This window comes from Lotus japonicus, chromosome 4 (genome assembly GCF_012489685.1).
Source record: "Lotus japonicus ecotype B-129 chromosome 4, LjGifu_v1.2".
Classification (NCBI taxonomy): domain Eukaryota; kingdom Viridiplantae; phylum Streptophyta; class Magnoliopsida; order Fabales; family Fabaceae; genus Lotus; species Lotus japonicus.
Window position 1 is genome coordinate 7,192,615 of NC_080044.1, and position 72,089 is coordinate 7,264,703.

General features: G+C 37.5%; 5 protein-coding genes and 1 long non-coding RNA gene across 6 annotated transcripts; 4 read left to right on the forward strand and 2 right to left on the reverse strand.

Moving 5' to 3' along the window:
- Nucleotides 1–3,550: 3,550 nt before the first annotated feature.
- On the reverse strand, nucleotides 3,551–5,714 carry LOC130714411 (uncharacterized). Its single transcript, XR_009011268.1, has 3 exons — nucleotides 5,643–5,714; nucleotides 4,807–4,842; nucleotides 3,551–4,034 (listed from the first exon to the last, which is right to left on the reverse strand). It is a non-coding gene; the product is annotated as an uncharacterized LOC130714411 (long non-coding RNA).
- A 1,265-nt stretch (nucleotides 5,715–6,979) lies between these two features.
- Nucleotides 6,980–7,833, reverse strand: LOC130714701 (18.5 kDa class I heat shock protein). Its single transcript, XM_057564627.1, has one exon. It carries the CDS (start codon nucleotides 7,653–7,655, stop codon nucleotides 7,173–7,175), a length of 483 nt encoding a protein of 160 aa, XP_057420610.1. The 5' UTR covers nucleotides 7,656–7,833; the 3' UTR covers nucleotides 6,980–7,172.
- A 10,556-nt stretch (nucleotides 7,834–18,389) lies between these two features.
- On the forward strand, nucleotides 18,390–21,736 carry LOC130714587 (probable WRKY transcription factor 4). The gene is made up of 5 exons (XM_057564496.1): nucleotides 18,390–18,909; nucleotides 20,221–20,803; nucleotides 20,895–20,973; nucleotides 21,059–21,217; nucleotides 21,354–21,736. Exons 1-5 carry the CDS (start codon nucleotides 18,493–18,495, stop codon nucleotides 21,481–21,483), a joined length of 1,368 nt encoding a protein of 455 aa, XP_057420479.1. The 5' UTR covers nucleotides 18,390–18,492; the 3' UTR covers nucleotides 21,484–21,736.
- Nucleotides 21,737–32,730: 10,994 nt separating this feature from the next.
- LOC130715521 (18.5 kDa class I heat shock protein-like) lies at nucleotides 32,731–33,885 on the forward strand. The gene has a single exon (XM_057565627.1). The coding sequence runs from the start codon at nucleotides 32,785–32,787 to the stop codon at nucleotides 33,328–33,330; it is 546 nt and encodes a 181-aa protein (XP_057421610.1). The 5' UTR covers nucleotides 32,731–32,784; the 3' UTR covers nucleotides 33,331–33,885.
- Nucleotides 33,886–37,697: 3,812 nt separating this feature from the next.
- Nucleotides 37,698–38,533, forward strand: LOC130712201 (uncharacterized). The gene is made up of 2 exons (XM_057562039.1): nucleotides 37,698–38,209; nucleotides 38,419–38,533. Exons 1-2 carry the CDS (start codon nucleotides 37,698–37,700, stop codon nucleotides 38,423–38,425), a joined length of 519 nt encoding a protein of 172 aa, XP_057418022.1. The 3' UTR covers nucleotides 38,426–38,533.
- Nucleotides 38,534–38,671: 138 nt separating this feature from the next.
- LOC130712202 (uncharacterized) lies at nucleotides 38,672–41,017 on the forward strand. The gene has a single exon (XM_057562040.1). It carries the CDS (start codon nucleotides 38,672–38,674, stop codon nucleotides 41,015–41,017), a length of 2,346 nt encoding a protein of 781 aa, XP_057418023.1.
- The last annotated feature ends 31,072 nt before the right edge of the window (nucleotides 41,018–72,089 follow it).

Genomic DNA, 72,089 nt, shown 5'->3' on the forward strand with positions numbered 1-72,089 from the left:
AGCGAAATTAGCCTATTCTGGACACGCTTGCCATAAGGCGGGTGTGCAGACGACTCGCTCTAATTCCTAAAATGACTACGCAACATTCCTCAAGCAATTCCTGAACTTTCTTCTTCATTAATCTTTCTCAAATATCAAACTCCTGTCACGCTTACACTGATTCTACGCGTGAGTCGGAAATTAGCTTGTTCTGAAAATCCAGGTCTTACAATACTACCCCCCAAAAAGAAAGTTTCGTCCTCGAAACTTAAGGCTCAGTGAAGAGTTCCGGATACTGTTCCTTCATCCTCTCTTCTAGTTCCCAAGTAGCATCGCCCGTGACTTGGTTCCAAATCACTTTTACCAGAGGAACCTGCTTGTTCCTCAACTGCTTGATCCTACGTTCCTCAATCCTCATTGGTGCCACTTCAAAAGACAAGTTGTCTCTAAGCTGAATATCATCTTCCTTGATGATGTGAGAGGGATCAGGAATATACTTCCTCAATTGTGATACGTGTAGCACATCATGAATCTTGGAAAGAAAAGGTGGCAACGCAATCCGATAAGCTACTTTACCGACTCGCTCGATAATCTGATACGGTCCAATGAACTTCGGTGTCAGCTTCCTCGACTTTATCGCTCTTCCCACTCCGGTAGTTGGTGTCACGCGAAGAAACACATGGTCTCCCGCCTCAAACTCTAACTCTCTCCGTCGTGTGTCAGCATAACTCTTCTGTCGACTCTGTGACGTCCTCATCTTCTCTTGTATTTGCTTCACTTTCTCAGTAGTTTGTTGTACTAATTCAGGTCCAACGAGAAGATGTTCGCCATCTTGAAACCAACATAAAGGAGTTCTACATCTCCTCCCATACAAAGCCTCATAAGGTGCCATTCCAATACTAGCATGAAAACTGTTGTTATAAGTAAACTCGATCAACGGCAACAGCTCATCCCAGCTTTCTTGACTATCCAAAACACAGGCTCGCAGCAAGTCTTCCAATGACTGTATTGTCCTCTCTGTCTGTCCATCCGTCTGAGGGTGATAGGCAGAGCTCAACCTCAACTTCGTCCCAAGCGCCTCGTGCAACGCCTTCCAGAAATGCGAAGTAAACTTCGGATCTCTGTCAGAAACAATACTCGATGGTACTCCATGAAGTCGTACAATCTCAGCGACATACACTTTTGCAAGTGCCTCCACATTGAACGTGGTCTTCACCGGTATGAAATGTGCTGACTTCGTCAGACGGTCCACAATGACCCAAATGGAATCAAATCTCTTCCTCGTAGCTGGCAAAGCTACCACGAAATCCATAGAGATACTGTCCCACTTCCACTCCGGCACATCAAGTGACTGTAACATACCCGCAGGCTTTTGATGTTCTATCTTCGCCTTCTGACATGTCAGACATGCCGCCACAAACTCTGCTACATTCTTCTTCATTCCTGGCCACCAAAAATTCAACTTTAGATCTTGATACATCTTTGTCGATCCCGGATGAATACTCAATCTGCTCTTGTGACCTTCGTCAAGAATCATCCTTCTCAACTCCATGTCCAATGGTACGCAGACACGTCCTTTGCAACGCAGAATGTTGTCGGTTCCTACCTCAAAATTCGGCGCTTTTCCCAAAATGATCAAGTTCCGTTTCTCGATCAGCTCCTCATCTAACAGTTGTTTCACCTTGATCTCGTTCAGAAAATCACTAGTGATCGTCACCATCCCAAAGCTCAATTTTCCAGGTGTCACTTGCATACCCAAACTGAGGTCGCGAAAAGTCTCGATAAGTTCCAATTCCTTAATCATCAACGATGAAACATGAATTGTCTGGCGACTCAGTGCGTCTGCTACAACATTTGCTTTTCCTGGGTGGTACAACAAAGTGAAATCATAGTCCTTGATGAATTCCACCCAACGCCTTTGTCTCATATTCAGATCCTTCTGATCGAACAGGTACTTCAAGCTCTTATGATCACTAAAAACAGTGAAAGTGCTCCCATAAAGATAGTGCCTCCAAATCTTGAGCGCAAATACCACAGCCGCTAACTCCAAATCGTGCGTAGGATAGTTCCGTTCATGTATCTTCAATTGCCTTGAAGAATAAGCCACAGCCTTTCGGTGTTGCATCAACACACAACCCAAACCTTGGTACGAAGCATCGCAGTAAACCTCGTAGGGTTCCTTCTCTTGTGGTAATGTCAGAACTGGCGCGGTCGTCAAACGCTTCTTCATATCTTGGAAACTCTGTTCACAATCCTCTGTCCAAGCAAAAGGTTGGTTCTTCCGGGTGAGTTTCGTCAATGGTCCTGCAATCTTAGCAAAACCTGCGATGAATCGTCGGTAATATCCAGCTAAACCGATGAAACTCCTTATATCTGTCACAGTCTTAGGACGCTCCCATGCAAGTACCGCTTCAACTTTACTGGGATCCACAGCAATGCCCTCCTTTGAGATGACATGCCCTAAAAACTTTACTTCTTCGAGCCAAAATTCACACTTTGTCGCGTTAGCATACAATACCTTCTCCCGAAGAACTTGTAAAACTTGTCGCAGATGCTCCTCGTGTTCTTCACGATTCCTTGAGTAGATCAAGATGTCGTCGATGAACACCACAACGAAGCGATCCAAGAATGGATGAAAGATCCTATTCATGTAGTCCATGAATACAGCTGGTGCATTCGTAACTCCAAACGGCATCACCAAGTACTCATAGTGCCCATAGCGTGTCCTAAACGCCGTCTTTTGAATATCCTCATCCTTGACTCTAATCTGGTGATATCCCGATCTCAGGTCAATCTTCGAGAAAATAGCAGCACCCTTCAACTGATCCATCAAATCGTCAATCCTTGGCAACGGATAACGGTTCTTTATCGTGACTTTGTTCAACTGTCGATAATCCACACAAAGTCGCGATCTTCCGTCTTTCTTCTTCACAAGCAGCACTGGCGCTCCCCACGGAGAAACGCTAGGTCGGATAAACCCCTTCTTGGTTAAATCTTCGAGTTGACTCTTCAGCTCAGTCAGTTCTGCCGGTGCCATACGATACGGTGCGATTGATATAGGTCCAGTGCCTGGGACTATATCAATTGTGAACTCCATATCTCTGACCGGAGGTATTCCAGGTACGTCTTCGGGGAACACATCCTCGAAATCTTGCACAACAGCAATTCCTTGTACTCCATTCTCCTTAGCTTCCACCACGGTTGTAGACATGAGAGAACTCAAAGCTCCTTTCCTCAAAGAAAGCTTTGAAAAGTACGAGTTCAGGAACTCAGCGAGTCCAGCATCGGGAAAGATAACTACCTTATTGGCGCAATCAAGAAGAACATGATGGTGGGACAACCAATACATGCCTATGATCACATCCAATCCCTAGAGGGGTAAGCAGGTCAAGTTAGCTACAACGTTCTCTACCTAATACATGTTGTTCGATAATAACTAACTATGTATATACTTATATCAGATGTATAATTAACAATAACTAGCATAAGGTTATTCACTTTCGAATAACCTTCAAAAATAATCTATATAAACAGTAATCAAGCACACTCTTCCTCCGATTGACACCCCATCAATCGGTCTCAGAGTTCAAACATCTTAAGCAGGCACTCTACCCAAAAGCTCTGGTTTTCTAGACCAAAGCTCTGATACCACAATTGTAACACCCCAATTTCTCAACTGAGGAGTCACATTAGTAACCTAACAAAGTCTAAGGACCAATCTGCAATCCCTAAAAACCAAGGGAATTTTTTTTCTGTAAAACAACTAAACACTTCGGCTAAAAGGTTGGAAACATACCATAACTTTATTTAGATAACTTGTTTCCCGATATACAGTAATAATAGTTTACAATACCATAAGTAAGGTTCAGAATAAACATGCGCACTTTAACAGTGGCGGAAGCAAGACTTTAATAACAGAGTTCTCATAAAGTAAAAGTGACTCCAACATAATCCACAAGAAGAGAAGCAAAGCTGCTTCTCATACCTCTACTCCACCACTTACAACTCGATCTCCAACTCGAGTAGCTATGCCTCGGCGGAAGGATCTCCATCGCCTAATAGCGTTAAGCGCCCAAACAACAAGTAGCAAATAGAAAGGGTTAACTCCATGCAATTACCATGTATAAAAGAGAAAAATCATGCTGTTCGAATTTAATTACCTGGCATGGTAAATAACTAGCAACATAACTCAACTCATATATCAACAACTTAAACATAAATTGGACTCAGATAATAATAACCTCAACAATGTAACATCAAATCAGATATCAATAAACCAATACGAAAATCCAACAACATAGGGTCAGGTGTTAGTTCCCTATAATGCAACTATATGCTGCTAACAAAATGGATCGATCAATATCGTCTCTCAAGACGGGACAATGATAGGACACACCTCCTCATCGCCACTTATAACGTCATACATGACGGGACAATCATAGGACACACCTCCTAATCGCCACTTAACGTCACACAAGACGGGACAATCATAGGACACACCTCCTGATCGCCACTTAGCATCTCGCAAGATGGGACAATGATAGGACACACCTCCTCATCGCCACTTGACTCAAGCCCTATATGCCAAGTCAGACAATAACAAAGCCCACCCAAGGACCAATCCAAAGTAACCACATGTTTCATCCACTAGGAAGCAGTAACGACAGAAACCAGTAAACGGCCGAAGCCTCTCAGAAAACATTTTCCAAATTCAGCATAATAATCATAATCATCTGCCAATCAATATAAACATCTTCATCTCAAACACAGGCAGTGCGATAAAAACATGCAAGACTCAAAGACGCTCTAAAACCGAGTTACCCTTACCTTCGTGAGTAGAAGTTGGGCATGAAAATTGCGAACCTAGAACAAAGAAAACACAATCATCAACACAAGCTTCACTAGGAGCAACACGATCTACTAATACTAATCGAAATCGTAAAGAAAGCCTCTAAAGCTTCAGAGTTCCTATTTAGGCACAAATTGACAACGGAGACTTCGTTCGCTAAAACGAGCATAACTCGAGCTACAGAACTCAGAATGACACGAAACCGGCGCCAAAATTTCGACAATTGAAAGAGCTACGCAATGGCTCAGGTCATAGAGACCCAAAAATTATTTTTGGACACGGTACCCAAGCAATAAGGTTTCGGCCACTATGGAAAATAGGGTTTTCGAACTTTTTCTTCGATCTAAATCAATTCACAAGGTAGTTTTAGGGTAAAACTAAGGCAAAGAAATTGTCGGAACAATTTTCGGACAATCGGGTCGAAATACGACTATCCAGGGGCATTTTGGTCCAAAATAAAGGCTCAAAACTTCAAAGTTATCAGTTCGGAAAACAAATTTGACAGCAACGATCCTCATGATATCCGTGACAACAAATCCTAAAGGCACGAAGTCAGATTAAGTCTTTTCGACAATAAAGTTTCGAAATGTGAGACAAAAAGAGTTTTGAGTCAATTTTTCAGATCCTGGACAACTGAATCGCAATCAGAGTTTACTGACAGAGGTTTTAGACTCAGGGGAACATAAGGAACATAACCCAAGCGAGAAATCAGAGAAATCGGACAATTTTAGAAAAAGCTCAAAACTTAGAGCACAGAAACGACTTCAGAAACTCAGCAGAAACAGAAATCAGAGGCAGGATTCATGATAGTTACCTCGATACCTAGAAGTAGGGACGAACTGCACGAAGATTGGTCAAGTTTTCGCGGAAATCTCCTCCCCCCTTGCTCCCTACGAAATCAGCCACAAATGGAAAGAAAATGAGAGGATTTTGCTTTTTCGCGCTATTTATAGGCGGGTGAAATCGCGGGAAAATGAAAATTTCGCGATTCCGATTTTTGCAGCACGTCCACCGAGGAATTCTAAGAGAGATTCTGGCGTCAGAATTCCAGAACTCAAAACAAATATCTAGGATTTGGGAAAAACGATATCGAAAAACTCAAAAGCGGTGTCGGTTAATCTGCCCCGAAAAACTACTTTTTGCTGTGATGCTCAAACGACAAAACTTCCAACTGAAGAAAGATTGGAAACGTCGAAACAAGTCTGGCAACATGGACGGAATCTTCGTTAGAAGTCCCGAATAGAAAAAGTCTTCATCCATTGCTCGAAAATAGGGTTTCGAAGCAAAGAAATTAGCGTCGGCGGACATCCGAAAAGTGAAACCTATCGTGCGTACAGTCCAGAGTTCCGAAATGAAACGCTGGTCGAAGGAAAAATAAAGAAAATCTTTAAATTTTCCAAGGATTCGAAATCTCACTTAAAACGTTGCTCTAAAGCGAAATTAGCCTATTCTGGACACGCTTGCCATAAGGCGGGTGTGCAGACGACTCGCTCTAATTCCTAAAATGACTACGCAACATTCCTCAAGCAATTCCTGAACTTTCTTCTTCATTAATCTTTCTCAAATATCAAACTCCTGTCACGCTTACACTGATTCTACGCGTGAGTCGGAAATTAGCTTGTTCTGAAAATCCAGGTCTTACAACACTCCTCTTTTACTTTTTTATCAATTTAAAATACTCAATAAATTGAATTTAATTAAAAATAAATATTGTACTTAATAGATTGATTCTTTTTTCTAATGAGCGCATATAGGTATATATACTTAATACTTTGAGAGCATTACATTTTTCTAATAAGCGTATAAGTGTACATATACTTTGAGTTGAGCAATGGAAAGTTCCTGTTAGTTCAGACTCATTAACTTGTAAAATTCCCAAATTGTTCAACATAATTGGCGGGTCTTAGGTGGATCAAAGCACACTAACTAGTTGAATTATCGCCAAGTGATTCACATTGTTGATAAATATTCAGGTCAGTCGCTTGAAACTTGATTGATCTCATTGTCAATTGTCAGCAAAAACATACATGTAACTCCTGAGACAGCCTCAATAACAGAGCACGCTTTGTATCATGGCTCGTGTTATATTATATTGGTTTTAATCCTCAACTAAGAGGAAAAACCACTTAGAATATGTCCCATTCACATGAATTTCTCATCAAGAACAAACAATTTTACTTAAACAGACAATTCATATTACACAATATCCTTCTTAGTTCTTACACACACATCACATGAGTTTTACAACCAAAAAGACATACGATACAAACCAACAAAGCAACAACATAACAGAGTAGACCAAAACAGGATACCCAAAAACAGAGTAACATATAGTTCATTTTGTTCAACCAGAGATTTCAATGGACTTAACTTCAGGCTTCTTGATCTCTTCCTTGGGGACAGTAACAGTGAGAACCCCATTCTCCATGGAAGCCTTAACTTGATCCATTTTAGCATTCTCAGGCAATCTGAACCTCCTCTGGAATTTCCCACTGCTACGCTCCACGCGATGCCATGTATCATTCTTGTCTTCCTTCTCAACATTCCTCTCTCCGCTAATCTGAAGAACTCTGTCATCTTCAATCTCTACCTTCACTTCCTCCTTCTTCAACCCTGGAAGATCAGCCCTGAACACATGTGCTTCTGGGGTCTCCTTCCAATCCACTCGGGTGCTCACAAACGCAGAATTTTCCCGAGAAAGTTGAGGGAAAGAAGCAGAAACAGAATTGCCGAATGGGAAATCCTTGAAGGGGTCCCAGACTTCGAGTGAGAAAGGATCAAAAACATTACTCCTTCGGTTACCAAAGAAACTTGGAATGAGCGACATCTTCTCTTCTTTGCAAGTTGCGATTGGAATGTGATTGCTAGTTCAGAAATTTTGCATGACACTCTTTGGAAAGACGAGGGTATTTAACTCAGGTGTGGGAATGATCGTGTCTTATCTAGAAAATCCTAGTTGCTCAGTTTTCTCTTGAGAATTCTGAAATATTCTGGAGTTCTCTATAGAACTAGAAGGATCTAGATAGCGTTCTGTGTGTTCAACCTTTTATCATTACCTTTCGTGAATTCAGTTTGGGCTTTGAAACCCAAATAACAAATTGGGCTGCAAAGGGAAAACCCATATATCAAATATACAAAAAACAAATACCCTGGTTTGGTGAATTCAAAATGATAAGAACACACTCTTATCACGAGTGATTTATGAGTTTATATTGAAGTTCAGAAAGTCATCTTTCATTTTCTTTTTGAATCACTCAATTTTGAGTTTTGTAGCCCGCGTTACATCCAATTTTAGAAAATCTGCAAAATTCAAGAGGTTCGGGGTGAAATCTCATCATTTGGTCTCCAAGCATTTTTGAACATCATCAAGTGTTATCGGAGCTCAGTTCTAGGTTTGGAATTTATGCTTCATCATTTTCTTTTCATTTGTTTTTTTTTTTCAATCTTGATTCTAGTTATTTTTTCTTGGCTTAATTGCAACTTTGGTCCCCGACGTTTACCAATGCCACGATTTTGGTCCCCCACCTAATTTAATTACATGGATAGTCCCCGACGTTGTAGGCCGTGTGCAACGTTAGTCCTACCGTTTATTTCTTAATGGAGGAGGTTTACGTGGACGTCCAGTTGGAGAGAGAAAGGAGGTATGAGGAGAGAGGGAAGCAAGTGAGTATCACGTGACCCTTATCTGAACCCATTATACCCAAACCCCTGACCTCCCTGGAACGAAGAAGGTAACGCGATTTAGATCCCTAGGGTTTCAGTTTTGGGTATAATGAGGTCATATAAGGTTCACGTGAGTTCACGTGATACTCACGTGCTTCCCTCTCTCCTCAGATCTCCTTTTTCTCTCCAACTAGACGTCCACGTAAACCTCCACCATTAAGAAATAAACGGTAGGACTAACGTTGCACACGGCCTACAACGTCGGGGCTATCCATGTAATTAAATTAGGTGGGGGACCAAAATCGTGGCATTGATAAACGTCGGGGACCAAAGTTGCAATTAAGCCTTTTTTCTTATGATCAAATTGTGTAGTGTGTGCTCTCTATGAAAAAGTATTGCTGTTTAAAAAAATCTGAAAAAAGGAGTTGATCGAAAAAAGGCTGAAGAAAAAAGAGTCATATTTCTTTTGAAATAGAAACCTAAGAGTTAAAAAAAGGAGAAAGTTTGATGAAGAAAATACAGCAATGATTCTCTAAACACCAAATTTTGCTCCTTTAACAATTAAAGCCGCTAAAAACCTCGAAACTAATGCCAAGCGTGTGATATGAAATGGACAATAGGTGAAGCCTTGAGGGACATACCCATCAATGGTGCTGCTGATTCATGACCTCGTAGGCCAATGCATGCCAGAAGCGCACCTTCACCACCAAACTCCGTTGCCGCCACAATCACTGTTGCAAGAGGTAATTCAGAACCAGGTTGTAAGTCCTTCGTTGAACTTAATATCCCAACCTTTTAACCAGTCTCAGAATGGGGGTGCAATTAAGGTTGTAGATTCTTCTCATTTGGCCCTCCTAAATGAGTGAGTATGTTCACTATAAATTGTGTACACCTATCATCAAGGTAGTGGTGGTAGTATAGGGGCTTATTGTTTGTCTGATCTTGTAGGAGTTGAGACACTGTACATTTCATCACAAGCACCTTTCTTCAAGTATATAAATGGTGGCAGTGTTATTGATGGCGCCGCCACAATTATGGCTCTTCATTTACCTTGGAACCATCATAATCACTGGCTCAAAACCAGTTGGTAAGTCCTTCACTAACAATTACCAGCACCTATAATCATGGTAGTGCTGGTGGTGAGGCTCAGGTTGGGTATTTCTTTTCTCTTGCGGGATTTCAGTCTTTGAATATTGGCGATGTTAATGTTGTGGGTTCAAATCCAACCACAAATTCTGGTTCTTCATCTACCTTGGCACCGCCATAATTGCTGGTTCAAAACCAAATGGTAAGTCTTTCACTATCAATTACCCGCACCTATGATCAATGTAGTGCTGGTGGTGGGGCACATGCTGGATATTTTTCTTCTCATGTAGGATTTCAATCTCTAAATGGTGGTGTTAGTGATGTGGGTTCTTCTTTTTTGGCTCTTCAATTTGATTCCAACTCTGTTGAATGCTTTTGGTACTTATATATACTGAGAAGGGGTTGGTGGCTTATTTCTTTTCTCTTGACGGATTATGGTCAATGGAAAACAAGTCAAAAAAGGATTTATACAATTTTTTAATATAAAAAATTATATAAAATATAAATTATATTTTATGAATATTTTATTTGACGAATATTAACAGTCAAACAAATAATAATATATTTAGTAAATATTAATGGAAGAAAATATGAGAGAGAGAGAGAGCAGAGAGAGAGGCTCTGCGAGAGAGTCTCAGGCGCGGTGGTTTCCTCCATGGAACCAGCGACAACAACGGAGGAATGTGCGGCCTGATCGGTGGCAAGAACAGCAACGGTGGCGCCCTCAACCTTGGAGAAGGAGAAACAATGCATACGGAGGTTATCAACGTCATCGGTGGCGCCCTCAGCCTTGGGGAAGGAGCAACAACGCATATGGAGGCTATCAACGCCACTCCAGGTCTGTTCCCAGTGGTGTTAACGTAATTTCAGTTCTGTAAGAGAAGCTGCGAATCCAGTGCAACAAAAACAAGGCAGGCATGTTTAGCAACGAGAGAGGGTTGAACGAATTGAAGATCAGACTCAAACATCTTTCTCTGTGTTTGTTGATGGTATAGGTGACCGAATTACAGTGGCCAAAATTCGGGCAATTTTTGGCAAAGTGGGGAGCTTGAGGGATGTCTTTATACAACAAAAGAAGAAGTTTACACGGCGCTTTCGTTTCGGGTTTGTTCGTTTTCACAGTGATGAGGAAGCATGGAAAGCAATTCGAACATTTAATGGCTTACGGCTGGAAGAGAATTTTATTGTGGTACAGAAAGCTAAATTTCAGAGGCCAGCTAGGGTGTCGAAGATGCCGTCGATGGAAAGGCATCGGTATAAAGTTCAAGGAAAGGTTTGGCGACCAAAGGTACAACCTTTGTTGCGTGAGACGGGGGTAGATTTGCAGCACAAAAAACAGTAGGATCAGCACGAGGAGCGTTCACAGCAGCAGGAGGGACCTCGTTTAAGCTTTAATTCTTCAGACCTGGATGAGGCATGGGTGCAAAGATGTGCACAGGCTGGCACATTTGGGTCCATGAGTGTAGACGCTTTGTAGGAGTCGTTTTGCAGCATAGGCCTTTTCAATTTTCGCCTCATCCCATTGGGAGCGAAAGAAGTACTGCTTGAGTTTGAGAGTAAAGATGAAATGCAGGATACAATCACAGAGTGCAGGTATTTTTTAGAGCAGCAGTTAAAGGATGTCAAGCCATGTACTGTATTAACGTTTGGTGGGTCTCATCTTGTCTGGATTCGTTTATGGCAAGTTCCTTTGGGTTTGTGGACTCAGCCATTTTTCACTGCAGTTGGAAATAGGCTAGGGGTTTATGTATTGTCTGATGATGCAACGCTGTTTCGACATCGAACTGATTATGCACGAATATTAGTCCGCATGAATCACCCCCCTTTTGCATTGTTTCACTATGTCTGTTGACGTTGAAGGAACTTCCTGCATTGTCTTGATTGAAAATGACGCTGCTACTTACGATTACGGGCGAGTTGAAGTTATGCCGTCAACGCCAGTGAAAATTTATGTATCAGATGATGGGGAAAGTTCTGATGATGATGAGACGCAAGGTGTTGATGTTTTGAATATAGGGTGTGCTATTGAAAAAGATTACGAGTCGGCGGTCGACGTGAAGTCTGGGGATGAGGATGTCGTTCATAGTGATGATGAAAGGGTGGAACACGGCTGCCTTGATGATGAATTTCTAAATTTTCCTTGCCACGACCAAGAGGAGAACCAGGTGGTGGCGGTGTCGTCGTCGCAACCGCCGTCACAGGTGTCGGTTGTACAAGAATTTTCAAATTTGAATGGCGCCATTAATTCTGGAACAGAGTTAGGGAGGCAGTTACAAGACTTGGTTGATTGTGGCTACTCAAAGGAGGAGATTGAGGGATGAAAAAGGTCAATAACGGTCAAGGAAGATGAAGAAAAGGTAACGCAGGTTTTAAGAGCATCTCCAATGGTAGTATCTAATGTTAAATACATACTCATATGAGTATCTATTACCATTGGAGTACATACTGAATTCCAACATGGCAAAGATGAGTATGTGGGAATAGATACTCCACACTAGACTTGAAAGATGAGCTTGTATTTATTACAAACACTTACAATTAATTAAAATGGAGATAAATAATAAAATATACAAATGTGATGTTGATGGTGGGATCCACTATAGAAACTTTTAAGAGTTGTTGGGTTGGAGTAAAAAGTTAGTAAAATAGGGTAGATGATGTGACATTATGGGAAATTGAAAAAATGATGTGTAGATATTTTAGTGAGTATGATGAATGTAGATGCTCTAAGTAAGAAGATATCAACTATTTCCTATAATTGTGCTCAGAAATATGCAGTTACAGGTTACTCATTTAATGCACAAGATTTGTTCCTAGAATCAAGCTGTTATTGGCCTCCATATTATTTTTCTTGGGACCCACATTTTTTAAATCAACAGCTAGGGATAAGGGCGTGTTTGCCTGCAACAAATTGCAACGAAAATGAGTTTGGCGGATTAAATGGAAAAGCGTGTTTGGCTGAAGCAGTATTTGAAAAAAAAACGACTCTACAACAGCTTCCTTTGAGCGTGAAAACACGGATTTGATTATCCATACTTCAGCACATCAAATCGTGAGACAACAGGACACAATCGCTTCTACCCCCTCACATGTGCGTGTTTCAGAAGCTTTGGTGCAAAAATCTTTGCCTTAGACGAATGTGATTTCTTCTGCTCTGGCATCGCCGGGTGTGGTGGTGTCTCCTCAAACTAATTCCTCCAGGAAAAGTTCTCAACGGGGGCGCCCAAAGAGTAGCAAGAATAAGCCAAAACCTTTACCTGTTGATTTTATGGAGCCAGTTCAAGAGGAAGACGGTGTGACGACACGCGCACAGCGAACTTGGTTGATTGGAAAGCAGTTGAGTTTGAAGGCAAGAGGGTCAGAAGCGTTGATGATTAAGGGGCTTGAAGCTCAAATTCGTCTCAATCATCCACATCTTAGTTAACATGCTTGATCCATGGTTCACTTGGAATGTTCGTGAATTGGGGGGGGCAACGAAAAGGGAGGTCGTGAAGAAAGTTATTCTGCAGTGAAAACCTGAGTTGTTGTAGGAGACAAATTTAATTGAACACTGATTTCGTGCTGTAGATTCAAGGACTAAAGGATCATGCGTTTGAGTCATGTCGGGTTGGTTTTCATGTCGTTAATGTCTTGTAATGGGGTGAATCATATTTTAAGGGAAGGGAATGCGGAAGGGAATGCCGAAGCTGATGCATTGGCCAGGGAAGGGAGCTGGTGTTGTTGTGTGAATTTTGGTTTGATGTTGCTGTTATGTTCCTTTGATGGATGCTGCTGTTGCGGAAATTTTATGCTGCTATTATTGTTGTTTGTTGTTGTTGCTCCTTTGCTGTCGTTGGTTGCTGCTGTATTTTTCCATGCTGTCATCTGTTGCTGCTGGTGCTGTTAGCTGCATTTGCTGTTTGGTGCTGTTACTGATATCATCTCTTGTTGTTGCTGTTGTTATTGTTGTTGCTGTTGTTTGCTGTTGTGATTGCTGCTGTTGTTGTGTTGAACCTGTTGTTGCTGTAATTATTTCATGTCTGCTGCTTGCTGCTGTTATTTACAAATTGGGGTTGTTGCTTTATGGAGGGATTGAGCTTTTATGTGATTTGGGATTATGGCTGTGATATTGAATTAGGGAGGCAAAATTGGCTATCTTAGGGATGTGGTACTCTTTTTCCTTGCTAGGTTTTTGTCCCAATGAGTTTTTCTTAACAAGGTTTTAATGAGGCTCATACTTAAGATGACGTTTGAAGCAATTTAGTGGATAAGTTTTTTGAGGGGTTGCTTATTGCGTGGGAACTTCAGTTTCTGGGTCTTTGTAATTTGTATATGCTTCGAGAAGCTTTTCCTCAGGCTGGATTTTTATTAATAATAATACTTTCATTTTCAAAAAAAAAATAGTAAATATTAATGGTCAATATAAAACGGTTTTGTACCGACCTCCAACTATTACTTATTACATAAGAAAATATTTATTGATTTATTTAAAATGATAAAATCGTAACTTTTTAAATTCATTTGTCATGAAATAAGGAAATTTAAGTGTGAAGAAGCTTTACTCTAAATTTTCATGTAAATTAAACTCAAATTCTTATGAAAATTACAATATTATCCACAAACATTATAGAGTTTATTTTTTTAAAAAAAATCCTTCATAGTTTTAGTTAAAGAAAACAAGTGTTTTGTAGGATTATCTAAGGCTTAAAACTTTTTGGTCTTGTTTAGAAAAAAAAAAGTTATAAAAACCAAATTAAGTCATCATCATGCTAAACATGAGTTTCTTAAAAGTAAATATGGTTAAATCAGTTTTTGGTCCCTGAGCTTTGGCCGGATTTTTGTTTTCATCCCTTGTCGGCGTAACTTCCGGATTAGAGCCTCATACTATGGCCGACGTTTGGTTTTCGTCCCTCCCGGAGGGGCGTCGCTGTCCACCGAGGACACCTGTCACTTTTAGCCCACATGGCCTTGCCACGTCAATCAATGAACATGACGTGGAATAAAAAATAAAACTAACAAAAAAATTAACGAAAAATAATAAGAAATCCTTATGAGGTAATTTGTACTAATTTATTAAGGGTAATTGCAGGTGAAGGGTCAGGGTTCGAATCCTGAGGAGGGATAATTTACTAACAACTAACATTTTCCTATAAAACAATCTGTAAAAAAACCCTATTAAATAAAAAAACCTAATTATCTCCTAATCTAAACACTCTCAGATCCACATCATAAAATTCAATTTCTTATTAATCTCCTAATCTTATCACAATCACATCTTCTCCTAATCTTCCTCCAAAAATCACGTCATACTCATCTTATCAATCATCATCCTGGGGATCCTCTCAATTTTATTTTCTATCAATTTTCTGCAGTGGACATTTGTGGGGGTTTCAAGCCGCCACAAAATGTTTCCTGACCGCTACAAATGTTGCTGCAAAATATTGGTAACATTTGTGGTTGTCTTTTAACATTTGTGGGGGCTATAAACTGCCACAAATGTGCACTGCAGAAAATGGAGAGAAAATAAAATTGAGAGGATTTGTTCCCATCCATCTGCATCCTCAACATACAAACCATAATCCCCAACTTCTTCCTTGTTCTAGCTCCTATCTATCAACCTTAACCTCTTCCTCAATTTACCAGCCACCGCAACCCCCAACCCCCACTACAACCCCAAATCTGTAGTGAAGCCTCTTCTTCTACTTTTGAAACCTACTACTTCTTCTTCTTATTCTTATTCTCTCTGTGTCTCTCTCTCTCTCTCAACAACTTCAGCTAATTCCAAATCCTCCGCCACAGAACACTCTAGATTTGAAGTATAGGATCCTCTCTTTTCACATACTCCCACAAGCTTTGATGAGGACAGTTTCATATTTCATCAACCTCAAAAAGAAGGGCAAAGTTTCAATTTTTATGATTATTACTGAATGAACTGTGGCTTCTTCTTCTTCTTCTTCTTTTAGGGTTTTGGATGGTTTTTGGTTTCTGAGTTCATGTCCTTTTTTGTGCTTTGGGTTTTGACCGTGGCTAGGGGATGGGTTGCTAACAGGGTGTTGTGCGTGGTTTTTGGGTTGGATGGTGGTTTATGGTTTTTGGCTTGAGTTGTGATTTTTGGTTTCTGGGTTGGATGATGGTTTTTGGTTAGGGTTGGGGTTCTGGACTCGTGGGTTTCCAAATTGTGGTGTGGATAGCAGTTTTCTATTGATGAAGATGCTGAAAAGTTTTTTTTATTGAAATTTATCTTTGTTGTAGATGATGATTATGATGAAGAAGAAGAAGATGAGGCAAATCTATACGTTAATTGAATTTTTTAATTAATGAATTATTAATTATTTTTTATTTCTAATTTTAATAATTAGTTAATTTGATGGGGAATTTAAAAAATAAAAAAGGAAAAAAAATACATGTCAACTTTATTAATGGACGTGGCATGTGGGCTAAAACTGACAGGTGTCCTCTGCGGTCAGCGCCGCCCTTCCGGCAGGGACGAAAACCAAACGACAGGCATAGTCCGAGGCCTTTATTCGAAAGTTACGCCGGCAAGGGACGAAAACCAAAATCCTACCAAAGTTCAGGGACCAAAAACTGATTTAACCCAAGTAAATAATAGTTAGGTTTCAATATTTTAAAATCAAGTTTTGTATTCTCTTTTCCATTTTACCTCAAAAATTACATTATTGCGAGTAATTATTCCCTATAAGAAAAGTGCTAAGGTACAAACCGACGCTGGATTCGAGTTGGCATAGTGGCTAACACTTAACGGCTTGAAGCTAATTCTTTAGCGTCTATCAATGGGATTGATCTCATTTTTGTATCAAAGTGATATTTGGACAACATTTTCTAAATTTAAAAATAAATTAAGAATATAATATAAATTCAATCAATATTGAAGGCCAATGTAAAACTCTTTTACACCAAACTTTATTAATATTTGTTACTTTAAAAACTATTTATTTATTTAATTAAAATAATAATTTATCTACATATTTAAACTGATTTGACATGAAACATATCATAACTTATGTTGTGTGCTATTAATCAAGGAAAATACTAGCAATATAAAACACTCAACCAAAAAGCTTAGGCTCCTTTATCAAATCATATTTTTTTAATAATCACTTAAAAATATCACTTATGCAGATTTTTATGTGTTTGTATATGCTTTAGAAAAAATCATTTTTATAAAAAGAACAGAAAATGTCTATTTTCTTAAGTTTTGGGTGGCTTCTGAAACAATAAATTATGGTTGAGAGATAAAATCAATCTTTTTTTTTCTCCTTTGGCCACCAGTCTCCACGGGGGAAAGGGGCCCCACGTGACTAATCTGGCTCGAGATACGGTAGTGATGTCCCTGACCACAAATGTTTTTATTTTTGACCTCAGAGGAGATCGAACCCGGGCAAGAAGCCTAGGTGAAATCCCTTAAGGAAATGCACATTCACCACTTGTGCCACCCCTTGTGGTTAATCAATCTTAATTTCATGATAATATTTTTTCAATTAAAATTTACAATCTTATTCTTTTTTTTTTTTAAATTAGCCTTGCCTATTAAGTCCGACGAGGACGACTTCCGACTATTTTCAGTAGTTTAGGGATGATTTCCAGAAGATTTTCCGGCGTGAGACAAAAATTAAAACTCGATCAAAGTAGAGGGATCATAAACATATTTAATCCTAATATTATTTATTTTCTATTTTTAAAACTTCCTTGACTTATGATTAATAATTAAAATTAAATTAATTTTAATGTATATCATCAAATTTTAAAGTTTTTCAATTAGTATGAAATATACAAAATTATTATAAACTATCTAATATTGTTATTAATGTAAAGGTAGTCAATTTCAATTATTATTATTTAAAATTTTTCCTCCAGTAGTAATTAGTATTCAAATTTTAAATAGTATTAAAATTTGAGAAATTGGAAAGAATAAAAATTACTAATTAATAATTAATTATAAGTGGATTTAGTTTTTCTTTTTGTTTTCAATTTTTTAATGTATTTAGTACAAATGAAATTTATTATTGCTTTATGTATTTAATGCAAAAGTTAAAATCTCCTCTCTATATATACATAGTATTTTTCTCTTTCTTTTCAATATTCATATAGTAGTATATTAAATAAAACATTTAGTATTTCAAATATATCATTTAAAAATTCCTCGACTTGTGATTAATAGCTAAAATTAAATTAATTTTAATGTAGATGTTGTGAAAACTCATGTATCACGTTTGGTTGATTCTTAATAAATTCTTTTCATTTTCAAAAAAAAAAATATCATCAAATTTTAAAGTTTTTCAATTAGTATGAAATATACAAAAATATTATTAACTATATATAATATTGTTATTAATGTAAAGGTAGTCAATTTCAATTATCAATTATTATTATTTAAAAACGTTCCTCCATAGTAGTAATTAATATTTAAATTTTAAATAGTATTAAGATTTAATTTAAAATTTGAGAAATTGGAAAGATTAACAATTACTAATTAATAATTAATAATTAATAATAAGTGGATGTAGTTTTTCTTTTAGTTTTCAATTTTTTTAATGTATTTAATACAAATGAAATTTGTTATTGCTTTATGTATTTAATGCAAAAGTTAAAATCTCCTCTATATATATAAATTTAGTATTTTTCTCTTTCTTTTCAATATTCATATAGTAGTATATTAAATATAACATTTAGTATTTCAAATATATCATTTAATACTTGTTCAAAGCATTATTACTAAGTCAATTTTAATTAATAAATGCATAGTAATTTTTTCCAAGATGCAAAGAGAACATAAGTGGTATTGGGCTACTAGAAAGATTTTCTATTTACTCTAGGTGGAGTGTGAACTTTTTGAGATTCATTAGAGAATGGAATAGTTGGAGTGTGTGTTTCATTTTCTTTTCATTTGGCTTTGGTTTTCTTTTGAACTAAAGTGAATGGCTGGGTCTGGAAATGGGCCGGGAGGGCCACCACCACTGTGGACAACAATTCCTCCTAGCATCACTATCCCGCCACCAATTGCATGGACGGAGGATGATGGGTTTAGCCTTGATCTCATGAGGATGACAGAGGATGATGGGTTTAGCCCTGATCTCATGAGGATGACAGAGGATGATGGGTTTAGCCCTGATCTTATGAGGATGACGGAGGATGATGACTTTAGCCCTGATCTCATGGATGATCTTCTTTCTGGCCATACAAATCAGTGTCCATCTATGTCGGAGATCCTAACCAATGGTGGCATGGCAGAGCACAACCACAATGCTCTTTTTGGGAATAATAATCAGTATTCTCTGTTCGGCGTTTCACAGGGGTTCAGCTCATATGAGTTCCTCAGTTCACCTTTACCTCAGGTAATAGACTTCAAATCCCCTCTCTTTCGTTTTCTGTTGGTGTTAAAGTTCCATTTTTTCATCTCATGATGCTTTTACAAACTATAAGAAAATAAGGTTTCACCTTTATTAAAAATTTTAACTTTTGTGATTTTTATTTATTTACACCCAATTTTTTTATTTCATCTCATTTCCACTTCCTATCTCCTTTATTTTATTTTCCTATCACAAGATGTATCATATATCTCATATCTCTCTAGGTGTGGGTGAAAATGGATTGTAAACCAAACATTTTCCCTTTTAGACGTGATATCAAAGTAAGGTCACAGATGGATTCTAACCCGTGGCACCAAGAGAGATTGTTTGTCTCATTTTGTCAACAGGGTCACATGTGCGATTCCATATGTTTAATATATCATCTGCTCATGGATCCTAATTAGATCATCCTTTTAAAAGTTTATTGAGTTCTCCTAACAGATTTTGGAGTCACTGCAACAATATTGCGATCAAAATTGTGGCCTCATCAACCCGCACTTGGCCGCAATTTCATAACGTGGCGCAAGGATATTTGTATTTATTAATATGAGTTGAATTATTTTACTAGATCTATACTATATAGAGTAATATGAATCAGCTAAATAAAAAAAATCATTTATCATATGAAAAACAAACAAATCACTTAATAGCCTTCTAGGAAACATTGAACAAATGGTAACTATCAATTAAACAATGTTCTTAAGTGCTTTTTATAAAAAAGAATACATGATCTCAAGTTTCATTTTGGAGTCTAAATGAAGTGACCTTGAGAATATTTGAAATTTGCTCCAGGTAACTAATTAAGAACACATGTTATTGCAAGTGTTGCTTCTATTACTTAGATGTTCCTAGTTCCTATTTGGTGAAGTTTTCTCTATATGTTTGATTTAAAAACACAAATTTTATGTTTTTCTCATTACTTTTATGTATTCATATATTTGAACAATCTTTCATTCTCTTCTCTGGGAGAAAAAATGATATTTTTACTAAAGACAAGATTTTCATGTGGCATGATCAATCATCCGTATCTAAAGTTGGATTAGTTCAATAATAAACCATTAATATATGTTAATTTCAAGTTAAGAGTTTTAAGTATCTCAATTCCAAAAGGAATTTATATCAAATCATAGATATAAGATATTTATTAAGGAAAATGATAAAAATTACAATTTGTTAATCAATATACTCAAATGTCTCATCCAATATATACATAAATTTTTGGAATAAGTTTATTAATTTGGATTTAGTGTTCTTATTATCCTTATATTCTTACTAGAAAGGTTTGTAATTTTTTAGGAGCACATTGGAATGCCAAAACAGCAGGCGCAACCACAGGTTTCTACCTCATTCACACCGGTTGTTGCAGCTACTTCCAGTAGTTCTCAACAAGTGTTACTACCCGGAATGTTAGTAATGCCGGAGTTTCTTCAACAAGGATTGAATTCTTCTCCTATAAATGTTGCAGCTACTTCCAGTAGTTCTCAACAAGTGTTACTGCCCAGAATGTCATCAGTAATGCCAGAGTTTCTTCAACAAGGATTGAATTCTTCTCCTGTAAATGTTGCAGCTACTTCCAGTAGTTCTCAACAAGTGTTACTACCCAGAATGTCAGTAATGCCAGAGTTTCTTCAACAAGGATTGAATTATTCTCATGTAAATGTTGATAATTGCTCTAACGATGGATACAACTGGAAGAAGTATGGGGAAGATCGAGTGAAAGATTTTTTGTTCACGCGAATTTATTATCAGTGCACTCAACAAGATTGTCCTGCTATGAAGAAGGTTAAGCATTCTCTTGATGGTGATTTCACGCAAGTCACTTATAAATACAAGCACAATCATCAACCTCTTCATCCAAGCATGGTCACAAATGTGCAAGGTAACCTCAGTTTATCAAATTTAATATTAAAGGAAAGGGTAACTTCATTAGTTCTCAACGATGTTTCATATTGAAGTTGAACATGTGTCAGGAACAAGTGATAGGAAGGATGTAGGTGATCATGAAATTCAAGTGATTGAGAAAAATGGTGAACCTAATCTCAACAGAAGGTAATGGTGAACATGCACACCTAAATATGTTAGGATAATCGATTGTCTTTATGTGCTAATATTATATGTTTTTCTGGTTCTGCAGAAACATTGGAGGCAGTCTTGTAGATCCAGGATCTTCACGTGGCAAAGTATCAGCGTCTAGACTCGTGGTGCAAACAATAAGTGATGTGGATATTGTATATGATGGGTATAAATGGTGCAAGTATGGGCAAAAAATTATCAAAGGAAACTCAAATCCAAGGTGATATAGTTTTTCCCCACACTTAGTTAGCTTGCATTTATATGGTTATGGTTATCCATAATAGCTTTAAATATAATCAACTTCCAAAATATTCAATTGTTTAAAATACAACTATACATGCTTTTATAATGTGCAGGAGCTATTACAAATGCAACATCCCAGGATGCAATGTTAGGAAGTATGTTGAGAGGGCTCCAACCGATCCTAGAGTCGTGTTAACAGCATATGAAGGAAAACATAATCATCATGCACCAATAGCGCATTAAGGCTAAAATCAAAAAATTTCATACCTGGACCTCGTTGTTTCTAGAGTTTGGGCCACTGGTTTTGGAAGCAGCCTTTGTCCAAGAATTTTTGAAGGTTTTCGGAAGATAAGATAACATGGATTTTCTTTTTAACTTTTATATTCAATTTTATGCTTTCTTGACTTATGAGTCTAAGGACAAAGTTTTGACTAAGGGCTTCACTTCTTGATACACAAATAATAGTGAGGAAAATAGATCTATTTAATTGAACAAGTTTATGCACAATAATTTTGGATGATACAATACATATTATGCAATCTGTATGCTATGGTTATATTGAAGTTATGTTATTCAAAATAGTTCTTCATCAATGGATTAAGTAATTCCTTACCTTTTGATATTGTGCACCAAAAGGTAAGAAATATTTGCCCCAAAAGTAAGAAATATCATAAAAGTGTAAGTTAGAAAACATCCTTAAACAATTTTGTGTGTTTTTTTCCACCTTTTTCTTCATGTCGCATTATTCTTTAGAAGGGGGGAAATTTATCCTTGTTTAGTTGAAGAGTTTAACACTTTGACGCACCATTGCTACGAAAGCAAGGACTCTAAGGGATCAAGAAGGAGAATAATGAGGGTACTTACAAAGATACTCTCATACTTAGTTTGTAGATCAGTGTTATAAACATTCTTTGAGGTTAGAAATTATTTATTAATTATAGTAAATAGGAGTTGGAAGTGGACGACTTATGTTGGCGCACATTTATAAGGAGAGTGTTTTCTAGGTAGAGTGATATGCAGTTGTTAAATCTCATAATTGGTTACTCTCACCAATAGAGCTATGATTTGTAGTTTTTTCCAAAATGGACTTTGGAGCTAGAGTCAAATGTGAAAGGAAATATCTAAATAAGGAACACCCAATAATTGATTTTAATAGTCAATCATACACTTGAAATGTAGAACCGGACATGATCTACATTAGTAGAAGATCAAGGAGGAAGGGAAAGAAGTATATCCAAGTGATTTTGAAGGGGTCTGATTTATCGGGCTTTATAGTGATGTTGTAAGATGGAATTAACATTGGAGTATATTTAAGATAGCAACGAAAATATGGAATAAGATCGTAATTAAAAATACAAAAAGTTATTGAAATGTCAAAAAATAATAGTATAAGGAGGAACAAATATACGTAAAATACACGTAAATATTCTTCCGAGTATCGTGGTCCTAGTCAGTCTGAATTTCTTCTAGAGTCACCAACGATCTCTATACTGGATGAGAGCTAAAATGATGTTTTCGAGGTGGTGCTTATTCCTGTGGGTTTGGGTAATCAAGTGGTTCCAAAAAGAGGGTGTGGACGTCCAAAAAAGCTTAAGGAAGGGTGTGGTTCGGGTAGAGTTATCTACTGCAACTGATGTTAGGACTACCAGCGATTCGTTCATAACTGAGGACTTAGGTTTGTTGGAAGAAAATACAGGAATCAATTGATGGTTTTACGGGCAGAGTTTTCGGAGCCTTTCAGTGTAAAAAAGAGGGCGAAGAGTGCTATTTTGATGGGTGTCCGGATGGATATGGTTTATGACTGTTTAGATGAGACTACTCAAAATCAAATAGTGGCCCATAATATTCTTGCTCGTAGGTCGGCTTGTTGAGTTTTGGGTTTTTGTTTTTTAGGGTTTGTGGGGGCTTTTTGGTTTTTATCTGTGGGGTTCTTGTATTTCGTCTCTCGGGATTTTTGTTTCCTTTCTTTGACTTTTTTGGGCTGGTTGTTGCTCTTTTTAGGTTGGGCAATCTCTACTTCTTGCTGGCTTCTTTTGCGCCGTCTTGAGACGGGTGGTACATTCTTGATATGTACCTCATCAATATATATATATATATATATATATATATATATATATAATATATTCCTTTAAAAAAATCAAACATACTTTGTAGTTAAATTATTAATTTTTTTTATATTAACTACTTTGTATTATATAAATTAGATTCCACAATTTGGTCTGAGGCTATAATGAGCTCTACTCTCTCAATGATGCTATCTTTAATATGTTCTCTTCTCTCAATGGAGAGTGAGTTTTACACACTACCTATGAGAGTGATTTTTCAAAGTAATATAAATTTTTTTTTAACTAAGAGACTTTATTAAATTTAGGAAAAGATTGAAGAGCTACAAACAAGGAGAAGAAAAGCACAACACCTACCCCCAAACAACTCCTACTCAAAACATCAACCCTATAACAACAAGACTAAAACTAGATAAAAAAAAAACTCACAAGAGAACCACAACAATAAACATGAATTCAGATCCTCTCCTGTTGCTGCACCATACAGCAAGTATAAATGGGAGAGGATACACATGTAATTATAACTTGTTTTTTTCTTAAATTAATTTTAGCTATTAGATTGTAAAATCAATGGCCCAAAATGTGCTGGAAGGGCTGGACAGAAAAAATAGCTGGAGAGGATCCAAATTCCAATAAACATTGCCAACCAACAAAACAAATAACCAAAAAGACAAAAGACAAGCCAAAATATTATCAACATCCACTAGTGTTCTTTACCCGTGCGTTGCACGGCGATTAAATTTATTGTAAAGATGAATAAGTAGTAATGTGTTTTAACTTAGTTTAGGCTCTTTTCAGTAAGTATAAAAGATATGGAACCGAACATATGTTACAAACATATAGATGAATGAACCACAGTAAATATATTAATTTGATGAGGTTGTAGATACCTCACAGTGTCACTTGAATAGTAATAAAAACCAAGTTTTTAAGTAATGCATTACATTGAAATTGAAATAAGATAAATATAACAATGACAGCAACATGAACCCTTATTCGAAATTGTAGTCCATGATTAATGATAAAGACTTCATAACCGAGCTTGTTGTCAATCAAGCATATTTGAGCCATAGAACCTAGAAAGGAAAAAAAAATTATCAGTGTAATAATCAGTAACCAATACAAACATAAACTGTGTATAATTTGAAAGTGTTAAACTAACCTTATAGAAACGTCAATACACCTTCAAATTAGATGATCAATAAATTACTTGATATCTTTTTATGTTGTCAACAATAAAGAAAATAACCATATCAGTTTTCCTATTTCTAAAATTTAAATTGAAATTAATTGTAAGATAAATAAACACTTACATGTCAAATATTATCGAAGACTTCTTGATACACTACATTGCGTGTAGTGTTAGATACAACTCCTTCGTCATTTATGATGAGCATCTTCAACCCTTTTCTAGATTTAACTCTAGAAAGTGCAACATACAGCTGCCCGTGAGTAAAGACAGGCCTTGGCAAATACAGTCAAACATGAGATAAAGATTGCCCCTGACTTTTATTTATAGTCATTGCAAAACATAAAGTAACAGGGAATTGTGTGCGCTGGAATACATGGTTATTATGTGAAAAAGTGATTTACCTTGTCATCCATAAGAATCATGTCCATGGAAAATGGGAGCTTGGAGCCATATAAGCTCGGACTAAGCCACAACCGGTTCACCTTTGCAACAATAGACCAGTTCTCCTTTGAGGCATCGATGGTGGCGAGATCGTCGATAGCCATTCGAACAAAGTATATTTCAAAGCTAATAGTTGGTGGGAAGAGATGATGAAGTTAAAGAATAGCATGAGAAGATTTATACAGGAATTTGAGAATTAGGGTTACTGGTCAATGAATGTTTAAAAAGGAAAAAAGAAAAAAAAATGTTGGACGGTAATACAAATCTGATTGCAAGGAGGTAATTTTTTTTTTTTGAGGTCAATTTTCACTATTGAAATTAATTAATATGGACCAAATACCATACGTTACACGTGAATTACTCATTCTAATGAGTAATTAAAGGAAAATAGTAATTAAGATTAACATGGTGTTATTACAATATTTAAGGTTTGACTTTTATTGCAAATCATATTAATTTCTTTCAAGAATTAATTTCTTTATTTTCGCAAAAAAAAAACAGTGCATATTTCTTTCAAGAACGGGTCATTAATATGGTTCTCAAAATTAAGTTTTTAAGGTTTGACTTGTAAAACAACATTAACATGGTGTGAATGCTTGAAAGAAATTAACCTGTGACTTGCTCAGCAGAATTAACACCCTTTTAATTATTGACTTCTTTTCCTTAACAGAATTAACACCATTAATTCTTCATTCAGTGCAGGTGCTGAATTTCAAATTCAAGGTTGTGAATATCTGTTTTAAAAATAGTTTGAAGATTCAAATTCAAAAACAAAAAAGTTTCTGCAGCCTAAACGTTGAATTTTAGAATGTTTTCACCTTACTAAATTACCTTTTTCATGCCTACCAAAAATTCGTTTTTTTTTTCTGAAAAATGATAATCAATGGTATAATGGTATATGTATACAACTTTTATGTTAACAATTAATTAGGGGTTATAAAACAATAAAAACAAAATCATCATTCAAATGACTTTGAATAATGGGCCTCTATAAAAAAACTGAAATTAAAATGGGCTTCTACTATTTTGGTCCAAAACAATCAGAAGGTGACACTTGTCATGCAAAGAGGGGAGGTGGGTGAGAGTCATTCTTGGAGTGCCAAATCATGGAGGTGGGGCTCACAACCTTCCTCTTTTCTAAAGTATATAGATTTTTGCGTGATCTCCAAATCTCTTGATATAAGCCTTGGTAAAACACTCCTCACAACACCGATAGTTCAATAATAATATAAGCACGTCGAGCTCTCATTATTTAAATTCAAATAATTTTTAATATTTAACTTTTATTTTGAAATTCAAATTCAAAACCTTTATCATTTTTGTACTATTTATGATTATTATTTTAAATATAAGTTGAAATTCCTTTCTAATCATTTTAATTTTTTTATAATATACTCCCTCTGTTCCTATTTAACTGTCCACTTTGAAGAATTTTTTTTTGTTCCTATTTAACTGTCAACTTAGCATTTCAAGAGGAGAAAAAGTTTGATACACCGACGGTGTAAAGTTTTTTTACACCGTCAACCAATCAAATTTCAAGGATATGCCACGTCAATTAATGAAATTAAATGAAAAGAGAGATTTTCTCACATCTTTGAAATCTGATTGGTTGACGGTGTAAAAAAACTTTACACCGTCGGTGCATCAAAATTAAACTCTTTCAAGAGAGCATTAAATGATGTTTTTACAACAAATGCCCTTGTTAGTACAATAAATGAGGAGAGATAACACATACTTTAAAGGGTAAAATAGAAAAATAATCCTCACTTTTTCTAAAAATTAAGAAAATTAATCACACCCTTAATATGTGTGCCTCCACTCAAAGTGGACAGTTAAATAGGAACGGAGGGAGTACTTTATATCAAAATTTATTATTTAAATTAAATAATTATACCAAATTATATATTATTTTTATTTTTAATTCAATATTTACTATTTACCACTTTTCAATTAAATTTGTTATCACTGTATTTTTCATCTTTTAATTATTTTAAATTCTTACTTTATTTTCTCTGGTCGTTACTTATTATCATATCCATGATAACGTACAAATTTTAATTCATATCTTAACTTTTTTCAATAGATACTAAATTGAGATTAAATTTACACTTTATTTTCGAAAACAAAAGAGATATCATTGATATAAGCACAATCTTACAAAACATTGTAAAGTACAAAATTCAACAAGTCACAATCTACAGCGGAGATTGGACAATAACCTTATAACAGAAAAACCCCAAGAGCATGAATGCATGCTTCAAAGCCAAACAAACAACACTAAAAGACAAAATCCAAATCGAGCACCAATCAGCCACAGAGAAAATGCCTCAAATTGGGTATGAAATGCGACTACATGTTTAACCAAAAAGGGATCTTATCAAACTACAGTAAAATCCACGAAAATGTAGGCCCTTCCTGACACTGAAAACCTACAAAATCAACATCATAACACTGTCAAAAAGTTAAGAAAACTGAAACCATGTTCACCAAGTAACAAAACTAGAGCAAACGAAAAAACCATTGAATCGAAGCTAAAAATTGCTGATACAAGATAAACCATCGGGTCGAAGCTGAAAAAACCATCGAGTCGAAGCCACAACGACTAGCTACCTCCACAAAAAATAAAGTAAAACCTCCATGGCTAAATTGGGAAACAATGAGGCAGGAAATCATCGTAGCCACAAGAGTCCCAACTTCCACCACCAAGCAAAATCAGAACATAAAAGAAAAGACCTAACCCTACCAAAACAACATCAACGACTAGAAAATATGGCACCACCACTAAAGACGAGAAACCCATTCGATCAGGGTACCTTGGCAACACCCCAACGTCAACGACATACCTAGAACACTGCACACCAACACCAGCGCCTCCACTCAGCAATAGATATAGAACGCCTCAAAGACCTCGACATCGTCCACCCCTAAAAAAAGATCGCCACGAATGCTACCACCAGGAGGAGAAAAAGTAGCCACTGCCGCATCCAACCATCACACCCTCAAAGCATGATCACACAATAATTCTTCGACCCCAACCACGTAGTCCTCGATAACAACCTCCCCGAACGTTGTCACCGCCAGGAGAAAAAATAGTGTGAAGGGTCGTGCAAGAAACAAAATTGGCCTAGAGCTAACAACTTCGCCCTTTCTCTCTCCTCCGTCGTCTCTGAATCCTGGTCATCAATTCCTTAGAAAACCTCACAACTGTCTCACCACATTGAACGAGCATTTGCGAGCTCAGACCTATCCTTGGACCCATCAATGCCTTCGATCTCTTCTTCACCCTGTACTCTGCCATCAAAGGAGGTTGGACAAGAGGCCACTGTCGGCGGTTGTACTGCTAGGGTGGTAAACACAATAACAAAGCACATTTGGGGCTTTTATCACAACTAAAACTTCAAGAAAATGAAATTCTTTAAACTTATAGTTTTTATATTTATATATTAAATTTGAAAAATATTCATTCAAAAAATCATACTTTATTATAATGAACTTTGATGAAAATCATACGCAAGTGTTTAAAAAATAGAATGTTGTTGGGATAAAATAAATTAAAATTAGTTTTGGACATAAAATTACTATAAAGTTCATTAATTACGTTTTCACACTCATAACTGACATAATTACGTTTACATTTTGCTCCCTTAACATACTTAATGAAAAATGTGATTCATAAAAAATAGGCTTAATTACACTTTTGGCCCCTTAACTATAATGCTTGTGTATTTTGACTCCATAATATTTAAAATGAGTGATTTTGGTCCCTAAATTTTCATTTTGTGAAAATTGGGTCCTTATGTTAAGTTGTTGTCTAATTATTGACAAACATTGCTGATGTGGCCTCATTAATTGAGGTGGCTCCTGACTTGGGTTCCAAATAGGCTCCATGTATTTAAATTACTAAAAAAAATAAATTATTTAAGGTTTAAATATTTTTTAAATAATGGATTTATTATAATTTAATTTTTTATTCTAACATCAGTTCGTGAACATCTGTGTTTTTTTTATAGGCAATAAGAATTATATTGAATAGAAGTACAAGAGGTACTTCAACCCAATACAAAAAGAAAGAAGAAGAGAAAAGAGACACGCTAATAGCTACCGTTTACAAAATTAAAGACTCTAAAGATGACGAAACTACCCACCTAATACCTCCTTGAAAATAGACTTAACAAAACAATGCTCATTAAAACCTTACTAGGATAAAACCCCCTTGGGAAAACCTTCTTCCCCGCCACCTCCCTAAGGCCAGATCGACTGCCACCGCCACCACCACACCAGAAACGATGCCGCTCCATTGCGAATCACATAGCCAGCGTCGCATCCCCCGTCGTTCTGAACCAGAGTCACCTCGAGCCCTGAGCCTCTTTAGTCGTACGTAGTAGCCACTGGCGAGACTTTCACTAATTCATGGTCGACCCTACATCCCCTCTTTCTCTTTGTGTATCGCATCCTCCCTCCCTTTCTCTTTTGAAACGGCTGATTAAGAGGAAAAGGGGTTATGTTTTCTTCTCTAGACATATAAGACGTGCTCGGTTATTGAAATTAAACCTTATGTTTGTTGTCGTCTTTCCATTTAGGTGATGATTAACACCAATGTAACACGAGACTTTTTTGACCAAAAAAAAAAAAAACACAACACGAAACTTCATATAAGACGTGCTCTGTTATTGAAACCTTATGTTTGTTTTGCCATTGACAATGTGATCTTCAAAATTTCTAGAGACTAAAGATCGACGTGAATATTTATTAACAATGTGAAATCACTTGGAGATAATTCAACTAGTCAGTGTGCGTAGATCCACCTAAGACCGGCCATTTATGTTGGACAATTTTGGAATTTCACCATAAATTAGTGCTTGGGTACATGAAAATTTCAGCAGTCAAGTCAAGGCAATAAAACTAAATAATAATTGTACTCCTTAATATATGGTAGCGTTTGGTAGACAGGTGGGAAGGGAACAGAACAGGACACACACGTTTCGCTCTGTGTTTATCATGCTTTTAAGATGGAACGGAACAGTATAAAAAGCTTTTAGAACAGGACATTTTGGTTCCGTTGAAAAGGGTGGAACGGAAGAGAACGAACGAGACACAATTAAAATATTTTATTGTGACGAAATTACCCTGAGTCTATTTTCTCAACTCTCCTTGTCTTTTTGTAGAGCCGTCTTCCCCATCTCAACTTTCATCATCCATATCACCCCGTCTTGGTTTCCACAGTCAAAGCCCTTACTGCTGTATACATATACATGGATCGATCGTCTTCTCCAACATCAGATCTACACCAATTTCATACATATATACCATTTTTAATATTTTACTTCTAAACTTATCTGGATTTTCCAAACTCAATCCTCGTAACAATAGCAAAGCTTTTTTCTTTTAAATCAACAATAGTAAGGCTTATTATTAGTGAACGAATTTGTATATCTAGACTTTTCGCTGAATGAATATTGTACTGGATTTGGTGATTGTAAGCTTCACTTTTTTGTCTGAATCTTCAAACCTTTAAATTGGGGGAAAGTTCTTTTAGGGTTAAATGTTAAACATAATGAAGGTATTTATGTAATCAATCTTATGGTCCTGTTCCATCTGCGTGGTATATACCAAACATAGTGCTCATAACATTTTTGTCCTGTTATGTCCTGTTCCGTCCCGTCCTGTTCCGTTCTGTCCTATTCTGTTCAGCTTCCAAACGCTACCATGTGTTTCATCTCTCTCTAGAAAATTATATAGAAACAGAGGTAGTATAAGAGAAGAAGAGAAGCGTATTCTATTTTTGTCTCCTATTTGTAAGCATTTTGTGCCAACGTGTGTTGGCTGAACGTGCAACTAGAGAATCAGAATAGGCAATGTAAAGCAAATAAAAGAATGTGCAATAGGTAGTTGAAAAATATTTTGTGCTAAGAATCTTTGTTCGTAATTATGTTTTGCGCTAAGAATCTTTGTTCGTAATTATGTTAATTGATTGTGTGGCTAAATTGGTAAAATGTGTTTTACCGGTCCAAGGTCTTGGGTTCCAATCTCCCACCCTATTTTTTCAAGTTTTGAATTTTGTTTAATGATGTGTTATGCCACGTAGGATGTTGATGTGGTATTTAACAACCACTTCACCCATTTCTGAATATCAGAGTGACGGAGGGGGTGACGGGTGCACATTTATGAAACAACGAGGGCAGAAACATAGATAAAAAAAGAGTAGGGACATTTTTTTCATAAAGTTAAAATATCAGGGGCAAAAACAGCTTTTTAACCTAATATTTATGTAGGTTTCCACGTTGAAACACTTAATGATATGTAAAAGTGCCACATAAGCTTTTGTTAAGTAAATCAATGTTTTTGTAATGAACCCTTGACGGTAGATACCAAAAGCACACTATTAAGGTCATGTTTGGCATGTCTAGTTGTTAGCTGAAATGCTAACAAAAAGCTGATAAGCTAGCTGAAAACTGAAAGCTAATAGCTGAAAAACTACCTCATTGAAAAAAATGTTTGGTAAAACTAGCTGTTGAGCAAGTTGAAATAATAAAATTAAATAACATAAAAGGGCACACTTGTATAATTTTTTTTTAAACATTAAACATTACTTTGTTTACACATCAATACATTTATGGTATTAAAATAACTACCACTTTAAATATTTTAATTTAGTTCAAATTATTTGTCAACTACCAAATATAATATTAATTTTTTAATTAATTTTTGTTATTTTATTAATTTAAATAGAATAAAACAAATAACTTATTTTAATTTAATAAAGTAAGCTTATATTTGTCTAAATTAACAAAATATTTTCAAGATTAAAATTTTATATTAAAAACTAAATAGTAATCATTTAAAAATAAAAATAATTATAGTTTAGTGTTTTTATAAATATAAAAAAGTAAGGGAAACGATAGAATTTTATTAAAATGATAAGGATAAAAAAGTAAATAAATTTAATAAGCTTTAAGCTATAAGTTACATGAGGTAGTGCTGAAATAAACTCCTTCATCAAATACTTTTAAAGAGCTTTTAAGCTAGTCAAATAAGCTTTAGCTATTCGAATAAGCTATAAGCTAGATAAAATGACATGTCAAACATAGCCTAAATTTGAATTTAAGGAATAAAAACAATGAAATAAAAATATAGGGACTAAAACAAAATAGCCCTAATTTATAGGGGCTGAAAACAAATTTAAGCCTATGTCTGGGGATGAAATCATAAGAGCATCTCCAATGCAAGGTTCTTACTTCTTATTTTTGAGTTAAGAACTAAGAACTGAGTTCTTAACCACTAGAGGGGATGACGTGGAGTTCTTAGTTCTTAAAAAAAGAACTAGGTTCTTATATAAGAAGTTTTACTTTTTTAGTTCTTAGCATAAAAAATTAATTTTTTTTCTCTCATTTATTTAATTTAAGTATTGAATTAACATTTAAATTTAAATTTAAATTATATGAAAATAAAAAATATTAATATAATGATATTGTGAGACCGGATGAATAGTGCTAAGAACTAAGCACTCATAGTTGGAGTAAAATGTGCAAAGAGTTATTTAAGCACATGTGGCAATACGGATCCACATAAATAATATTAAGAACTAAGAATTAGCATTGGAGATGCTGGACGTGTTAAATAATATCCCTGAGACTTCTGGTATTGATTGGAAGAACACCAGAAATGTTCTCGTTAATTCTTGAACTTCGTATAGTTAACATGTTAAAAGATTTCTCTAGAAAGTACCGGATTACTCCTCCACTTCCTTTAAATACCTCACCTCTCCCATTGCCTAAACACCAAACCAGCATCTAAATTGTGTTTCCATTTCTGAAATTCCAAATTGCATTTCAACTCAGAAAACTGAGAATGTCGCTCATTCCAAGTTTCATTGGTGGTAACAGGAGCAACGGTTTCGATCCATTCTCAATGGATGTATGGGACCCCTTCAAGGATTTTCCATTCGGTAATTCTGTTTCTGCTTCTTTCCCTCAACTTTCTCGGGAAAATTCTGCATTTGTGAGCACCCGTGTGGACTGGAAAGAGACCCCAGAAGCACATGTGTTCAGGGCTGATCTTCCAGGGTTGAAGAAGGAGGAAGTGAAGGTAGAGATTGAAGATGACAGAGTTCTTCAGATTAGTGGAGAGAGGAATGTTGAGAAGGAAGACAAGAATGATACATGGCATCGTGTGGAGCGTAGCAGTGGGAAGTTCATGAGGAGGTTCAGATTGCCTGAGAATGCCAAAATGGATCAAGTCAAGGCTTCCATGGAGAATGGGGTTCTCACTGTCACTGTTCCCAAGGAAGAGGTCAAGAAGCCTGATGTCAAGTTGTTAATTGCATATAATTTCGACCTATTGTTGGACATTTCGATTGGAATTTATACTGGGTTCAACCTTCGAAGTCGAAAGTGAAGGGAATCAAGGAAATTTATCAAGTATTCAACGACTTCGACTGTAAAGTACTGTTTTTCGAGATACGGAGAGTTCCATATGAGAAGCCGGTTTGTCTTTGAAAGATGATTCACGAGGGACACGTATAGAATAGAAAGACACGTGTAGGACGAAGCTATGTTCAGAAGACACTTGTAATAGTTGTATTAATTGACCGTTAGAAGTCAGTTACATTTTAAGTCTATAAATAGCAGGTTTGTAGAAAGAATAGGGGTTCATAATCTTTACTCGAAAACTCTCAAGTGCTTACAATCGATCACAATGATTACAAGCCAAGTTAGAGTGAAAAAGTAGGGATTCGTGTAACACTTTGCATCTTATAGTTCATTATTATTATTCAGATTCAGAAAGTTCATTTATGTTTTTATCATTTAAGTCGAATTTATTCGTTTTGTTTCTAATTTGTTATTAAATTTCTTTAGTTTTGAGTGACTAAATTTAATTCATTTTCACCAAAGAACCCAAGAGGACTCGAATCCAGTCCCAGATTGATCTTTGGATTCTTTATTTGTGTTTACCAAAATTTAGTGTAAACAAATTGGCACACCCAGTGGGACCTCTTTGTGAAAATAGTTGTTGAATTCGGTTATCATTCAAACTTACTTAACCCACGTTTATGCGTTTAAGAAGTGGAAGACTAGTAAGTATGGCGAATGGTAGATCGAGAAGTGGTAATTCCCCTCCCGCGAATACTGGACCTTCGGCAAATCAAACCGGAAATCCCGGTGCTGGAGTGAATGTTGAGGGAAATGCCTTGAACTCTGGAACGGCACAGGCAACAACGACCAATGTGGCCGAAAATGTTATACCTGTGGTGACGCAAGTGGCTACAGTGCCCTCTCCGACGACTCCAGTCGTATCACAAATGGTTGCTGGGGCATCTCGCCCTCAACCGGTGAACATGCCGGTGAATCCGCCATTTGGGATGCCTCCAGGGTTAATGGCTGGAGTAGGGACATGTCCTGCCGTATATTCAGATAACGTAATGTCAGTCGGATCCCCGAGGAATCAACACCAGGCTTCGGCCTCCAATGTCTGGGGTCGAAATAATATTTATCCTCAGGGGATGGCAGGGGCGAGTGTCAACCATTTAGGGACTTCGTTGACAAATACCTCTGTTAACGTATTGAGGCAACAAATGGATGATAGTAACCACGAAATGGTGAATATGTTGGCCCAACAAATAGGAACTGTGTTTAATCCTTTAATCCAAAACACAAATGAGTCGTATCAGCAGTTGACGAGACAAATGGGTCGAATTGCTGACGCTTTTGGAGTCCCTCGAAACGAGGTGGCGAATCCTGTGGGGGCAGCGGCGAATAATGCCGTCGAAATGAATGTGGTTCCTCAGAATGTTCCGCTTCAAGCAAATGCCGAAGTGGCAGCAGTGCAAGGTCGAAATCAATTGGATAACCTTGGTGGCCAAATGCCTCTGAACATTGAAAATCCTATCTTAATAAATCGAAATATGGATGCAGATAGGGTAGTCGAGAGAGTTAGACAAAATAACGTTGGGGGGCATCAAAATATAGCAGGCATAGTCGAACAGTTATTGAACCAACATGGATTCAATGTGGGTTATGCAAATCGACCCCATTTTGCTTCGGCTTTCTCCGAATTCGTCCTTCAAACAGAATTGCCTAGAGGATGGAAAGTCCCTAAGTTCACCAAGTTTTCGGGGGATACTGGAGAGTCGACAGTCGAACATATCGCTAGGTACCAAATAGAAGCAGGGGATATAGCAAATAATGAGAACCTGAAGATGAAATATTTTCCGAGTTCTCTGACTAAAAATGCTTTTACTTGGTTTACTACTTTGTTGCCTAATTCAATCCATAATTGGGCTCAGTTAGAGAGAGTTTTTCACGAACAGTTCTTCAGGGGTGAGTCGAAAGTCAGTCTGAAGGAATTGGCCAGCGTGAAAAGAAAATTCAAAGAAACCATAGATGATTACTTGAATAGGTTCAGACAAATGAAGTCGAAGTGCTTCACTCAGGTCCCAGAACATGAGTTAGTCGAAATGGCGGCTGGCGGCCTAGACTACTCAATTCGTAAGAAGATAGATACCCAACATCTTAGGGACATGGCTCAATTGGCTGACAGGGTCAGACAGATTGAAAATTTGAAACTCGAAAAAGAAAAATTTAATAGAGTTCCCAAGAAGGGTAAAGTTGCGTTCGTCGAAAGTTGCGAATATGAAGTCGATTATGACTCTTATCCAGGCAACTGTGATGATATCGAACAGCAGGAGGTTGATGTGGCCGAATTGGTATCAGGACCTCCTTATGTTTGTAGGATGTTAAAACCCTATGAATCTAAAAATGCGGAAACAAACAAAGGTGTTGGTAAATTTCCTGTGAAAGCGTATAATTTTGATGTTACTAAATGCGACGCGATTTATGATATTCTGTTAAAAGATGGTCAAATTAAAGTATCTCCTGATCAAAAAGAAGTACCTTTCGACCAAAGGAAAGGAAAAAAGTTTTGCAAGTTTCATAATGTATTCAGTCACTGGACTAATAATTGTGTACGTTTCAGGGATCTGGTGCAAACTGCAATCAAAGAAGGACGGCTCAAGTTCGAGGAAAAGGATAAGGCTGCTATGAAGATTGATTCTGACCCAATGCAAATTGGCAACGCCAATTACGTCGAGCCAGCCGAGATAATGATGGTTGAGTTGTCTGATTTGAATCAGGTTGCTACTGGAGGAGATGATATCGAAGCTGTGGGGCCTTCTCCAGGGATGGAGAAGGTCGAATTGTCTGAAGAGGGAATGGATGCTCCTTCCGTGGAAGAAGAGGTCGAAACCGCTAAGAAGGTGGTTTACCCTCGGTCGGAGGAAAGCCTGTTGGAATTCCTGCAGCGTTGCCAAAAGTCTTACTCTGAAGTGATGTTGTGCCCAAGGTGCAGTGTCGTATTTGACAAGGTGGCTGCTCAAGCTATAGAAGATGCTGAAATCAAGAAACGCCGCGCAGTAATACCGGAAAGGCCTCCTAGTTTTGGGTCCAGAGGACGAGCTGATTCTCCCTTCATAAGGGGAAGGGGATCCTTTGGGTTCGGAAGAGGGCGTGGTCGAACTTATATGCCACCAAGTCGAGTTCCGTTCAACAAGTGGATGGCAAGGAGTCAGGCGCCTCACCCTAAGGTTAAGGTGGTCGAATTGGGAAGTGGGTCTGCCTATATGGATAATTCTCGAAATCATAAGAATTATACCTATGTCCCAAGGCCGTATCTAGGTCGAAACCCAATGACAAAAACTCAGTGGAGGCGTCACCAGAGGGAGAAAGCCTTCGAGGCAGGCCAATCCAGTTCTGAGAGGCCAGTCAAGTACCAACTTTTGGGCCAAAGTGGTGGGGCTCCTATGGTTCCTATTCAGGTGATTAAGCAGAGTATGAAGAATGCTGGGAATTGGGTGACTACTAACCAGGCAAAAGGGAAAGAGAAACAGTCTGAAGATGTCGAAATGAAGGACAACTTTGAAATGTTGGAGTCTGAGTTTGAGTCCATGTGCAGCTTAGTCTCGATCCTTCCAGAAGAGTTCGATGTGAAAACTGAAATCACTGATGATGAAGAGGATTACTACGTCGAGGAGGATGATGACAATCCACTGTGCTATTATGTGATGACTAAAGGAGGAATCGAAGATGATTGTGCCGTTTTCAAGAAACCAGATATGGAGATGAAGAAGCATTTGAAACCGCTGTTTGTGTGGGCCCGCATTGAAGGAGTAGGCGTCAATAAAGTCTTGGTTGATGGCGGGGCCGCCATAAATTTGATGCCAAAGTTTCTGCTTAAGAAGATTGGGAAATCTGTCGAGGATTTGCAACCTCATAACATGATGTTGACTGATTACGAGGGAAAAACTTCTAAGTCTTTGGGAATGTTATTGGTGGACACCACAATTGGTACTGTTTCTCGACCTACTCTGTTCGTGGTAGTGCCATCGAAAGCAAACTATAATCTGTTGCTAGGACGAGAATGGATTCATGGGGTGGGGGCTGTGCCGTCCTCCCTTCATCAAAAGCTGTCAATTTGGAGGCCAGATGGGGTGGTCGAAAATGTTGATGCTGACCAGAGTTACTACAAAGCTGAAGTGGAGTTTGTTGACCGAAAGAATTTCGAGAAGCGGATGGAAAACATCGCTCCGTATGAATCAGAAGGAAAAGAACACATGGAAGGTTCCACTAGTTATGCAATGAATCTTCACCCGGAGTACGGATTTCTTTGGAATAAAAACTTTCGTGCTCGGAATGCCACTGGAGAGTGGCAAATCGTCGAATTAGATGATTGAGTCGAGCGTAGCTCGAATATCGGCCTATGCGGCCGAGATGAGAATAAAGACGGCCTTGGAGGCCAAACAATATATAGGAACGGCAAAGGAAGCCGAATATGAAGAAATTTGCAAACCGGAGGAGTGCCTAGACTTGGATCATTTTAATGAAGACAGATCAGAGCCGGTTCTTGATTGTATATATGATGATGAACCCCTTGGATTCGAGCAATCTTTAGATCCCATGTTAAAAATGCAGGCTCAGGATCCTTTGGAGGAGGTTGATTTAGGAGATGGGACCAAGAAAAGGCCGACGTATGTAAGTTCGTTGATCGATTCGGGTTTTAAGAATCGGATTGTTAATTTGTTGCAGGAATACAAAGATTGCTTCGCATGGGATTATGACGAAATGCCGGGTCTAAGCCGGGAGTTAGTGGAGTTGAAGTTACCAATTCGGCCTGGTAGGAAACCAGTGAAGCAAGCCCCAAGGAGATTCGCCCCAGAGGTGTTCTCAAAGATAAAAGAGGAAGTGGAGCGCTTACTTGGAGCAAAGTTCATACGAACAGCCAGGTATGTCGATTGGTTAGCTAATGTAGTTCCTGTACTTAAGAAAAATGGTAAAATGAGGGTTTGCATAGATTATAGAGATTTAAATTCGGCTACGCCGAAAGATGAATATCCCATGCCTGTGGCCGAAATGATGGTAGATTCTGCCGCAGGAAATGAATATTTAAGTTTACTGGATGGATATTCGGGGTATAACCAAATTTACATTGCAGAGGATGATGTGTCGAAGACTGCATTTCGGTGTCCAGGGGCACTAGGAACATATGAATGGGTGGTGATGCCGTTCGGTCTTAAAAATGCCGGTGCAACTTATCAGAGGGGCAATTTCTGGGATTCATTGTTCATAAGAAGGGCATTGAAATCGACCAGAATAAGGCGAAAGCAATCTTCGATACTCAACCACCGTCGAATAAAAAACAGTTACAATCTTTGTTGGGCAAAGTCAATTTCTTGAGAAGGTTTATCATGGATCTAAGCGGGAAAACCAAGGTATTCTCCACATTGCTTCGACTCAAGAAAGAACAAGAGTTTCAATGGATGGAAGAACATCAGAAGGCGTTTGAGGAAATAAAAGCCAGCTTAACAACGACACCAGTCATGGCTCCTCTCATTCGTGGAAAACCAATGAAACTCTACATTTCGGCATCAGAGGAAACTATTGGCAGTGTGTTGGCTCAAGATGATGAAGATGGAATCGAAAGGGCTATATATTATTTGAGCCGAATCCTTAATGATGCCGAAATTAGATATAGTTTAGTAGAAAAATTGTGTTTATGTTTGTATTTTTCATGTACTAAACTTAAGTACTATATTAAACCTATTGATGTAACTGTTATTTCCCATTATGATATAATAAAGCATATGCTGTTCAAGCCCATTCTTCATAGTCGAATTGGAAAGTGGGCGTTGGCCCTTACTGAGTTTTCTTTAAGTTATCAACATTTAAGGGCTATGAAAGGCCAAGTAATAGCTGATTTTTTGGTTGATCATAGTGGGTCGAAAGAACAGGAGACGGTGGTGACGTTGAAACCTTGGGAAATGTATTTCGATGGTTCGAGGCATAAGAAGGGGACCGGGATAGGTATCTTGATAATTTCACCCCAAGGAATCCCGACAAAAATTAAGTTGGGCATCGAAGGTGAGTGTTCGAATAATGAGGCGGAGTATGAAGCTTTATTGATAGGGCTCGAAACGGCTCTAAACTTGGGGGCTAGAGAGCTCTTAATTCGTGGAGATTCAGAGTTGGTTATTAAGCAACTAACTGGTGAATACCAATGCGTTAGTGAGAATTTAATGAAATATCATTCGAAAGCAGTTAAAATGTTAAGAAGTTTTGATGAAGTCGAATTATGTCATATCCCTAGGATCGAGAATGCTGAAGCGAATGTTTTGGCACAAATTGCGTCAGGTTACCGGCTACCTCGGAAAAAGTTTAAAGAGCTAGTAAAGGTCAAAAGAAAGTTTATTCCTAGTTTTAAGGAAAGGAAAGTGGAGTTCGAGCAGGAGGTATTGGTCATTAGTAATTTGGATGACAGTGATTGGAGGAAACCTGTTGTGAAATACTTGCAAAACCCAAACGCACCAACAGATCGAAGAACAAAGTATCGAGCTCTAAGTTACTTGATTTTGGATGACGAATTGTTTAAAAAAGGGGTGAATGAAGTTTTACTAAAGTGCCTAAGTGAAGAAGAAGCGTTTCGAGCAGTCAAGGCCGTTCATGATGGTATGTGTGGGGCGCATCAGGCTGGCCATAAGATGAAGTGGACATTGTTTCGACAAGGAGTATATTGGCCAAATATGTTAAAAGATTGCATTGAATATGCCAAATCTTGCGCCGAATGTCAGAAGCATGCTGGCATCCAACATGTACCGGCAAGTGAGTTACATTCGATCGTGAAACCCTGGCCATTTAGGGGGTGGGCGTTGGATTTGATAGGTCAAATACATCCTTCTTCGTCTAAACAACATGACTATATAATAGTGGCTATCGATTATTTCACTAAATGGGTCGAAGCCATTCCGCTGAGAGGTGTCGACCAAGATACGGTTATTAGTTTTATTCAAGAACACATAGTATTTAGATATGGGATCCCTGAGACGTTAACTACTGACCAAGGGTCAGTATTTACTGGAAGGAAAATGGCTCAGTTTGCTGAGGATTTTGGAATAAAACTATTAACTTCAACGCCATATTATGCTCAGGCGAATGGACAAGTCGAAGCAGCTAATAAAGTTTTAATTAACTTGGTTAAGAAACACATTAGTCAAAAGCCGAGAAGGTGGCATGAAACTTTGAGTCAAGTTTTATGGGCTTATCGAAATTCGCCCAAAGAGGCCACTGGAGTAACTCCTTTTCGACTTACGTACGGGCATGAGTCAGTTTTACCGATCGAAATATGCTTACAGTCCGTTAGAATTCAAAGGCAATTCGAGATTCCGTGTGATGATTATTGGAATATGATGTATGACGAGTTAATTGAATTGGACGAGGAAAGATTAAATGCTTTAGAAGTTATGATCCGACAAAAAGAACGAATTACTAAAAGTTATAATAAAAAAGTCAAGTCTAAGGCATTTAGCGTTGGAGATTTAGTTTGGAAAGTGATCCTTCCAATGGACAAAAAAGATCGAGCATACGGAAAATGGGCCCCTAAATGGGAAGGGCCATTTAAAGTGATCAAGTGTTATTCAAACAACGCGTATTCGATTGAGGAAATTGGAACGATTGCTCGAACATTGACGATAAATGGAAAATACTTAAAAAGGTTTAAGCCAGCGATTCATGAGATAAAAATCGATATAGAAATGTAGTGCATAAGCTGAAAATAAATATGGCGAAAACGCCATTAGAGAGTACATAGGGAAATAAAGTGGCACAGGCGCCATGTAAAAAAAAAAAAACAAAAACATGATCAACAGAAATAAGAAGACTAAAATGGTGGAGTGGCTTTCATGGGAGCATATCGACCCTTGAGTTTCTTAAGTCGCTTGTCAACCTTAGCCTTCTTGTTTTGAAGCTCAGAAATTTCGCCTTCAAGCCGATTCTTGTCTTTCACGTGAGAAATGGCCTTGGCAGCAACTTCGGTTTTTTGTTTCTTGAACTTGGCCAGATTGGCTTTGAGGGATTTTTCCTGTTGTTGAAGTTCGGCAATCTGTTTCAAAATTTCATTCAGTTGCATTGAGTCAGCTTCTTCGAGTAATTTGATGGAATCCACTTCGGTTTTAGCTTGGTCGAATGATTCAGCTGCTTGTGTGCACTCAGTGAATTTGGAAGCTAAGTCTTGATCGACAAGTTTGGCTTGGTCAAGGATCGAAAGTGATTCGTCAAGAAACTCTTGAACTTCTTGAATGCCCTTTTCTTGTTGATCAGTGAGGTCCTCATTGCCAAGGTCAGCGATAAGTTGCTTAATTTCTCGGCCTAAGTTAGGATTCGAGTTGAGGGCAGAGAATAAATCTTGCTCGAACGTAAGAGATCGCAGCTTGTTGATCATGGTGGTGGCAGTGTTCAGAGTGCTTGTGCCTTCGTTTTGCATAGATGATTCTTGGCTTCGACTGGTGCTAAGAGAGACTTGACCGCTGATGAGTTGCTCAAGGGCTAATACTGGGTCATCCATGGCAAGAGCGTCAAAGTCTTCGATAGGAATGGACTGAGGAGACTTCCTGCCAGCAACAGGGCTCGAAACCTTAAGGGCTTTTTCTTGGGTCTTCGAAACTTTGGCAATGGGTGAAGGGATAGGCTGACGGTCTTCGTCAGTATCTGACTTTTCGGCCGAAGCACCAAGGTCCTGCGTAAAGGACTCATTGTCAGATGAAACATAACTAACTATTCGACCAGAAGGATATTGAATTCGTAATGGTTGAAAGTTTAAAAAGTCATCAAGACTTTGGTAGTCAGAAGAACTGGAATCAGAAGAGTTCGAAGACAAATGGATTACTTGAGGAGGGGGCTTTGGTTTCGAGGAATTGTCCTGAAGAAGAATGCAAAAGGTAAGTACAAGGATTAAGGGATAACCAAGAAAGGAGTGTTGAACAAAAAATACTTACTTGTTCTTGCTGAGTTTTGGTCGGAGAAGAAGCTCCCGAACTTTCGCTTTGAGAGGAGCCAGAATCTTCTTGGTCAGTTTCTGCTTGTTGCTCCTCTTGATTCGGCTCAGCCCCGGCACGTTTCTTTGCAGAAGAGATCGGTGGATTCTCTTCGTTAATGTCCGAGGCTTTGAGAACCTCTCTTTCGAGCCTGGAAAATATATAAGATATGGATTTGGAGTTGAATAAAGGGTAAAACAACGCATTAACGAATATACCTTAGGGACGTTCTTTTGTTGAACTGGAATGCCTGTTGAATTGTCGGAACCTTCGTCTTCCTTACATGGAACCTTGGGTATTGGTTCGGCTGAAGGAAAAGGGGTATAAGTACGAGAGTAAAGGAAAAAGAACAAAAGTAAGACGAGTCTATCTAACCTTGATGAATTTGTGTAAGGACTTGGACGTGACATGAGTTAACATGAATGTGTCCGGGGTAGTTGTGCAAGAAATATTTAGTCGAAGTAACCCTTTTCGGAAGTGGTAAAAGACTTTGTATAAAACATTTGTATGTAAAATGGTCGAGCCACTTTGGGTAAATAACAGGTAAAGCCAAAGCCATGTCACTGGTAGGAAAAGCTGGAAATTTTGGACAATAATGTCGAAGAGTATAAACATATTTATCCACAAAAGGGGGAAAAAGTTTAATTTTTAAAACTTTGGCTTTGACCTTTTCTTTTAAAACTTCCGCCGCTTCCGAAAGGGTTAAATTCAATCGACCTGGAAGATAAACAGTTTTGAAGAATCTCTGAAATGACTGGATTTCTTTGATGAGCATACCTCGAGTTTTCTTTGTAGCCTTTTTCTGCACAGATTGAAGAGCTTCAGTCATCTTTCCAATACAAACTCCTAAGGTGGTCTGAATAGACTTGTAGTAGGTTGACCACCAAACTTCAAATTCTTTAGTGCAATAAAAGGATGGTTCGAAAGACAGAGGTTCAAGACGAAGAGCAGACGTCTTCTTGTCATAATAGTTGAGGGCTTCATAAAAAGAGTCGACATCTTTGTCACAAAACCCTTCATTGCAAATGGCATCCTTTTTTGAGAAAAGAGGGATAGGAACGATTTGACATAGGCCGAATTGTCTAGCCACAAGTTGAGGCTGGTAACCCAACACGTTCACCTCAGATTTTTTGAAACCAAGGGGAAGAACTTGAGGTCGGAAAAATTCCCTCCAGATGCTAATACTTTCAAGCTGTTCGCCCGGAGATTCGCATGGGAAAGGTCGGACAAGCCATTTGGGACCAGTAGTTGGAGCAGCAAATGGAGCAAGGTCGGGAGTAAAAGAGGTCATTTCCATAAAAGCAGTAAAAAACTCACGGAAAGTGGTTTCTGGATCGACTTTATCTTTGGAAGGAGTCAAGCAATTAAGTCGAAAAGCAGCAATAGAAGTCGAGACATTTTGTGGACTTGGAGTTGAGAGTTTGGTCTCAAATATGGCATTTAGCCAAAGTTGAAGAAACCATAGAGGTCCAGCAAAAAGGATGTTTTTCTCGGCTCCAGAGGGCTTCTGAAGAGAAGTGATGGCTTGACTCAAAGAAAGGTAAAGTTCGCCTAATAAAACTTTACCTAAACAGACGTCGGTACCTTCGTGCAAAAGTTGAGCAAGAAGCACAAATTTCTGAGGAACTTGAAGAGACTTGGAACAAAGGAAGAAAGCAGAAAGCCAGAACAACAAGAAAGCTACATGTTCCGAGTCGGAAACATTTGCAGAGGTCTTGTCGTGGTTTCTCAGAATGAAGCTTTTGTAAGTTAGATGGTTATAGTCTAATTTGATTTCTTTCTTAACAGGCCGGTCGAATGTAAAAGAAGAACCTGTAGGTCGAAGACCGGCAATAGCAGCTACATCTAAGAGAGTAGGGGTAATCATTCCCTGAGGAGTATGAAAGGTATTGGTCGAACGCTCCCAAAAGAAGAAAGAACTGGCTAACATTGCTGGATGGTAGACAATTTTCGACCTGGATAATTGGATTATGTCAAAAATCCCTAAAGTTTTCCAGAAATCTCCTTTCACTTTCTCGACTTTGTTTAACCATTCAATGTAGGGATTCGTCTTCACTGGAGGTGAAGAACGGAAAGCTCGAGGGGGGTCACCTAAAAAGGACAGATTGTAGGAATCCCTAAAGGCCAAGATTTTCTCATCCGGTAAAGGTGAAGGAAAGAATGCAGATGCATTTCTTGGGAAAATAGTTTGGTAAGGTCCTAGATATGCATGCAACTTATCACCAATGGAGAAGGGAATAAGTACCTGGGAATTCCAGATCTTAATCTTTTCTTCTTCATTGGGAGGTTCTGGAACAAAGGTCCTCCCTTCAACTTCAATGGGTTTTAAAAGAGAAACCGCAGACGGAACCTGAGAAGAGGATGTGGAAGTCATGGTGGTGGCCGGCGAACTGGAAGATGATGATGATGCAATGATGGTGATGGTGAAAGCTCGCGTAAACCGAAATGGTTCCGGTAGAGCTTTAGAATATCAAGGAGTTGCAGGGTTTGGAAATGGGTTTTTTCAGAGAGAAAAGCTAGAGGTTGAAGAAGAAGTGAAGTGGAAAAGTTTTTTCCATCTATTTATAAGTCTGGAGCTACAACAAGATGGACGGTTGAGATTGAAGCGGATGCCAAACTTTTGTTTAATAAAATTTATTTATGATCCGTTTGAATTCTGAGTGGGGTATGGCAGTTTTCCTTGGAGAACGTGTCTGACATGATTAGACATTTATGATAGTGGAGTGTGGAAGTTACTAAAGGTTAAAAGAGACTTTTACTTGTCAGAAATGAAAAAGGGGAAAACTGACATATAGTATGTGGTCGAAATTAGGTAAGTCGAAAATATCATTTTTCTGATTGAACAAATGATATTTTGGGGGGCATCTGTTAATTGCATATAATTTCGACCTATTGTTGGACATTTCGATTGGAATTTATACTGGGTTCAACCTTCGAAGTCGAAAGTGAAGGGAATCAAGGAAATTTATCAAGTGTTCAACGACTTCGACTGTAAAGTACTGTTTTTCGAGATACGGAGAGTTCCATATGAGAAGCCGGTTTGTCTTTGAAAGATGATTCACGAGGGACACGTATAGAATAGAAAGACACGTGTAGGACGAAGCTATGTTCAGAAGACACTTGTAATAGTTGTATTAATTGACCGTTAGAAGTCAGTTACATTTTAAGTCTATAAATAGCAGGTTTGTAGAAAGAATAGGGGTTCATAATCTTTACTCGAAAACTCTCAAGTGCTTACAATCGATCACAATGATTACAAGCCAAGTTAGAGTGAAAAAGTAGGGATTCGTGTAACACTTTGCATCTTATAGTTCATTATTATTATTCAGATTCAGAAAGTTCATTTATGTTTTTATCATTTAAGTCGAATTTATTCGTTTTGTTTCTAATTTGTTATTAAATTTCTTTAGTTTTGAGTGACTAAATTTAATTCATTTTCACCAAAGAACCCAAGAGGACTCGAATCCAGTCCCAGATTGATCTTTGGATTCTTTATTTGTGTTTACCAAAATTTAGTGTAAACACAAGTCCATTGAAATCTCTGGTTGAACAAAATAAACTCTGTTCTTGCTCTGTTCCTTGGTTAAGAATCGTGTGTTTTGTTTAGTTCCAAGTGTTTTGTGTCATCTGTGCAAGAATGATGTTTTGTACTAAGCTAGCATTTTTAGTTTAAATAAACAAAAGTGATAGTTGTTGTTAATTTCTTGTTGGAAAATTCATCTTTTTTAACTTCCAAACATTTGGAAATCTGATCACATCTACGACGTGCAATCAACATAAGGCTAGAACATCATTTCATTTCTGGAAAAAAAGATATTTCATGTCACCTAAAAATATCAGAAGTTACTTCTGATGAAACTAGTTGCATTTTTCCTTGTCTATTGTAGTACGTTCGTTTCCAGAGAAAATTTTTCATAGCGTGTGGGAAAGAACGGTTGGAGGTTGAGATAAGTGGTTGTTGTGGCTTAGGGGTGAGGGATGATGCATTTGTGAGGGTGGTGTGATTTGGGCACTTGGTGGCCTGTGCATGTGGGGTTTTTGGGGCTTGGAACAATAGTTTTCGGAATCAACCCCTGAAAATTTTATGTGCAATTGTCTTTTGTGAATCACCAATGATACGTGTACACCAAACACTGTTTGAAATATTTTTTCTTTTTATCTCTTTTTCGATTTTCACATTATATGTTATACCTATTATTTATCTCTCATTTTTTTTATCTCTTTCCAATGGTTTATATTGATTGAGTGTTTGCGAACATTTATTAATTGTCAAAATATATGACTCAAGAAACAAAATGTTATATCAATACCCATATTGAAATCATCTACCATGCATCAAATGTTTGCAAAATCAACTAGATCATTAAAGAAATCAAAGAGACAGGTGACAATATTGTAATTGAAGGTTGCAACAAATGAACAAAATTTCAAAAGTCAAATCTCATTATTATTCGGTCATGAAAATTACATTTATTACATCAAACATTCGCTTTATGGTAGTGATGCTGAACTTTACTGCTATGTTTGGTTGGAGGGAGGGGAAAGGAAAGGGAAATAAAACACGGAAATTGAGGAGTGAATTTGGATTAAGGTTTAGCCCAAATTCACTCCTCGATTTCCGTATTTTCTTTCCCTTTCCTTTACCCTCCCTCCAACCAAACAAAGCCTACATCTCACGAAACTACATCAGAAACTACCACATTGTTCTCATATTGATGATGCTTTTTGCCACATATCAGGGTAGTGAGAAGCAGCAGCAATAAGATCATTATTATTAACCACACCCAGTTGAATCAAACCAAGATTATTCAAAGATTTCATCCCAAGGAGAACCGTCAGCAACATTGGAACCAGATCGAAGAGTTAGATAAGAACAACCCACACCACTAACACCACCATTTAGAGACTGAAATCCTGTAAGAGAAGAAAAATACCCAGCATGTGCCCCACCACCAGCACTACCTTTGATCATAGGTGCTGGTAATTGGTAGTGAAAGACTCACCAACTGGTTTTGAACCATCGATTGTGGCAGATGAAGAACTAAAATTCGTGGGTGGATTTGAACCCGCAAAATTGACAACTCCACCATTCAGACATTGAAATTCTGCAAGAGAAAAGAAATACCGGCATGGGCCCCACTACCAGAACTACCATGGTGATAGGTGCTGGTAATTGGTGGTGAAGAACTTACCAACTGGTTTTGAATTAGTGATTGAGGCGGTGCCAAGGTAGATGAAGAATCATGATTTGTGGCAGCATCAACATTAGCATTGCCACCATTTAGAGACTGGTAAAAATATGCTTGTAATGAAATGTTTAGTCTTTGAACTCCTTCAAGAGAAGAAAATAACAAGCTCCTAGGCCACCACCACTACCCTGATGATAGGTGTAGGAAATTGATAGTGAACAAAATCACTCATTTAGAAGGGCCAAATTAGAAGAATCCACAACATTAACCGCACCGCCATCTGAGGCTAGTTAAAAGGTTTCGATATTGAGTTTATTGAAGGACTTACCAAAGTGAACCACCTCTTGCGGCAGTGACTGTGGCGATGATGTCCCTACTGCGAAGTCTGATGGTGAACAAGCGCTTTTGGTGCACCTTGGCATACAAGATCAAGAACCAACAACACCACTGATGGGTACGTCCCTTAAGGCTCCACCTAGTGTCCATTTCTTGTCACACGCTTTGCATTGGTATCAAGGTTGTGAGCGGCTTTAATTGTTAAAATAACATAACTTGGTGTCTAGAGAATCCCACTGTGGGCATTTGATCTATTTCTCCTCCATATTTTTGTGAACACTCTGAAACTGTTGCTTCTGTTGTTCTGAGGGTTAGTGCTTTTGGGGCTTGCATGCAGTTAATGGTCATTCAATGAACCCAATATCCCAAACTTTTAACTAGTCTCAGAATGGGGCTCAAGTTAATGTTGTGGACTCTTTTGATTTGGCCTTTCTAAGCGAGTGGGTATGTTCACAACCAATTGCCTGCACCAATCATCAAGGTAGAGGTGGTGATATATTGGCTTGTTATTTTTCTGCTCTTGTAGGAGTTCAGAAACTGAACGTTTCATCACAAGCACCTTTCAACCAGTCTATAAATGGTGCAGTGTTAATGTTGGTGTTGCGACAGATTATGGTTCTTCATCTACCTTGGCAACGACACAATCACTGGTTCAAAACAAGTTGGTAAGTCCTTCACTACCAATTACCAGAACTGATTGTCATGGTAGAGCTGGTAGTGGGGCAGAGGCGAGATTTCTTTTCTCTTGCAGAATTTCAGTGTCTGAATGGTGGCGTTGTCAATTTTGCGGGTTCAAATCCACCCACAAATTCTAGTTCTTCATCTACCTTGGAACCGTCACAATCGAAGGTTCAAAACCAGTTGGTGAGTCTTTCACTACCAATTACCAACACCTATGATCAAAGGAAGTGTTGGTGGTGGGGCACATGCTGGATATTTTTCTTCTCTTGCAGGATTTCAGTCTCTAAATGGTGGTGTTAGTGGTGGACTGGTGGTGGAGCAAAGACCTGGATATCAGCCTCTGAATACTTCTGTATACATATATATATACTAAGAAGGGGTCGGTGGCTTGTTCCTTTTCTCTTTGCAATATTATAGTCAATGGGAAACAAGTCAAAATAAGAATTTAACCATTTTTTTATTTTAAAAAATATATAAAACAAATAATATTTTATTTATATAATACTTTTTTAATTTTAAAAAATATATAAAACAAATAATATTTTATTTATATAATACTTTATTTGAAGAATATTATAGTCAAACAAATAATATTATATTTAATAAATATTGATTGGTCAATGTAAGACTTATTCGCACAGACCTCCAACTATTACTTGTCACATAAAAAATTATTTATTGATTTAATTAAAATGATAAATTGTGTATTTTAAATTAATCTATATAATATACTAAAGGAAGGTTTTTTTCTAGAAGGTTTTGTCACGTGTCACCCCCACATCATCCCAATAAAAAAATATACAAATTTTGTTTTTCAATATTAAATCTGCATTAAAAAAACAAAAACAAAAAAAAATTGTTTTCTTAACTTTGAAATTTAATACATAAATTTTGTTTTTCAATGATAAATCTGCATTAAAAAAAAAACAAAAAAAAATTGTTTTCTTAACTTTGAAATTTAATACATAAATTTTGTTTTTCAATATTAAATCTGCATTAAAAAAACAAAAAAAAAATTGTTTTCTTAACTTTGAAATTTAATACATAGTTTAAAAAAAATCTTTTAAATTGACCATGAGTTTTGAATTTTTTTTATTATAATGCTATAAATTGTGTACATATAATTTAATTATAGTAATTTAAGACAAATTTTTTATAGATTGACCACAATATTAAAAAAAAACAAAATCTTTTAAATTGACCATGGGTTTTTAATTTTTTTATTATGATGCTATAAATTGTGTACATATAATTTTTTTTTTGAAAGGTAAAAGTATATAAATAGATTATCACAAAAAACCCCTAAGGACAGGACCCTCAGGGGGCGAAGATCACCCACTAATAACAAGGCACTTCGACGAACAAAAGGAAGCCCGCTAAACCGAACAGGAACTAAACAGGCAAAAAAACAAGAGCATAGGCCACAAAGAACATCCTAACTCTTTCACAGACATAACCAGGATATACAAGCGTGACTCAAGTCTTAAAATGATCCTCATAGACCTTCTCCAAACCACGGATAGCCTCTATGTCGCTTCTCTCGAACTCTAACCCCAATACTTTGCCAAGCAACCACGTCTTTTTCGAGCGCGTGAAGTAAGGTCCACCACTACCAGGAGAAGCGCCAGCTTCCTCTAAATCCCCCCGCTGCTCCTCGCATCCCAAAATCGGATTACTCTGGTAGGGAGGAGGAACCTTTTTGGGACGCCCACGTCTACGAGGTAACTGAACTTGCTGCTGTACGACACATCCCTCCTCAAGCGCAGAACCAACGACACCCGACCCCCCATCAAAAGAACCCAAAGCTGGGCAAGGAGAGGACACTGACATAACCACTGAGCCCGCCTGCATCGGAGAAACAACAGCAGCAACTGCACAAGAACCAGAGGAGACCAAATCCAAGGACTTAGAGCTCTCCAACAACCCAGAACCACGACTCAAACCTGCAAGACACAAATTCAAAGGAGTAAAAGTCCTCAAAGCATTCCTAACACCCACAGACACCGACAGAAGAGATGGAGCAACAGACAAGATAAGGTCCCGGTGCCAACACCCAACCGAGGACCCTTTGAGAAGAAAAGACAAGCCGTTCACCCAAAACCCCCTCAATCCAAACCGAGAATCAAACGCGTCCTCACCTCCCTGCACAACCTCTGCTACCGCCGCCACAACATCGACTAAGCCGCCTCTGCTACGCCACTCCATCCTAGCCGAACCTAGAGCTAAACAGCCGCTGACTTCACCACCTCCCTCTTCTGCTCCTCTCACGATGCTATCCCCACCAAAAACCGCCCTTGCAATCTCTGGAAATAGGAACTGAACCGGAACTCTCGTCCCCTCTTCAAAAGAATAACCAACTCCATCAAGCATCCTAACCTCATCCTCAGAAAAAGAAGGCGCAACTCTGCCCCTCCTAAGCCCCACTACAACATCACGCCATGAATAGGGAAAAGGGGGAAAAGAACCAGCCACCCGTTGTTGAACTGGAGCAGAAAACTGCTTCCCCTGAGCCGAAGCGTTCTGGACCTCCACGCCAGAAGAACAAGGAGAAGACCCACTACCCCGTGGGGATCTGGCCATGGCAGCCGACAGAGAAGCATTCCCCATCAAAACGCCATTGATACCCAGAATCGCCTGCTCCGCCTGGTCACGAAGCTCATACCGAACAAAACCGAAACGGAAAAGTCGCCCAATCTTTCTTTGTCTCTGAACAAAGAGATTGAGAACCTTACCAAATTTTGAACACAAGTTGCGAAGAAGGAGATAATCAGCCTTCTCATCGATTCCGTCAATGAAAACAGAGAAACACTTCCTCCCACCACCGTTTCTTCCACCGGACCCACCGTCTGCATCACCGTCCTTCTCGCCGCCTTCCACCTCGCCGTCAACATTGCCATCACCGCGAACCGCCGACGAGCCCTCCTGAATCGCCACCGCCGTCCCAGGGGAACATTGCCCAGAAACCCTAGCAGAGGGGTTCATGTAATATGTTGTGAGTTAGGGGTGTGTATGATTTATACACAGATTTTTTCTTTGTGTACATATAATTTAATTATAGTAATTTAAGACAATTTTTTTATAGATTGACCACGATATCAATTTTTTTATAAGAGTGCTATAAATTGTGTCAAGCAAGAAGTACTATGCAATACACAGTGTGAGGAAGAAAAAAACGGGTTGTCTTTATGATTTTCTTTTGCAAATAAGTTTTATTCCTTCTTTTTGGTTGGCTTCTCTGAATTTTTAAGACTTTTCTCCTTGATTTGTAGGTTGAAGTAAATAACTACAGGTTCTCAAAGACAGGTTCAATCGTTGATCGGTGTGGTTACTTTGAGAGACTTGACAAAATCACTCAGGTCAGGTCAGTGCTACGATATGTCAATCAAAAACTGATGTAGGCTTGATTGGCTTTCTCTACCTTTCTTCACCCCAAGTTTACTTTTCTTTTTTTCAATATTATATTTATTCATTCAAACCATGACTCTATTATTATATATTAAAAAAATTTATTTCTTCCCCTATCCCATACCACGTAGGTGCCCCAAAATCATTTTGTTTCCCTCTAAAACAATAGAGAATATATGTCATATTCCGTCAAAAAAAATTATATATGTCATATGAATCAAATATAAATTTCCACTATTTTTTTATTTTATATGAAATGAATTAATAATTATAATAATGAATAAAACCAGTATTTATTATTGCTTTAAATAACATATTCAGTGGCAAGTAATACATTGTGAAATTTTAAATCTTGGACGAACATAAATTAAAATCTGATAATGCAAAAATATTTGGAAATTTAAAATTACAGTCACATGTCTTTAAATGTTAAAAAGGAAGTTTTGCTTAAAGGTTTGAGATTAAATATTTTTTTGAAAAAAATAAATAAAGAAAAAACTTTAAAATATAATAAAATTAGACAATAATATGCAATAAAATTTTAATTTAAAATAATAAATTAATATTTAAAATCTCTCCAATACTTTTGAAGATTTTAATATATTTCCAAATCAATCAATATCTATATTTAATATACTAAAAGAAGTTTTTTTTTAGAATGTTTTGCCCGTGTCACTCCCATATCATTCAAAAAAAATATACAAATTTTCTTATACTTATTAGTTATTCACTATTTTTATGCCTCCTACGTATACAATTCAAAAACAAATTGCCCGAATTTTTTTTTCTAATACAACTCTTTTAGTTCAACTAAAAGATCAAGTCGGTAATCAACATACATGCAAAGTCTTGAAGGGTCGTAAGGGAAAGGAGAGCCTGGAGTTTGGATCAGGGTGGAAAGAGTTTTGCACATCGAATGACGTCCGTGAAGGGGATATATGTTGTTTCAAGTTTCAACATATAGAATCAAATATTGTTGATGTATCTATAGTCTATCAAGTGGTTTAGGATTTCGAGCAGTGTTTACATTTGGTTTGTTTTGTTTTAGGTTGGTTTTAATCCACTACTCTATTGAACTATTCAATATGAATTTTAATTATTAAGAAAATTGTATATTATGCTACATTAATTTACTTCTTATAAATTTCTTTCTTTCTTTTTTCATACTTACCTCCACTACACCAGAAAAGAGCTTTTACAGCGGTTTTTTTTGCCTTTTACAGCGGTTTTTAGAGGTCCAGAACCGCTGTAGATCTCGCCGCTGTAAAAGCCTTAACAGCGGTTCTAACCGCTGTAAATAATTCATCTTTTACAGCGGTTGATTTCATAAAACCGCTGTAAATAAAGACCTACAACAGCTGTTCTCCAGAATAACCGCTATACTTGAGTCCTCTTTTACAGCGGTTTCAGCCGGTAACCGCTGTATTTGATAATATATATTACAGCGGTTCCACCACGGAACCGCTGTAATTTGTTTTTTTTCTGTATTTGATAATATATATTACAGCGGTTTGGAACCGCTGTAATTTGTTTTTTTTTTTTGTTAAATTAATTACCACACCTGTTCAGCCAAAAGCTCAACATTTCTTTTTTTTTTCTTTTTCTGAAAAGAAGATATATTGATCATCATTTAACCGAAAGGGTACACATTTCAAAAGCTATGAAAGCTGATTGCAAAATCAATACACATCACCCAACTAAAACAAGGTATAACACAGTAACATAAGCTAAAACAAGGTATAGCATATAAGCACAGTAACATCTCATGTAAACACAACCTCTGTTCTTAAAGCAAGCATATGGACAGTAATTTCATGACAGCAAAAAAAAAAAAAAACTCTCATAAATGAGTTTCTGCAATAGAAATGTGCCTTGAGTCTCCAAATCATAAGGACCCTCTCCCCATTTGAGTCTTCCAAACAAAAAAATCAACATTTTCTAAACACAGAATATCAATTCAGCCATAAAATAAACATTTTCTGAACTTCAGCATATCAAAACCAATATATCTAAATATCAAAAGCTTCATAAATTCGAAGCAATTTCTAAAGTGCATAATATCTCAACCACGTCCTTAATTTCATCTACCACCATCTCATAGATAACTATCCAATAGATTAAATACTAAAAACAATTGTAAAAAACATAAGCAGCCCACTCATCTTTAACTTCACGCAATTTCTCTTCATTGTAGGAAACGAACTGACAATCTTCAAAATACTACAAAACAACATAAAAATAGAGTTAAGTTACAATTAGAGCTTTTAAAATCCAATGCGAACGCATATCAAAGTTTCTTACTTTCGTTGGAATCACAAGTTGTTGGTGAGTGATGATATCTTTCATGAACTTCATCACATAATATCCGCAATCAACATTATTAGTCTGACGAGGGCACTACAAAAGCCAAAGAATAAACACTAAATGAATGCTGTAAGCTCAGATATCTTTGTTCTATATAGAAAACTTCATGTAAATAAATAGACAAGTTTATAAACAGACACTACTCCATTTTACATTAACTTAGCTACAAGTTTTAGGTTGCCAGCTATATCACGAGGCAGAGGATACTTAGCAGCTACTATGTGCAAATCCAAATCATAAATGTCTAAAATAGAAAAATTATCTTCATTAGTTTGGCAGGGGTGTCTAATTAAGGTGCAATGCACCAAGACTTATAGCTACAATTAAGATATATTAATCAATTTAAGAACTCATGGAATAAATAAATTAGACTTCTGGTAAGTTTTACTTCTTGAAGTGGACATGATGAAGGCAATCTTCTCTAGACATCCAAGAGTGTGTCACATGCAACAGGTTTAGAAGATACAATCATACAAATTAACAAAATGACTACTAACAGCGTTACCTTAGATCTTATCTAAATTTTGTACCCCTGCATCTAATTCTTCCTGATATGAAAATTTATACATTTTCTATCATTCTACGTGCTTGACAAGGAATGAGAGTAAAGGCAATTTTTTATACATCCAATAGAAATGACCTTCATTTTCTCTTAAGGAATTTTACTTAACTATACAGCTAAAAATTTGAACCAATAGCGTTAGTTGAGCTGTCCTTTTAAATACTAGTAATTCAGATCTTATCCCCACGACATTACCAACATGAATGTTTTTCTATACTGTTTAACAAAGGAATTGTGATGAAAGATGAAAGGGATGATTTGGGGAACCAAGTGCCAGGGTTGAAAGCTGAGCAGGAATGGGCAAAGACTATCCAAGCTAATATTGAAGAAGAATGGTCTAAGATTGGAGAAAAACTCATTGGAAGTGCTGGTTTTGAAGAGTGGATCTAATTAAGTACCTTTGCAATATTCCAGACTCATTTTAACCAAATATGCAATGGTTATCAGAAATTGTGACAACTATATTTTCTAATTCCAAACTGACATGAAACTTTCTGACATGATCAAGCTATCTGTACAGGAAGAAAATTTTCTAATTCCAAACACACTCAAACCCTAGGTTGCATTTACAAAATTGAAGAAAATCATACCTTATGAGGGAGAAGAAAATTGCTTGATCGAGGAGAGGAACAATGGAGCGCTTTTGAACTCTGAGGACAGGGCAACGAACCGTGCACGAAGGGACACAACACAAGAGCGGCAACGGCGCAGCAGGGACGGAGGCGGCGGCAAGGACGGTGGAGGCACAAGGTGCAACAAGCTTTTGAGAGATGGAACAGAGGTTAAAATGGCTGATAAATAAAGTCTAACTTCTTTTATAAAATAAATGCATGTCAGACAAGGTCAAGAGGAAAGAACTATGTGTGTGTTTGGACCATCGTTGTCACACTTGATTTCAGATAAAATTGATTATGGTCAAATTGATTATGGTAAAGGTGAAATGAACAGATTAGAAAGTGGGTGGATACATTCAAGAAATCTGATTTTTGTGGGGCAATGTTGTGAAATCTCAGAATTAATTATATTCGCTTCAACACAGAATTGATTTTGGCTGAAATCAATTCTGAGATGATTATCAAACATCTATACTGTCATCTAAAGTTTACTCAACGAGAACTGATTTTGAGGTTACCAACGGGGAACCAAACACGCTAAATCAAAACACAACACCAACAGGTTAAAGTACCTAAAACAAAAGCATCAAATTCTCAATATTCTGACAGACCTAGAGCAACCCCCATTCCAAGTTCCAATTATTGATACAATTATAATCTTACCTTGCAAAACACTTGGATGATTGCCTCTACAAAGTTGACTAGGCTGCCTCTTGAATGATCTCTTCTTTCGTAGGAAGGGTTTAGGAATAAACTGAGATCTCTTTGATTGATGACACTGACACAAGAAATCATATCAACCATGTCAGTCAGATAACAAGGTTGCATTGCAGTTTACAACAATAACCACCAATTTAGTCTACAACACCTAATTTAGATTCTAATAAAAACATAGGAAAAACATGATATTGAAAATTAAGATGCTAAAAAGCAAATAAAAATGAAAATAATTGTAAGTCTAACAGTAGTGAAAATAAGAAACATTCAGCCACTAAATACTTTCTTATACTCTAATTTTCTGCTAAATTATGTTGCAGATATAGGCAACCATATTCTGAATTTCTTTGAGTGTGGTAGTTTCTATTACCACCTCTAGAATACCAACAACAGATACAACTAGTAGTAAACAAGAGGAGCTTAAATATAAGCTCACAAGTCTGTTCTTTATAAGCTATGTCATATAGAACATAATACAAGATAAGGAAGTATTGTTAGATGATAGCAGAAGATAAGGAAATGATAAGTGAATGCTTCTGCAGAGTCACATCATCAGGTCAGCTCCTGTTCTTGCTACACTTCCTTGCTACTTTGCATCTTCTTCACAACACTCACAAATTATTTGGATAGCAAAGAGGGGAAATTAAGAAAGAAAAATCTCATAATGGATTTGGAACTGAGTGTTTGATGATAATGAGCATATAGATTCTAGCAATGTGTTTCATTTCGGTTGCATTGCAGTTTACAACAATAACCACCAATTTAGTCTACAACACCTAATTTAGATTCTAATAAAAACAGAGGAAAAACATGATATTGAAAATTAAGATGCTAAAAAGCAAATAAAAATGAAAAATAACTCAAAATAGGAAGCAAATGTAACCATCTGAAACTGAAAAAGACAGAAGAAAGAAAGTGGATTCAAGATTGAAAACCTGTTTTGGCTGCAGGACAATTGAAAACCACAAGTCCTAAATATTTCCCATGTTTTGGCTACAGGATGAGAAGACAACAGCTCAGGCTATTTTGCTGAAAAAAAACAACTTCTACAAGGTGATGGCAAGAACCGTTCACAAAGGAAGACAAAACAAGAGTGGGAAGGACGGCGGCGGGAAGGACGGCTCCGACGCCGGCTAGGACGTCTCCGGCGGCGGCAAGGAGCGTGGAGGCAGAGGTAAAACGCGATTCAGAGAAGGAGGAGAGGTTAAGAGTCGAGAGAGAAGTGTGGTAAAGAATAGGGTTTACAGTTACTGGGTTTTGTTAGTGGGGTACCAATTCAATATAATATATATATAAAAACCAACATATTTAATAAAAGCTCACTCGAGCCCAGTGGTAAGAAGTCTTGCAATTTTTTGATGTACCCGGGTTCGAATCCTAAAGGAAACGTTTTTTTAATTTTCAGGATATATTATTTACAGCGGTTAGTAGACACACGCTGTAAATAGTGGAACCCAATTATTTACAGCGGTTTAGAACATAACCGCTATAAAATCCTATTATCCGCTCCGCGTTTTTGTGTTTACAGCGGCTGCAAAATTAACCGCTGTTAATAAGTAATGATTTTACAGCGGTTTGTTCTTTAACCGCTATAAAATCCTATAATCCGCTCCGTCTTTTTGTTTTTACAGCGCCTGCTAGGCGAAGCGCTGTAATAGGGGCGCTGTAAAAGCCCTTTCTGGTGTAGTGCTCATTTGAATGCTAATGCTTTCTAATTAGCTAGAACATGACATACCTTAAAAAAAAGGCTATAACTCATGAAAAGGTAAACAAGTAAAAATTTCAAATTTACTTCAAAATGTTATCATGATCGAAAATAACAACAATAATTTTTTTTGGTAAACACATAACAACAATAATGATATAAAAAAAAAAGAATCAAACAATATTTGTTCAAATTTATTTGATCACGTTCCAAAATTGGATTCGGATTCTCTGCTGCAGCTGTTGTCTCAATCTGTCTACTTCAACATTTCTGGCCGTTGGATTCATCCAACGGCTCAGAGATTTCAAGAATTAAAAAATACTTTAATCAATTGAAAAACAGTCACGTGACAACCTCTGTCCTCCTTTCTCTTTGCGATTTGAACCAGATCGGCGACGATGAGCTCTGACCCAGCAAAGGGGTCGACGACCGCATCATTCGCTGGCATCGGAGAATTTTTATTCGATTCAGAAGTCCTAGATCTCCAAAAAAACGCTTCTCAGATTTCCATTTTCTGGTTCAAACAAACCTTCAAAGAAATTGATGAAGTAATCAAAAAAGGAATTTGAAGGGACTCAGGAAATGACAGTGTTTTGTTTGAAAGAATTTGATAAAGAGGAGGTGAAGGGGGAGAAAATGATTGCTGGGTACTTGCTCTTCAAGTTGCAAATCGTTACTCCAAATGTCTCCTTCGCTACATTGTGGAGCCGACACAAGCTATTGAGTTGTATGACAGTAAGTTGAAGGATGAGATGACGAAATGACTGGTTAAGTCCCTTGAGGTATAGTTATGATTTGATCTTCTAGAGGTTAAGTCTTGATCTGTGTGAAGTGTTTAGGATTTCAATAAGTCGAAATTGGTTTGAGTGAGGAATGTTTTGAGGACGAAGACGACAATAATGGATTGTTGGATATTAAGAAGATGATTAGCTTATGAGTGGTCAATGAATTGATGATTAAGGGGATGAGTCTCGTCATGCACGAGGTATTAAGACTCAAGCCGAGTTTTAAATTTGAACGGTGACTAAGTAGAAGATTGATTTCGTGGTGCGAGTGACGATAGTTACGAAGTTGGAAGTGACGTTAATGGACTATTAGATTCCAACGCAGTATTTCGTCTAGGAGTTATCAAGCGACCGAGTTGAGTTTGGATCATGAGTGAACATCACAAGGTCAAGTTGAGCATTCACTCCGGAACATAGAGGAGTACCGAGTTTCTAATCAGCATTTTGGACGAACAGAAGCAAAGGAGCAAGGGGTTAAGGTTGTGCGATTGCACGAATGCCAACAAATATTATTTCCAACGGAGACCCAACGCAAGTGGTCGAACCGGACAACATAGAGTTGGAAGATGATATGTCTTTTGAGGCGCCGTCGATCAACATGGGGACTAGAAGAGTGAAACAAATCAAAGGGAAAGCAGAGTGCTTTAGTGAAAGTTATTCGGAACAAAGACACGGACGGTGCTATAGGGAATTGGAGGAAAAGATCAAGGGAACAATATTCAGAACTTTTGCCGGACCTTAAGTTTCGAGGACGAAACTTTCTTTTTGGAGGGAAGTAATGTGAGACCCAAGTTTTTAAGCTTAGAATAAGTGGAAGAGATTTCCATTTACGATTAGGCTTGACGTATCGTGAAGGAAAACCTGAACGAGAGGTTATCGGAAGGAATATATTTATGAAGGAGAAAGTTCAGGAAAAGTTCAAGGATTGCATTATGATCGATAAAAGATATAGCACGATCGTTTTACGCTTAAACCTAGGTCAGAAACCCTAGTATATAGCTAGTTTTCACTTTTAGGCACGATGGAAGTTAATTCCAAAAATCTTCAGAGAAATGTTAGAACTTCTCTTTTTCCATATATCACAATCGTTTCGAGGCGAAACTCTAGGATCTACGAACGTCCGATTCCAATCATCGGAAGTTTGCCGAAACCAAATCCCTGGTATTTCAAAACCCTAGAATCACCCGACTATGAAGACTTTTTCTATTCAGAGCTTCAAATGAATATTCTACACGCGTACACCCATTTCTCTTGATGATTTCAATCTTTCTTCAGAAGGAAGTTTTCCATTCCGACATCCGATGCAAAAAGCAACTTATCGGGTAAAATAGTTTTATACCGACTATGCATTAGTTGCCAAAAATACAAGGAGACCTCTTTTTAGTTTTGGAATTCTTTCGCCAAAACCTATCTTATAATTCATGGAGAATGACGCCGGAAAAATCAGATTCGCGAAACTTTCATTTTACCGCGTTTTGCCAACCTCTATATATAGCCAAGAAAGGAAGAAAAACACAAATTTTCCACCATTTTCCCCACCCAAACCCGCGGCCAAGAAGAAGAAGAAGGAGGAAGAGATTTTGTTCAATCCTTGCTTGATCGTCGATCAATCAGTTGCTGCTTCAAGGTTTCGAGGTATAGTCGCTAATCCTTACCTCTGATCGCTTTTTCCATAGCTTTTCTGTAGACTTTTCTGAGCTGATAGTTTTGAGGTTTTTGCAAAACTATCCTGAATATTTCATTTCTGATTCTAAACCTCTTCCTTATGTGCCCAAGATCACTTCTGCCGGGTTAGATTTTCCGTTATGTCGCCGGAATTCCGCCGGAATCAATTTTAGCCTAAAATACCCATTTTTGGAGTTTTTGAAGTAAAGCTTCAACCTTTAGGCTGAAAACTATCGCCTTAGCTTAGTGCTAGTAGGATTAGTTGTCATAAACGTCGTTAGTAACGTCCCTGTCAAATTTGCTTTTTGGGATTTCAGTTTTGAAATTTCTAAGTTAAAAATCATGACCAAAATACCCCTGCGACAGTTTTTGATCCGATAATTTTTCCGAGTTCATAATACCCTTAGTTACGGCTAATGATAGCATAGGAACCAAGTTTGATCGAAGAAAAATCGAGTCTCCTAATTGTGAAAAGTGGCCGAACCTATATAGGGGGAGGAGGAGGAAAATTTCCTTTTCCGAAAACTTGTCTTTCGCGCTAGATTATCGTACCTTAGAGTATAGATTACTTCGAGTAACCTTAGTAAGTATCGATAGCTTAGTTTTCGATAGATTCTGATAGTATTTCTGTGGTTTTGCTCTAAAGGTGATTTTGAGGAATTCTCAGAGGAGCAAGCCTTTGATTGTGAACAAGTGTTAGGAGATCGTCCTGGAGAATCTACAGGTGAGGGCTTCTCACTGAATCTCTAGTTAATGCTTAGGGTCGATGCTTTCGACATTGTTTACTGTTTATGCACTGGATTGTGTGTGATTGGAAAATGTTTTCTGAGGCTTCGGCTGACAATGTAGATGATGAATCTACTGAATGCTTTTGAGATTGAATCTTCATGCTAAGTGCTAATTGGGTAATTTAGGATGTGTGGTGCATGCCTTATATGCTAAGTGCTAGGTGGTTATTGCTTAATATGTTGATATATGACATGTTGATTGACTGTGATGATCTAATTATGCTTTTGCAAAGAAATCTGAGATTCTGTATAGTGAGAATAGCGGGCAGGTCATGCCGATTTTATTTTGAGAGTTTTGAGAAAGTTTGATAGGACGAATGAGATTCGGGCCTTGTTATGATGTTTATGGATCGAGACATTCTCTGGAGTCATTTGGGGATTTGGAGATCCCGAGAACTTATAGGATTTGCGATAAGACTAAAAAGGATATTATTTTGAAAAGAAAAACTCATAAGACATTAAACAACCTCTAAATCTTCAATTAAAGATAATAAACTCGAAAGGAAGCTTCGGATGCAAATCTTAGTTTTTGGAAAACGAGAAGTGTCGTCGGATCCAAGTGTCGAGGAAGTTGAGGAGTGTTGAGTATGTTGATGCTCTTGTGCTGTTGGAGCAGCTATGTGTTGTTGGGCTATCCTGGGGATAAGTCCGGGAAACCGTTAGTTTCCGAGAGTGTGATACTCTGTGCTCGTTGAGCAGTTGTGACCATCGGATTGAGATGAGTCGGATGATTTGGAAATCATCATGAGTACCCTGTTGATGTGAAGAAGTGTCTTTTGTCGCAGAATCGACTTTACCTTAGGGTAAGCTTTTAGAGACATTAATCTAGCTAGAACACGTGGCGACGTGTCGAGTTAGGTCGGAGACGTTGTTTGGCTAATCACTGCATTGCATGCACTCATTAAGTGGTTTAAACACGGCGAGATACCGGACCACGGCGGATTCCAAAATTGGTTATAAGACCAGGATTTCCGCGTAAGAGCACTGCTAGGTGACTCTTAGTAGCAGACCGAAATGGCAGACCTACGGGTTATGGCTGATCTGGCTACCTTGGTTTGGTGTAAGAGACACGCGGGCAGAATGGTCCCACCGTTGCTGGTGCTAGGATTGATCCGGTTGATGTCCATCCCAGAGGCACGCGAGCAGAATGGTCCCACCGTTGCTGGTGCTAGGATTGACTCGTTTGATGTCCATACCTATGTTTGGTGTAAGAGGCACGCGGGCAGAATGGTCCCACCGTTGCTGGTGCTAGGATTGATCCGTTTGATGTCCATCCGTTCCGGATTGCATATTGGTTGACTGGGTTAACCTGCATATCATTTCATGCAACATGCATACTGACTTAGTTGTTGAGTGTGTTTGATACTTGTTAATTCTACTTGAGGCATGTTAACTGTGATTATTGCTGTTTACATTCATTGTGAAATATACAACCCTAGGATGTAATCCCTAGTTATAAGCCTAAGTGGCTAATCTCTTATCTATATCTATTGGTGGTATTATTTATATAATTCTTTGGAGTTGACCCTCGCGTCTTCTGTGTGTGCTTTGGCGAACAAACGCCCTTTGTCAGATGTCTTTGGCGGGCTGGTTCACGATGGTTCACCCTTCGGGGGAAACTAGGGATTGAGATGCTGGAACAGGAGCGCATCGCGGTTGCGAGAGGAGGACGGATGGTGTACATAGACTAGGTCGTTCTGGATTTCGAATCCGGACGACGATCATGCTAGCATGTAGGTTTTAGTGCTGGTGTGAGCTCCTCGAGATGGGATTAGTGTAGGAGTAGAGTCTTAGCTCTGAACATCATTTGTTTCATTTGGGACAGGGTAGTTTCCCACCTATAGCTTTTTGTGTGGTTTCTTTACGGGAATCACAGAGAGTTGGTTGGACATAGGAGATCTTGTTTCAGGCCGATGGGCCAGCTCATTCTCAGTTTTGAGGGATGGTGTTGCGGACACTTCACCCTTTTCATTTGGTTTGTATATATTGCCTACAGGCGCTACACTTTTCTTTCCGTCACTGGAGGTTGCTCGTGACGAGACTGCTACTTACAGCGGGGGCTGTTTATATATTGTATTAGTTCTGTTGCTTGTCGCATTCGGGTTTTATTCAATTCAGTCTTGTCTTAGTTATTATCGAAAAAAAAAATATTCACGTTTTTCCGCATTAAGTTTATTTTTGGTTACTAAAGTGACGTCACCGAAATCGGGGTGTTACATGTGCTGCAGAGGATCCATTCACTCCAAAATTTAAGTTTGGTGGACCATGTGGTGGTTAAATTTTGAAGTTTGCAAAATTTAATGATATTGATTAAAAAAATAAAATTTATATCTTTCTAATTTCAAAAACATTTATTGTTTCTTTTTTTTATAACAAAAAGAAATGTATTAGATAGAGACCAAACCAACAAAGGCATAAATGTCCCATGCCAAAACACACCTAGAGATTGAGCCTCATTAAAACCTTCAAAAGAAAAACCCAATGGGAAAAAACCAATGAAGGAAAAAGAGTACTACAATCACTAGATAGGCAAGGGAACAAACCAATATTCAAGAGGAACAATCCATCCCTTTACAACAAAACATGCACTCATGCACTAACCTTCCTAAATCAAACCGTATATAAAAAACAAGCACCTGCAGGCCTAAAATTTATTGTTTCTTTTTTATGATTAGTTTTAATAAAAATAATATTACTTAATCAAATTTGAACTGCCAATTTGATACGTTCAAAAATCATCTACTTGAGATCTTGGATGTAGTAAACATGAAAATATTTGTATGCACCTATTATTAAATCTATCTACAACTATTAAAAAAAGCTAATTTTTAGAATATTTGTTTAATCTCTAACAAAATTCATCTCGGTTGGAATCAATAAAAAAGTAAAATTAAAAAAAAAAACTAATTTCATTTAATTACATGGCGTAATATAGTTTAGATTGAGAATTAAAATTAAATTAAATTCGTTTACTTGCTCTTATAATTTCTCTTTGGGTTTTTATATCGAAGTGTGGTCTATGATTTAGACGGGAAAGTGTGGAATGCCACATATTTCTAAGTCTTGATTTAGACTGAGTTGAGTCCAAAGCTGTTTAGGTATTTAAATTTTAGTTCTTACTTTTTAAATATTTAAATTTTAGGTATCCAACAATAGCTAGCATGAGCAAATCACACAAGTGGATTGGACACCACATTTTTGGATGTATGAGATCTTTCACTTATAAAGTGCTAAACACTCCTCTAATCATCTAATGTGAAACTTTCTCAAACATAATATTTTCCAAATATTACAAAGTGATTAAAAAATATAAATTTTTTGATAAATTACAAAATAGTTAGGGTAAAAATTTACATAAAATATTTTCATGTTTAAAAAAAAATATCGGTATTTCATTTTTTTATTTAATGCCGTATTTAAAATATTAATTTATAACTTTTGATTATTTATGATGTATTTTTGTTTCTGCTTCTTTGATATATTTTCAAATAGAATCCCAAGTTAAGGTAGATACAAATTTGAAATAGAGTGGGTCATGCTCCTATTTAATTAAATTAGATAATAGTAATTGTTAGAATATTTGTTGAGTTAAAAAAAACTTTTAGATATTTTTTTTAATCTTTAACAAAATCCATCTCGGTTGGAATCAATAAAAAAACAAAATTTTCTTTAAAAATAGGAAACGCATTTCATTTAATTACATGGCGTTTAAATTTGGTTATTTCATATTTAAATCAATTTGTCAATCTATTTTGTTTTGAACTACCAATTTGATTGTGCTTTTTTTTAACAGTATTCCAATCAGTCAATAATCTTTAATCAATGCAATGATTTTACAAATTAACTTAAGTACCTTCCTACCTACTTCATAATTCTGAACGAAGGTTCTAGAACGATTTGTGAGGGACCTGGAAGCTACCCTCAACGCTGGGTTGCAGAACATGAAGCCATTTCTGATTTTTGAGTTTTTTTATGCCTCAAAAGATTTCTGAGCTTGAACTGAACCCTAACTGAAGGAAAAACCTGTCAGTATTCTTTTTTTATTGGGCTGATAGAGAAAAAATGGGAAAGGAGCCCAATCTTATTGGCTATTGAGGTTAAACTTCAAGTACACTGCACTGTTTTGTGACTCTCCGACCCTTCATTCTTCATTCACCCGGTGTTAGAATTCAAGTGTGAGTAAAAATCTTTTTAAAAGTCACACATTGACCGAAAATGTGAGTGTTGAATAATTTATAAGTGAAATGCGAGTGTTGAATAATATATAAGTGAAATGACTAAGTGAAGCTGTCGATGGCAGCCAAGACGGCTTCGACGCCGCGGTCCATGGTGGGAAGAGAGAGAAAGAGGTTCTTACGGGATGAGAGAGGAATGATTGAGTGTAAGAATAGAATGGAAGGTGGGCGGGTGATTTTTCGTGGAATGTGTGTGGTGGGAAATAAGACTTGACGAGTCAACATTATTATAATAAGATTTAATGTTCAAAAGTTGACTATAATTAATTTTTCAAATTTTGAACAAATTCAATTGTATCATAATTAAATAAGAAAAAATGTGACGGTAGATTAAAACACATTGTACTTCTTAAAAAAAAACACAATGTTCAAAACATATATAGTTAAAACAATTGTTAAGATGTATTTACTAAAAGGTAAAAAAAAAAATATAGTGTCACACGACATTTAGATTTACAATTTTATTAAACAAAAGTCACCCGTGCAGGGCACGGATAATTCCACTAAACCCTAACAAGAGTACGTGATACAAAATTAATTAACTCATGTTTATTTACAAATGCAAAATTGTTTTTCACTTTAACATAAATTGCAAAAATAATTTATTCTTTCAAAAGCAACTAAAAACCGGAATATGACAAAAGTCACCCGTGCCTTGCACGGGTGATTCCGCTAGTTCGTCATGAAAAAAATGGAATTTCAGTGTGACTCTTACTGTACATGAAAATTAAACTCAAATTGTTATAAAAATTACAATTTTCTCCATAAACTTTAAAGAATGTAATTTTTTAAAACACCTTTTCAGTTTTAGTTAAAGAAAATGAGTGTTTTGTAGGATTATCTAAGGTTTAAAACTTTGGATCTTGTCCAGCAAAAAATAGAGTTATAAAAACCAAATTAAGTCTTCAGCATGCAACATATGAGTTTTTTAAAAGTAAATAATTGTTGGGTTTCAATATTTTAAATTTGGGTTTGGGATTCTATTTTTCATTTTACCTCAAAAATTACATTATTGCCCGTATTTATTCCCTACAAGAAAAGCACTAAGGTACAAACCAACGTTGAATTCGAGTTCCCATAGTAGCTAACGCCAAACAGCTTGAAGTTAATTCTTTACAATCCATTCGATTTGGTCCACATTTTACACCGTCGGTGCATCAAACTTTTTCTCAAATTATATTAAAATTAAGAACCATTAAATATATAATATTAAACTCAATGAACATTGATGATCAATGTAAAACTCTTGAACACCAACCTCCAATAAATATTTGTTATTTAAAAAGAATTATTTATTTAAATAAAATGATAAGTTATGTAAATTTTAAATTGATTTGGCATGACCCTACATGAATAATGAACAACAATTTTTTTATTATATTTATAATTTTTGTTAGTATATTGGAAAGATAAATTGCACCCGCCAGGAATCGATCCCTAGACCTCCCCTACCCAACCCATAAGTCTCACCAACTTCTACCACTTGAGCTATCTTAGGGGACTATTATTAAAAAAATATCTTAAATAAACTCGTAAACATAAAACAATAGCTAAGTAGGAGGCAACCTACTTGAGAATGCTACACATAAGATTTAATTTTGATGCACTGACATTGTAAAGTTTTTTTACACCGCCAACCAATCAGATTTTAAAGATTTGTCATTTCATTCAATTTAATTAAATAAAAAATTCATCTTTCCCATATTTAAGAAATCTGATTCGTTGACGGTGTAAAAAAACTTTACACCGTCGGTGCATCAAACTTTTTCTCTTGTTTTAACTTTGTGTTTTTTAATCTTTCTAAGTGTTGGCTCAGCCCAATTATGTTTCCTCTTAACACGGTTGCGACCTTTATAATTTTTTTTAATTACAACCGTGTTCTTAGTTAGCAATGTTGTTCAGCAGTTTTTTTTTTATACATCGGAAAATTAACAACAGAAAAGAAGAAAACTAAGGCACAATTAGGGAGTCCTTCAGCAGAAGAAGCTGAAGCTCACTCGCTGGCTGACTAATAACTTGAACACAAGGAGCCAAGAGACTATGGTCATGCTTCGCAAGCCAATCCGCTGCTGTATTTCCATCTCGGTGAACCCGATTGACAGTCACGTGCCACTCCCTAGCCATGATTTCTTTGAGAATGATAACCTAGGGATGATGCATGACACGATCCAGGTTTGCTCCATCAAGGATGTTCACTAAATCCTCACAATCCACATCACTCAATACCTTCTTGTAGCCCTGATGCCAAGCCATTAAGAGACCATCTCGCAGCGCTGTAGTTTCCGCTTCAAAAGGGCCACCGCCGATCGCAGAAGAGGAAAACCCATCTGTAACACCCCGTTTTCGGTGGCGTCACTTTAGTAACCAAAATAAACTTAATGCGGAAAAACGTGAATATTTTTTTTTTTGATAATAACTAAGACAAGACTGAATTAAATAAAACCCAACAATAACAATAATCAGAACTAATATACAATATATAAACAGCCCCCGCTGTTGTAGTAACCTCGTCACGAGTAAACCTCCAGTGACGGAAAGAAAAGTGTAACGCCCGAAGGCAAAAGGTACAATCCACAAGAAAGGTCAAGTGTCCGCAACACCATCCCTCAAAACTGAGAATAAGCTGGCCCATCGGCCTGAAGCAAGACCTCCTAAGTCCAACCAACTCTCTGTGATTCTCGTAAAGAACCACACAAAAGCTATAGGTGGGAAACTACCCTGTCCCCAAAGAAAACAAATGATGTTCAGAGCTAAGACTCTACTCCTGCACTAATCCCATCTCGAGGAGCTCACACCAGCACTAAAACCTACATGCTAGCATGATCGTCGCCCGAATCTGAATCCAGAACGACCTAGTCTATGTACACCATCCGTCCTCCTCTCGCTACCGCGATACGCTCCAGTTCCCGCATCTCAACCCTAGTTCCTCCCGAAGGATGAACCATCTTGAATCAGCCCGCCAAAGACATCTGACAAAGAGCGTTTGTTCGCCAAAGCACACACAGAAGACGCGAGGGTCAACTCCAAAGAATTATGTAAATAATAGCACCAATAAATATAAATAAGATAATAGCCACTTAGGCTTATAACTAGGGATAACATCCTAGGGTTGCATATTTCCACAAAGAATATAACGACTGTAAATCACAGTTAACATGCATCAAGTAGAACTAACAAGTATCAAACACACTCATCAACTATGTCAGTATGCATGTTGCATGAAATGATATGCAGGTTAACCCAGTCAACCAATATGCAATCCGGAACGGATGGACATCAACGGATCAGCCCTTCACCAGCCACGGTGGTGCCATTTCGGCCCGCGTGCCTCTTACACCACACAAAGGTAGTCAGATCAGCCGTAACCCGTAGGTCTGCCATTTCGGTCTGCTACAAGAGACGTTTACAAACGCTCTTTCACGGAAATCCGGGTCTTATGACCATTTTGGAATCCGACGAGGTCCAGAGTACGTCCTGTGTTAATACCCCATTAATGTTGCATGAATGCAGGATGATTAGTCAACCAACGTCTCCGATCTCACTCGACACGTCGCCACGTGTTCTAGGTAAATTAAAGTTTCTAAAAGCTTACCCTAAGGTAAAGTCGATTCTGCGACAAAATACAATAATCATAAAATGAGTGCAACCACTCACGATGACTCTTCGGGTCATCAATGCTCTCACGAAGTCTCACGCTTCAGTGAAGTTTCATGCTCTCACAAGGTCTCACGCCTCAGTGGAGTTCCATGCTTTCCACAAGGTCTCACGCCTCAGTGGAGTATCCCGCATTCACAAGGTCTCACGCCTCAGTGAAGCTTCATGCCGTTCACGAGGTCTCACGCCTCAGTGAAGGTCCATGCTTTCCACAAGGTCTCACGCCTCAGTGGAGTATCACGCATTCACAAGGTCTCACGCCTCAGTGAAGCTTCTCGGCTCATCCCTTGGATGGCTAACAAACTGCTCAACGAGCAAAGGAGTACCAACATACTCAGAACTTACCAAACTCCTCAACACTTGGATCCGACGAAACTCCTCGTTTTTCCAAAACTATGACTTGACTTCCAATGCCTTCCTTCGAGGTTGTTATCATTACTTAAAGATTTTGAGGTTATTTAAGGTCTTATGAATTTTCTTTATAAAATAGATTCCATTTCGTCTTATCGCAAGTCTTATACATTTGCAGGATCTCCCAATCCCAAGTCGCTTCCAGAGGATGTCTCGATCCACTAAACAAAATTAAGGCCCGAACCTCGTTCGTCCTATCAAACTTTCTCAAAACTCTCAAAATAAAATCGGCATGACCTGCCCGCTATTCTCACCATTCAGAATCTCAGATTCCAGTACAGAGCATATTTAAATCATCACAATCAACAACATGTCATATATCAATAAATCGCATCATAAACACTTAGCACTTAGCATATAAAGCATGCACCAAACATCCTAGATTACCCACATAGCACATAGCATGTAAGTCAATCTCAAAAACATTCAGTAGATGAATCATCTACATTGTCAGCCGAAGCCTCAGAAAACATTTTCCAATCACACACAATTCCAGTGCATAAACAGTAAACAATGTCGAGACATCGACCCTAAGCATTAACTAGAGATTCAGTGAGAAGCCCTCACCTGTAGATTCTCCAGGACGATCTCCTAACACTTGTTCACAATCAAAGCCTTGCTCCTCTGGGAATTCCTCAAAATCACCTTTAGAGCAAAACCACAGAAATACTATTAGAATCTATCGAAAACTAAGCTATCGATACTTACTAAGGTTACTCGAAGTAATCTATACTCTAAGGTACGATAATCTAGCGCGAAAGACAAGTTTTCGGAAAAGGAAATTTTCCTCCTCCCCCTTAATAGGGCTCGGCCACTTTAGGTAATTATGGGGCTCGATTTTTCTTCGATCAAACTTGGTTCCTATGCTATCATAAGCCGTAACTAAGGGTATTCTGAACTCGGAAAAATTATCGGATCAAAAACTGTCGCAGGGGTATTTTGGTCATGGTTTTTAACTTAGGATTTTCAAAACTGAAATCCCAAAAATAAAATTTTGCAGGGACGTCACCAACGACGTTTATGACAACTAATCCTACTAGCACTAAGCTAAGGCGATAGTTTTTAGCCTAAAGGTTGAAGCTTTACCTCAAAAACTCCAAAAATGGGTATTTTAGGTTCAAATTGATTCCGGCGGAATTCCGGCGACATAACGGAAAATCTAATCCGGCAGAAGTGATCTTGGGCACATATAGAAGAGGTTTAGAATCAGAAATGAAAGATTCAGGATAGTTTTGCAAAAACCCATAAACTATCCACTCAGAAAACTCTACAGAAAAGCTATGGAAAAAGCGATCAGAGGTAAGGATTAGCGACTATACCTCGAAACCTTGAAGCAGCAACTGATTAATCAACGATCAAGCAAGAGATGAAGAAAAACTCTTCTTCCTTCCTCTTCAATGGAGCTCGCGGGTTTGGGAGAGAAATGGAGGAGTTCTTGAAAATTTTCTCACCTTTCTTGCTATATGTAGAAGATGGAAATTCGCGGCGAAATGAAAGTTTCGCGAATCTGATTTTTCCGGCGTCATTCTTCATGAATTCTAAGATATGTTTTGGCGAAATAATTCCAAAACTAAAATGAGGTCTCCTTATATTTTTGGCAACAAATGCATAGTCGGTGTAAAACTATTTTACCCGATAAGTTGCTTTTTGCATCGAATGTCGGAATAGAAAACTTCCTTCTGAAGAAAGATTGAAATCATCAAGAGAAATGGGTGTACGCGTGTAGAATATTCATTTGAAGCTCTGAATAGATAAAGTCCCCATAGTCGGGTGATTCTAGGGTTTTGAAATACTAGGGATTCGGTTTCGGCAAACTTCCGATGATTGGAATCGGACGTTCGTAGATCCTAGAGTTTCGCCTCGAAACGATTGTGATATATGGAAAAAGAGAAGTTCTAACATTTCTCTGAAGATTTTTGGAATTAGCTTCCGTCGTGCCTAAAAGTGAAAATTAGCTATATACTAGGGTTTCTGACCTAGATTTAAGCGTATAACGATCGTGCTATAACTTTTATCTATCATATTGCAATCGTTGAACTTTTCCTGAACTTTCTCCTTCATAAATATATTTCATTTAATAAACTTTCGTTCAGGTTTCCCTTCACATTACATCAACCCTAATCGTAAATGGAAATCTCTTCCACTTATTCTAAGCTTAAAATCTTGGGTCTTACACCATCCAGCCAACCACCAACCTTGTCACGCAACAAACCTCTGCCACCCATGCAATTCTCGGCTTCTCGATAACTACCATCAAGATTGAGTTTAAAAAAATCATCCAGCCGAGGTCGCCAAGTATTATTTAGCAGCCCTGCTCCAATGCAAAGTTGGTCAGGTTGCAACGCGTTCAAGAACTCGTCGAGCTCACAACACAAATTATGTCAAGGCACATGAAGGGGCCACAAGTGAGGATCAAGAACCATATTGTTCCTCCATTTTCACACGCCCCAAAGATCAGCCACAAACTTTACTAAATTCCTACCTCTTGCCTGAGACACAATCCAATATGACAGCTCCACTGCCGTTAAATTGCGCCAAGACCAAGAATCCAATTTAGCCCAAAGCTCCCTATAATGAAGGCAATCTCTAAGACAGTGCATACAATATTCCTTGATAGATGAACAGCGCGAGCAACTCTCTGTCGACGCTAAGTGGCACCTAAAACGGTTGGTGTTGACCGACAAAGCTT

Coding starts and splice junctions, on each gene's coding strand:
- LOC130714587 (XM_057564496.1), top strand. CDS start 18,493: ATGGCTGGGTCTGGAAATGGGCCGGGAGGGCCACCACCACTGTGGACA. Junction 20,804..20,894: donor CATGGTCACAAATGTGCAAG/GTAACCTCAGTT, acceptor AACATGTGTCAG/GAACAAGTGATAGGAAGGAT. Junction 21,218..21,353: donor AAAGGAAACTCAAATCCAAG/GTGATATAGTTT, acceptor TATAATGTGCAG/GAGCTATTACAAATGCAACA.
- LOC130712202 (XM_057562040.1), top strand. CDS start 38,672: ATGGATCTAAGCGGGAAAACCAAGGTATTCTCCACATTGCTTCGACTC.
- LOC130715521 (XM_057565627.1), top strand. CDS start 32,785: ATGTCGCTCATTCCAAGTTTCATTGGTGGTAACAGGAGCAACGGTTTC.
- LOC130714701 (XM_057564627.1), bottom strand. CDS start 7,655: ATGTCGCTCATTCCAAGTTTCTTTGGTAACCGAAGGAGTAATGTTTTT.
- LOC130712201 (XM_057562039.1), top strand. CDS start 37,698: ATGAGAATAAAGACGGCCTTGGAGGCCAAACAATATATAGGAACGGCA.